The 71615-nt window shown below is 39.6% G+C and overlaps 5 protein-coding genes and 2 pseudogenes across 6 annotated transcripts in view; 4 read left to right on the top strand and 3 right to left on the bottom strand.

Moving 5' to 3' along the window:
- Positions 1-1410: 1410 nt before the first annotated feature.
- LOC124862294 (3-mercaptopyruvate sulfurtransferase-like) lies at positions 1411-6956 on the bottom strand. The gene is made up of 2 exons (XM_047356115.1): positions 5303-6956; positions 1411-1923 (listed from the first exon to the last, which is right to left on the bottom strand). The coding sequence occupies exons 1-2, from the start codon at positions 5955-5957 to the stop codon at positions 1625-1627; spliced, it is 954 nt and encodes a 317-aa protein (XP_047212071.1). The 5' UTR covers positions 5958-6956; the 3' UTR covers positions 1411-1624.
- A 9364-nt stretch (positions 6957-16320) lies between these two features.
- On the top strand, positions 16321-27070 carry LOC124862679. The gene is made up of 6 exons (XM_047356731.1): positions 16321-16452; positions 16527-16630; positions 19060-19137; positions 21069-21531; positions 21654-22055; positions 22596-27070. The coding sequence occupies exons 4-6, from the start codon at positions 21088-21090 to the stop codon at positions 26484-26486; spliced, it is 4737 nt and encodes a 1578-aa protein (XP_047212687.1). The 5' UTR covers positions 16321-16452; positions 16527-16630; positions 19060-19137; positions 21069-21087; the 3' UTR covers positions 26487-27070.
- A 1552-nt stretch (positions 27071-28622) lies between these two features.
- On the top strand, positions 28623-31453 carry LOC124862682 (MIEF1 upstream open reading frame protein-like). 2 transcript variants are annotated; one of them, XM_047356734.1, is made up of 3 exons: positions 28623-28731; positions 30855-31090; positions 31313-31453. In XM_047356734.1, exons 2-3 carry the CDS (start codon positions 30892-30894, stop codon positions 31330-31332), a joined length of 219 nt encoding a protein of 72 aa, XP_047212690.1. In that variant the 5' UTR covers positions 28623-28731; positions 30855-30891; the 3' UTR covers positions 31333-31453. The 2 variants fall into 2 exon arrangements, with proteins under 2 accessions (XP_047212690.1, XP_047212689.1); XM_047356733.1 differs by having other exon boundaries at positions 28626-28731; positions 31296-31436.
- Positions 31320-34749, top strand: LOC124862680 (mitochondrial dynamics protein MID51-like). Its single transcript, XM_047356732.1, has 4 exons — positions 31320-31466; positions 31576-31756; positions 33069-33331; positions 33423-34749. The coding sequence occupies exons 1-4, from the start codon at positions 31320-31322 to the stop codon at positions 34251-34253; spliced, it is 1422 nt and encodes a 473-aa protein (XP_047212688.1). The 3' UTR covers positions 34254-34749.
- Positions 34750-39998: 5249 nt separating this feature from the next.
- LOC124863224 lies at positions 39999-45193 on the bottom strand (annotated as a pseudogene).
- A 13936-nt stretch (positions 45194-59129) lies between these two features.
- LOC124863014 lies at positions 59130-62304 on the top strand (annotated as a pseudogene).
- A 3490-nt stretch (positions 62305-65794) lies between these two features.
- Positions 65795-71615, bottom strand: part of LOC124862325 (GTPase IMAP family member 8-like) — an 11708-nt gene continuing 5887 nt past the window's right edge. Inside the window, exons 5-6 of the mRNA XM_047356169.1 lie at positions 71004-71594; positions 65795-67613 (exon numbers count right to left, since the gene is read on the bottom strand). Of these exons, the coding sequence (XP_047212125.1) occupies positions 67540-67613; positions 71004-71594 (665 nt within the window). The 3' untranslated portion in view covers positions 65795-67539. The remainder of the gene's footprint in view (positions 67614-71003; positions 71595-71615) is intronic.

The following is a 71615-nucleotide window of genomic DNA, read 5'->3' on the forward strand; positions in this document are numbered from 1 at the left end:
ATTTCTGCTGGCTGCACTGGCTGCCAATGTTTTCAGACACAACAAGAAAGATGATATCTGACAACCCTATACAAGTATCACAGTAAAGGGGGCTGAATACAGATGCACAGGTCACTTCTCATATTTTTATTTGTAAGTAAAATTTGAATGGCATTATTTTCTTTCCATTTCACAATAATACTTTGTGGGGGTGTATTACATAAAATCCAAATAAAACACATTGAAGTTTCTTATTGTAACATCTTCACAACAGAAGATATTGGTATAACGTCAGGAAAAAAAGGTCAGCAGTAATATAAAGTAGTGATCAATCTGTGATTCTGTTAAGTCCCTAAGACAGTAAATACAGCAAATGAAAGCCCACTAATATTTGGAGATAAAGAACACCCCAAGAAATTGGATGTTACTTTTTAAACTAGACTGGCAACAGTTTTGAAAACTCAAGAAATGCTAAGTACATTTGCAACGGAACCATTTTTAGCAGTTCGGCCATTGCTAGAGAAATCTAATAAGTATAAGATAAACTAAATATATTGCTCTGTCAGTACAAAATAATTATTTCTGGGAAAAATTACTCTGCTGCTCCCCAGAGGAACATAATGTGGCAGGAAACCGTGTTTGAATGTGACGGTTCTAAACGTAGCTGATCTTGGGAGTGAGCATAATTTTACTGGTATAATTTGGACAGCAAAAATCACATGACGCTGTGAGATTTGTGTTGACGGCATAAAGCCAACTCCTCATAATCAGCTACCTCTCTTTGTTCATGTTTCTCTCCATTCTAATTGGTGCTGATATGGCTGTTGAATGTGCAACTTTCACTGTGCAGTCATGTTTGAGTTTTATGTCTTAAAATGTGTATATTTTTTAAAATGCATAATAATTTAAGAAAATTACATAGAGTAAAAAATTATAATTGCTTTAATGCTATGATCTAAGTGCATAAAAGCAGTTCTGCAACTGAACTCTTGCATTGCATTTTATTATTAATAACAATTACATAAGAAAATAGAGTTTTAACAGCTTTGATGCTTTGGCCTATGAAAATTTGTGCAGCAGAGACCATAAACATTGTTTACAAGTAATAAGTTCACATTGTAACATTACATTTAACAAACAATTGTCAAATAATACATATTTAAGGCAGTTCGGTTCTTTTTTACATTATTAAGCAATGATGCATTATACGTTCTGGAAGCCTGGAATATTGAATTGGACCTACTCTATGAAGTTTTTTCTTTAGTATTCATGTACATGTTAATTTCATTTTGTATATATATTTATATGTAATATGAATCAATTTGCTTTATTCCATATTAGATTGCAAAATGAAAAGTAGATTAGATCCACAGTTTAAGTTTAAACTTATATTTGCATGGGACAGCATCAAGTTCTCTGAACTTATTCTTATACAGCTCTTCAAATTTGTGTCTTTTCTTGTTTAGGTACTCATCGCATTTTATAATTCCTTGTAGTTTCATGTTTAAAGCCTTTCACAGTGGTCACATCAATCTTAGCAATATCACCACAATATGAGGCACACAATATGATTTTAAACTATCTTTTGCAAGCAAAAACCATGGTGCATCCTCAAAAGTGACCTAACCCTGATAGCAGCTGGCTATCACTCCATCTTTCCCTGCTCCTCTGCAATGATGTACTCTGGAGGGGCTCTTTTGAAAAATTCTCCCCAGGATCCATCATAAAGACCAAGCCCAGAGTACCCAAGTCGGTAAGCTGCCAGAATAACATGACAAGCTGTGACTCCAGAACCACAGGAAGCCCAGAGAGGCTTCTCCAGGTTCACTCCAGCCTCCTTGAAGAGTTTGGACAGGGTCTCGGTGCCGAGATGCTTTCCAGAGGAATCTAGGAAAGATGTGAAGGGCATGTTTATGGTTCCAGGGAAATGTCCTGGGAGAATATCTGTGAAGGGAAAACAGAATTGAGAAAAATGTATTGATTTTTTTCACATGTAAACATGAGCTAACTTAACAAGTTCTTGCATAAAACCTTTAACTGTCATTGTGTTAATTGTTTGAGTGTAAAAGCTTACAGCTTTACAGCCTTACAAAAGCAGATGAGACAAGCTTTACAATTATGGTAATCAAGCAAGGGTACTACCACAAAACCACAAATATTTTGGTTTTAACCTGTCTAAAGTACTGCTTTTTTTAACTGTATGCTATTAGCATTATTATTTTTGGTACTTTCTGAAGAGTATCTCAAGACACCAGACTTTTTTATTCATGAACCCCCAATGGGGTCGAGACCAAAACTTTAGAAACTATTGGTCTAAGTTACTAAGTTACATAAGTTACATAAGCATCTATGGATGAGCCAGCTACCGAGATCAAGGTACAACACGGTTTCAAGCGTTAAAATCATCCTTTATATCATTCCCACGGGTTAACGTTTTTTTTAAAGAAATGCAAGAGGAAATGCTGAAGGAATCAGAGTTCTGGCTACTGATGTATAAAGCACCGGCCCCAAGTAAATCCCAAAAATACACATACCCCTGGCAGACTTAGATTTAACCCTCCTGCAGTCCTTGCTAAGCGCTAGTACAGAGCGAGGCAGATTCTTGAAAAATCTTGATTTCACACAAACATTTATTATGTATTTTCTCCTTTTCATCACTAAAATATCCCTAAAGTGCGACAAGGTGCTCAGTCTGTCGCGGCAAACTTTAGGGAATCTCCCAAATCTAATAAAAATACATATCTACTTATATGTTTGAAACATTTGTTTTAATACTATGAGAGTATGATGTGTATATTTATTTAGGTGTGCAACATGTTTTGGGCTGAGAGCTTAAATGTGTGGAGTAAAATGCGTCAGTCAAAAGTGACCTCCAGCAACACTAGACCATAGACTAGACCAGTAAATGGATCAGTGGCCTCAGCCTGATATTTGATGAAAGATGTCATGATTTAACAAACGGGAACTTTTATCTCACTCCTTTAGCAGATTTTTGGGAATACCAGCTTGCTAAAACCAGACAAACATAACTATGGTCTCTAAGGACAGCATAGATATTTAATCATATACAAGTCCTTCTCAAAATATTAGCATATTGTGATAAAGTTCATTATTTTCCATAATGTTATGATGAAAATTTAACATTCATATATTTTAGATTCATTGCACACTAACTGAAATATTTCAGGTCTTTTATTGTCTTAATACGGATGATTTTGGCATACAGCTCATGAAAACCCAAAATTCCTATCTCACAAAATTAGCATATCATTAAAAGGGTCTCTAAACGAGCTATGAACCTAATCATCTGAATCAACGAGTTAACTCTAAACACCTGCAAAAGATTCCTGAGGCCTTTAAAACTCCCAGCCTGGTTCATCACTCAAAACCCCAATCATGGGTAAGACTGCCGACCTGACTGCTGTCCAGAAGGCCACTATTGACACCCTCAAGCAAGAGGGTAAGACACAGAAATACATTTCTGAACGAATAGGCTGTTCCCAGAGTGCTGTATCAAGGCACCTCAGTGGGAAGGAAAAAGTGTGGCAGAAAACGCTGCACAACGAGAAGAGGTGACCGGACCCTGAGGAAGATTGTGGAGAAGGGCCGATTCCAGACCTTGGGGGACCTGCGGAAGCAGTGGACTGAGTCTGGAGTAGAAACATCCAGAGCCACCGTGCACAGGCGTGTGCAGGAAATGGGCTACAGGTGCCGCATTCCCCAGGTCAAGCCACTTTTGAACCAGAAACAGCGGCAGAAGCGCCTGACCTGGGCTACAGAGAAGCAGCACTGGACTGTTGCTCAGTGGTCCAAAGTACTTTTTTCGGATGAAAGCAAATTCTGCATGTCATTCGGAAATCAATGTGCCAGAGTCTGGAGGAAGACTGGGGAGAAGGAAATGCCAAAATGCCAGAAGTCCAGTGTCAAGTACCCACAGTCAGTGATAGTCTGGGGTGCCGTGTCAGCTGCTGGTGTTGGTCCACTGTGTTTTATCAAGGGCAGGGTCAATGCAGCTAGCTATCAGGAGATTTTGGAGCACTTCATGCTTCCATCTGCTGAAAAGCTTTATGGAGATGAAGATTTCATTTTTCAGCACGACCTGGCACCTGCTCACAGTGCCAAAACCACTGGTAAATGGTTTACTGACCATGGTATCACTGTGCTCAATTGGCCTGCCAACTCTCCTGACCTGAACCCCATAGAGAATCTGTGGGATATTGTGAAGAGAACGTTGAGAGACTCAAGACCCAACACTCTGGATGAGCTAAAGGCCGCTATCGAAGCATCCTGGGCCTCCATAAGACCTCAGCAGTGCCACAGGCTGATTGCCTCCATGCCACGCCGCATTGAAGCAGTCATTTCTGCCAAAGGATTCCCGACCAAGTATTGAGTGCATAACTGTACATAATTATTTGAAGGTTGACGTTTTTTGTATTAAAAACACTTTTCTTTTATTGGTTGGATGAAATATGCTAATTTTGTGAGATAGGAATTTTGGGTTTTCATGAGCTGTATGCCACAATCATCCGTATTAAGACAATAAAAGACCTGAAATATTTCAGTTAGTGTGCAATGAATCTAAAATATATGAATGTTACATTTTCATCATTACATTATGGAAAATAATTAACTTCATCACAATATGCTAATATTTTGAGAAGGACCTGTAGTGTTGCGTTAAACGTTTGAGTTGTTTTAAAAAGGTGTTAAATCTAGCAAGCCTTCCACCACAAGAGTTAGTCACCTGTACAAACTCACCGTGGTATGACAACATTCTACTACAGGTAAGGTAACTGCTACTGAAAATAACTTACCGTTCCAGCTTGGGCTGCGTAATGTATCGTTATTGTAATGTATATGAACATAGTGTCAATATACCACATCTGCTTACAATATAATAAATATTTGCCAATTATATAAGCACCCTGCAAGCCAGATGCAACTTTCTGAATAAAACCAATTAATATATTTTTGCTCCAGTAAGTGGATGTATTATCACGATCTGGGGCCCATGTTTGCGGTGTTAAATATATTTGTTTATGCAAGTGATTTATAATCACATTAACCATGGTAATACTACATTATGTGCATTATTTTCCATATTGTGCAGCAATAATCCCATCAACAGTATACTTACAGCAATCAAATATCTACTAATGGTTTCTTGGTTTAAGTAATTTCATCTTATGGATTGTGTTTTAAACACTATTTTATATGTATAATTATCTTTTTCTCTGTCTAAACTGTAAAGGAGGTCAGCTTCATGTCTTACATGTCGACCCTGTTCACTGGTGTTTATTTAAAGTTTTGTTATTTTGCCAACCTTCTCTGGGTTCTGGGTCAGTACCCCGAAACCTGCCAGCAGACCTGGCGTCCACCACCTGGACCTGCTTGGTCTTGATGTTCTCCAGCACATTTTCAAAGCTCTTCACCCAGGACTGGTTCAGGCTCGCCTGGAAGTCTCTCCGCTCCGGCTTGCTGTAGTCGGAGGTCACCGGGTGACCGTCAGCCAGCCAGTTCTTGGAGCCTCCGTCCAGAACCGACACCAAACTGTGTCCGAACACCCGGAACATCCACCACACTCTAGGCGCGCTGAACGAGCCGAAGTCGCTGGTGTCGTAGACGACGACGTGGGTGTCGTTCCCGATGCCGAGGTCTCCAACGTACCGGGAGAAGTCGCTGGAAGTCGGCAGCATGTGGTCATAATGGGAGCTCTTATCGCAGCATTCATCTATGTCGAAAAACGAGGCTCCCGGTATGTGCTTCTGAGCGAACTCCTCTCTGGTGTTCCGCTTGCTTTTCGGCAGGTACCAGGACCCGTCCAGAATACGGAGTTTTGGACCTACGAGTTTGGTTTTGACCGCTTCTGACAGCCACTGAGCGGAGACCACAGCGCGAAACGGAGCAGCCATGACGGGGAAGGAGGGGGAGAAGATCGGGGAGCAAACAACCTTGAGACCGGAAAAAACTGTTGGCATTTAGCTTGTTGTTGCCCCGCCTTGATCTGTATCTAGACAGAGAGCTCAGTTAACTCTTTCATTATTAAAAACTGTGAAACATTTGTTAGTTCCCATGAACTGTTATGAGATGTTATTAATTATTTGATTGTTAAAGTTTTGACAGATAATACTAACCGATGAATTGGGCACCTTTCATCAAGTTATTGACAAACCTCCTTCAGAGACGTGATGAAGATGTACTTAAGTTGCCAGGAAGGGTAAAAAGCATTGAAATAACAACATTTTAATGCAACAATGAACAAAGAAGGTTTATCTTCTATTAAATCATTTGACACGAAACGTTTTTTCTAAAGACTTTCATTGCATACTGAGAATCGGAAGAAGTGAAGATGAACAAACTTTGCATTTGTCTCCCCCAAAAATTATACCACGGAGGAGAAAAATACTTGATTTTGAAATCTTTAGCTCCTGTGCTTTTATTGTGAAAGCGCAACGCAGCGTGATGTCACTGCCTCGCCCCTCCCTCAGCTGCTCTGAGCGGGACGGACGGGGGAGGCTACGTCATCACCTGCAGTCTGATCAGACCTCTGGATGAGCTAAAACTGTCTGTAGGGAATGTTGTCATGAATATGGCTGGCTTATAACGTCTTGTTGTTAGTTCACATTTATATTTAAAAACCAAATCAGTTGTTAAAAATCTTTATAAGAAAAGCCTCAACAAATGTAAGACAAATCTCCCCCCCCATGTTTAGTTCATTCCTACACCCTTGGTTGTAGGCAAACCTGCAGACTTGTATGACAGAACCAACCCAGATTGGGCCCCTACCTTGAGGCTGACCGACACAGCAACTCCCTCAGAAACTGACCGCAAAAGGAGACTCTCTGAAACTAATTTGAAAAGGTACAGATTATGTAGTAACGGTAATTTGATGGAACAATATATTGCAAAATGTAATTGTATGGATAATTATGATTGATACTGAATTAATAAGCTATATTGTATTATAATTATTAAAATACAAAAAAATAAACGCTGATCAGAGTCATGATGGTGTAATGCATTATTTGACATATTTCATCCATTTATTGTTATTGTGCTTTAATATCTGAATAATTCCTGTTTCTCTACTGATAATAGCACTATGCACTGTCCCTTCTTATTACAACCGATATGAAAGAGTAAAGTACCGGCATCACAGAGTACAACACAGCCAGAGCCTTGTTAACGATATGCATGGACCAGAAAGCATTGCAACACCTCTTCCTGGTCCAAGTTCAGAACTTCGCAGTCCTTCAGTTTTACAGTTTGATACAGCTTGTGCAGTCATGCTGCATGAGCAAGTCAAAGCTTCTGATGATGTTTGTGTAAAGTCAGAGCTCTTAAGCTAAACGAACAGTCATTTCAAAACAATGATGAGAAAGTGAGATATTGTGCCGGTCTAGTTTTTCTGACTTGGGCCAATTTGAACCTTTGCTCATGACCTTAATGCGACTGAAACTGAATCTCCCTGTACAGGACCTTGCATGCAGATTTCGCACATCATCTTGGACTGTGTCAAGAACATTTTTGGTGGTTACTCATGTTTTGTACATGAAACTGAAGCATCTGTTGTACTGGCCAGAAAGGGATGAATTACAAAAGACTATGCCTTTGGAGTTCAGGAAACTTTGCTTTGAAAACGACTGTGATTATTGATTGCTTTGAAGTGTTCATCCAAAGACCAAATAATCTTCTGGCTAGAACCCAGACCGGGTCTTCCTACAAACATGGTAACATTGTCAAATTTCTGATCGGTATTATGCCACAGGGGTCAATTTCATATCTTTCAGAAGCATGGGATGGAAGAGCTAATGACAAACATAGCAGAAAATTGTGGCATACTAGAAGAGTTGATGCCTGGAGATCTGGTTTTGGCAGATAGAGGTTTTAATATTGTTGAGTGTTGGTATGTGTTGTACCCAGGTTAACACAGCTTCATTCACAAATGGAAAAGCCCAGCTGTCTGCCGTTGACGTAGAGACAAAACTAAACATTTCCCATGAATGAACACGCGTTAAGAGAATTGATTGTAGGTTTGGTGCGGAATAAGTACACAATTTTGACAGGCAAATTGCCTGTGAACTTCCTCACAAATGATGATGGTGTCCCTGTTATTGATAAGATTGCCATTGTGTCGTGCTCACTTACGAATATGAGTGACTCATTAGTGGCACTGGCGATTACTTTTGACTGTTCAAAAGTAATCGCCACCCTTATGTAATGATGTAATGACTATGATAAGACTCAATTTTTGGAAAACTGAAGACAGGTTTCCAAACCTCACTGATTACTGCCAGAGCTGTATAATGAATAAATTACTTCAATCAAAAACCCTCCAATGTCACTGAATTACAACAATTATGCAAAGAAAAAAGGGCCAAAATTACTCCACAACTCAGTGCCAGTTTTGGCAAATGCTTGTTGCCAGATGTGTGACCAAAAATCAAAAATAGAAGAAATCTAAATACTTTAAATATACATATTTTATATAAATGTTAAATATAAATACTTTTTCAGCATAATATCTTATATACAACTGGGATTTGCAGTTCATACAGATTTCTATTGTATGCAGTTTAACACATCACATTTTTTACAAATAGATCCAAACAAACATCGACAGTAGCTTGAGCTTTTGCTGCAATATATGTGAAATATATAAACTGATGTCCTTCAAATGACAGATGGGACATGATTCCCACAATAATATCAATGATTTTAAACCTACCTAAATTATTAGATGTAACTTTTTGTTGAGTCATGATGAGTTTTAAGCGATCTGTTGTGCACTTACACGTTTTAGCCAGTTGATGGCAGTGTTTGATACTAACGTGGCTGCTACATATACAGTGTGTAATTATTTGTACTAATTCAAGTGTAAAAATAGGAAAAGTGCACGAAACACATCACATCAAATAGTAAATAGAAACAATTCAGCACACTGTATGTTTTCAGTAGTGCAGTACCTGTGTCTTGATCCATCTTTTTCTTACATTTTATTGAATTCAACTGATGATATATTGTGCTTGACCCACCATGCAACTGTTTATTAGGAGCAATACCACAAAGTTACTAACAATGCTGTTGTACATGCCAATTTGTGTCATATCAGTCTACAACTAATATGTACATTTAATATAGCTTGTCAAACTGTTGGGGATTAGAAAATAAAGACTTACATTTGTTACATTCTGCTGTGTTTTATCTGAATAATACTTAAATAAAGCAGGATCAAGCGATGAGGATATAACTTGATGTAGTTCAGTAAAAAGCCTTTAAATGGGTTCAGTATAATTAATTTGTAAGTCAGAACAAACATGAAATGCTGTCAATCTCACTCAAAGAAAATTAAATACCATTTGCATGTGAACAAAGTATGAAACGTAACTACAAAACGTAGATGTGCAAGTAAACATGTAGACATTTCTTCGTGATGCACCACATCTGCTTGGAATAAAGTAAACTAAGTTACATTCAGAGTTGCTGCTGTTATTTAGCACATCCAAATACTGCTTATGTGAACTTATGTGCAAGCATGCAATGTTAATAAACAGCCCTTGCTTAAATTTACATTCAAAATGTTTATTATGTGTCACACATTGCAGGTAGTGGGGCCAGTTGTTACTCAGGCTGTCATCTTGTCATTTATGCTTCTTTTTCCATTTCTGGCGCTTACACTTCCAATGTGCGCAATAAAAAGAGCCTTTTGGAACACATGTCAACTTTATACGCCTAAAATGCTACCACACATACGGATAATTCTCATCATCCTCAATGAATGGTTCTCGGCAAACACAAATGATCTACCTAAATTATTAGATGTAACGCCTGATTTTTTTGAGTCATGATGAGTTTTGAGTGATCTGTTGTCGGCCAGTTGATGGCAGTGTTTGATACATATACAGTATTTTTATATACAAGCACAGTATATTTGGAAACTTGGAAAAATACAAACTGAATTTTAGGAAAAGGAAAGAAGAAAGGCTTTCTAAAGAACTTTGTATAACAATATTCTTATAAATAATCAAATTTTATAATAATCCTGCTTCTATGTAATGATTTACTGTATAATCCTATAATGAGAAGATTTTTGAAGAGGCTGAGGATAGGAAAGAGTAAATTCTTGAAATCCATTAGTATTTGAAACATTTTGAAACATAAACTGTTGCACGAAACATAAAATTATTAGTTAATATGAGTTAAAGGGACTCTCAGCAGCAACTGTGGCTTACTTTTAAGTCCTAACAAGCAAAGAGGTTGTCAGAGTTAACAGTTAAGACCAATTCAAAATCTGACCCATACTATCTGATGTGGGCTGCATGGTGGTGCACTTGGTAGCACTGTTGCCTTGCAGCAAGAAGGTCCTGGGTTTGATTCCTGGCCAGGGGTCTTTCTGCATTGAGTTTGCATGTTCTCCCCGTGCATGCGAGAGTTCTCACCAGGTACCCCAACTTCCTCCCACAGTCCAAAGACATGCCTTTTAGGTTAATTGGTCTCTCTAAATTAGAAAAAAAAAGAAGCTTCTTAAATTAATTGAGAGTCAGAATTGTTTGAAAAACACCCTTTGTCCTCTGAGTTTTGGTTCTCATCCTAACTTTGCAAGGTGTAATTCTTTAAACACAAAACTATTGACCTGACAAAGTATGACTGTTTTATTACTATTATTTTTAAAATACAAGCCTTTATTTAAAAACAAAAAAAAAAGATCAAACTGGTAGCCTGGTTTTATGACGGCCACTAACCTGAGATGAGGAGAAAAGTACAGACCACCATGACAGAGACTCCGGATCTAAAACAACAATCCATAAATAAAATCCATCGCAACCATTTGCCTTCTGTAGTCACAGATTTAATAAATAGAGACCTCAATATAAATCCAGATGCTCTGTGAAGGCCTGAGGTTTGTGAAAAAACAGCATCATGATGACTAAGGAACACATGTAGATCAGGGAGAAAGCTAGTTAAGAACTAAAGTGATGACCATACTGCATAGAAAAATAATAAAATTGTTTTTTTAAAAGGGAAAGATGAAAAAGTGAAAGACAACGGTCAGTGTACATTCAGGCAGTTTGTTTTTTGTTTCTAACGAAAAAACTGCCTGAATCTACAGTGACCAACTGACAATGCTAGACTTTGCAACTTGATAAATGAATTTGCTCGCATGAAGGCTCAGCGCTGGGCTCTTGGTGAGTCAGGCTGAGCAAGCGCAGTGATTGCTGTCATGTGGCTTATTTGAGAAATTATAAATTTATAAAAGTTGTACAGTTAAAAATTTATATTGAATTTTATTTGGAGTTTTTTTCCAGTCTTTCAAGAATGTTAAGAGAATTTTTCATTTTGAATTTTCACAATAAAAAATACATAAAGAATAGCAAAGATGGCCTTTGGCACATTTTATATGTCTGCTTTTAATCTTACATCTAATAGTGAATTGCATAATGCATGCATATTGTTGTGTACCATTCACTAGCACTAAATACTTTGCTAGTACTGGTATTGAACTACAGGAAACAAGACAGTTGCAAGCCTTCAAAGTTAGTTATGTAAAACTTATGATGGGTCAGTTAGGTCCTAGAAATGTGATAATAGTAGCTGCATGGGGGGTTAAAGTATTTGGCGCATAATGCATAATTTCCTTCACACATTGCATTTTGTAGTGTGTGCAGGAAAACAATGGACATCATCCCGCACACAACATCCCAACGGAGATACACAAAGGTATTATGCTTTAATTATGCTTTTTCAGTAGGGACAGGGAAGCTGGTCAGAGTTGATGAAAAGATGGACCCAAATACAGGGCAACCCAAGAACAAAACCCTTCTGCAAAAGTATGGGAAGAAACTTGTGCCATCAGAAACTGAATTTGAATTCCTCCGACTGAATCTGTATTTGTGTAATTAGAAATTAAATGCATTGGTTTGAAAATGAATTTCACTAACCTGAAACTGGATATAATGATTTAAAACTGAACTTGTTTGCTTTGAAAATTGCTTTGCTTTATATTGAAAATTCAGTTTGATTACTTTCACTTTCAGCTCCAAAATTCAGTTTTTTGTGTCCTACATCCGGGTTCTTGAAGCCCCAGATTAATCAAACACAGATTTACGGATACACGGATGTCATTCACTGTTGCTGTGTCCAAATTTAGGACTGCATCCTTTGAAGGACGCATTTGTAGGCCGATAACGTTCTGGATGAGGCGACGAATGCTGTCCAATCTCCAAGGTTCCAACAAATGCGTCCTTCTTTTCCCCAGATTTGAAGGATGCGTCCAGTGTATCCTCCGAGTCCCACCCTATCCCATGATTCATTGCGGGTCGAAGTAGATTGTTCAAACGGAAGTAGCAAAGGCCGGAGGAGAGAGAACATTTGTTAATAAAATTGGATATATTGCATTTCTGTGAAACAGCTGAACTTTTACAATGTTTTTAGACGAGAATGTAGTTGTGTAAACCTAAAATATCTGATCAGTTTATCAAGATATCGCTTAATTACACAAATGCGCCGATGTGTTTGTCCGCTGCCCCAGCAGCCGCTCGCCTCACCAGCTGTCAGCTGACCGGGTGGTTGAAGTGCGCTAAACCCCGAGAGAACAGCTGACTCCCGGCACATTGTCTTCAAAATCCCGCTGGGTTTCCCCAATGGGTGGAAGTTAAACAGATATAATTCAGTCAGATGAAATCTAATATTAATGTTTGGTTTATTTATTATAATAATGATAATAATTATTATTATGCCCTGCAAATAAACTGATTTAAACTTTGTTCCTAAAGTTAATATGTTAGTGTTTAAGTTGTTGAAAGCTTTACAAATACAAATAAATTAAATCCAAGTTGATCTCTCAGCTATTTTACTGCCATGGCAGTGGTTAATAATACCTAATATGGGTCCTCCCACTTAGGTGAAATACCAATGTTTCTTTTTACACTCCTTATTAACACCCAGTCTCCTGGTTCCACTAGTTGGTTTTCCTGCTGGGAAATAGAACATTTCTCATTAGTTTGATTTTGTTTCTGTTGCTCTTCTAACATACTCCTCATATAATCAGCTAAGTTAGCTTCTTCATCTAACTCCCACTTGTTTTTGAATTTTGGTAATCTGTATGGTCTTCCAAATAACGTTTCATAGGGTGTTAGCCCTGAGGTGCTTGTAATGTTTAGTTGGAAATAGTTCTATCCATTTAGAAAATGCATCTATAATGACTAAACAGAACTTTTTCCCTTCACTGTGGTTTAGCTCGATAAAATCCATATGAATTGTTTGAAAAGGGTATTTTAGTTTTGGAAATTGTCTCCTTCGTGGTCTTAAATTCCCTTGTGGATTATGTTTTGCACATGTTAAACATGTTTTACAAAAGAATTAGTTATTTACTCGCTGCGAGGAGAACGGACAGAGATGTGCTTTCAGTTACAAATCTCCTACCGCTCTGAAAACCATCTGTCCGACCCTCTCTTTTTATTATCTTTTCGGGGGTCCCTAGTTACAAAGAACGTCATTCTCTAAGGATGGGAAACAACAGCTGCATCATAAACAGGTCATAAACACCATTATCTTTTAACAACACACTTCCACAGTCTCCATCTTTTTAAGATCAGTGCGTCATCTGTTCAGCGCAATCAGCCTTCATCTTTTATGACCTCCTCAACTGCGGACTGCTTCCTTCTCAGCTCCATTTATGACCTTTGCCTGCAGACAACTCACATCCTTTACTCACACAAACATCATGAAAGGTTATAAAAATCAAATAGTCAAGTTAAGGATAGGAGAAAATATAAGATAAATCTATATTAAATTATTCCAACAATTATTATTACCTCCTATTGACCAATTTCCAAAAGTTGGAAATTTCCTGGAAATTTCTTCACTTCTCTTTTTGTGTTTCATTCTTACTCAGCTGTGCATGTTATTAAGAACAGAAAATAACAAAGATATGCTGTTTTTAAACAAAGACAAAAATATGTTAAGTTCTAATCTCTTAGATTTGTGTTTGGTACAAACTTGGTTTTCATAAACAGGCTTTATGATTTATAAAATAAATGAGTGAATAGAACTCTATTATATCATTAAGCATTATAACAATAATTAATTTTTTATATGTGTAATGGAAATTCTTTTATTAAGTGTTCCAAAGTGTGTGACCTTTAGGTTACCTCACTCCTCAGAACATCTGTGTTAGAGGAGGAAGCTGTAAAAGCCATTATCAGAATTTAATGGTTAAAACCCATCATTTAAGGTGATGCCTCAGGAAGAGCAGATGGGTCTGTTCCTAGGTAACTTTGTCACCTCTGAACCCGAGAAGGGTCTAGGGCCATAAAACACAGACTCTTTGAAGTGTTGAGATAACACTGTCATGTTTGGTATAAATACTGTGTGTAAATGTTGATCGGGGCTCTGCTTCACTGACTAAACTCAGTGTCAGGGTCTTCAAACGCTTAATGCCTTTGAATAAAACTTATGAAGACAAAGTCCGGATTTTCTCTTGTTGTGAGTCAACTTCTCTCCACTTTGATAAGAAAATTCCACAACATATGCATAAAAAAAGATAATCTGTCCATTATTTATTCCTGCTAAAGTTTTTTTTAATGTTTTCTACAATCTGTTCCAGCTTAAGGCAAACAGGCAGCTAACCCATCAAGGATTAACACACAGAGAGTAAAAAACTAGCATTCTTAAATTTGCAAAAATGCTTCAACTTATACACAATTCCAATATGAGAGGACAGCATTGCATCCCTGGCAATCTATTGTACAGTTTTGGCCAACAAGTTTGAGAAACGCAAAAATGTGCCTTCTTGAGACCAGGCCAGTGTGGAAATGTCACCACTTTACTGTGCGTGCAGAAACACTTCGCCTTCTGCTATTCTGGAGATGGAGGTGACCATTGTTGACAAAAGATTTTAGAGATAAAGATTTTATTTGTTTAATTTTGTGTCCTTTCTTGGCACAATCATGCCATGTGGAATAGCTGGATGCCTACATGAATTGGGGCAGATTTCCTCTGCAGAAATGTCTCAAAATGGAATCCTAACTGCACGATTAACTTTATAAGGCCAAGGTAGGATCCAGCATCAAAGTAGGCAGGCCACATTGATGTAGTAGTGACCTATGTTTGTATGAACATCAGCCACTTGGATTATCTGTGTGTCGGTGTGCATGTGGGTGGTGAGCATGTGTAGAAATAAGTGCGTTTTGTAAGGGTTAGGGTTACGCGAGAGAAGAACGATAGAAGGCCTGCAACACTCAGTACCCAAGAGCAGCAAAGACAGGTGGACTAGGCTCCAGACTGCCGCAGCAGTCCCAGCAAGACAAACACAGGCCATCCATACATCCCACACAAAGGTAGACATCTGAGAAGCATTAGAACGGCTGCTCCCAGGCCAAAGAGGCAAAGAGTGAGGCGCGGGGCCACCAGCCACTGCTGCCACCAACCACGCAGGCCAAGCCAGCGAGCCAGGAACCCAGTTCCCCCAGCAGCTTGGGCCCCCAACAACCCCCGGGAAAAAGATCGCCTAGAACCAGGTAGGGGATACTCCGCCCCCCAGATCCCCCAACCCTCTGGGCAGCCGTCAGCACACTGTGGCACCAAACACATTGAAACACAGTCAATGACCATGGTTCTTGAAAACCAAGAAAAAACTATGATCATATTACACAAAACCAAACCCTATATCCTAATTAGGGGACTTCTGGGGACAATTCTTTGTTAGATTAAAGGGGGCTGAGTACAAATGCAAACCGCACTTTTTGGATTTGTTCATTTTTTTGGGCTATCACATACCATCCCAATAAAACACACTGAGCCTTGTGGTTCTAACATTGCAAAAGGAGAAAAGGTTGAAGTGATTTTAATTCTTTTGGAAGGGACCGTAAGATTAAGAACATGCCAAAGCTGAAAATGACACCCAAACTGACTACAAATACAACAATTTAGTAAGTCAGGCTCTGTGAGCCAAACTGATCTCCAGGACTGTAAGAAACACATTTTCTTCACTTGTCTAGTCTGAGATTACCCTGAAACACAGTCATTTACATCAAATGCTGGGTGTTAATCTCATCAAAAGGGAAGTATATGCTGGAAAAAAGTTTCTTTTTTACACAATAAGGATGCTCATCTGTCATTTATCTCTAATCACATATGGACTTAATTAAATTCAGGGCTTACCACATCAATAAGGGGAAGTCTTGTTTTCAGTTTTCTTGGAAAATGTCAATGTATATGATTCACAAGAACATCATGACCTTTTGTTTTCTTCCCAGGAAGCTTGCAAAAGATTTGTTCCTGCAAACCTTATATGGCTTAAATAAGTGCACCAGTGAGTATAAATCTGGCTAATTTAGGAATCTCCACTGCTGATGTTCTCTGCTTTCATTAGAGCATCTCCTCTCAATGATTGTCATTTCAGTGAGAATTTATTGAATCATACAACTTCTCCTTTACTTGATTGCCCTGCTTGCACAAGCTAATTACTCTCAGGTGAGTAAGCTGATCATCTGAAATCACAAAGAGGGGTTACAAGTATTTATTAAAGCCTGAGACTTTTTCAACAGATTTGATGTTCAGAACCTGGAGTGCATCCCTGAAGAGGCGGTGTGGGATCTGAAGCTTGGCTGGACAGCGGGGTCAGATCATCTGTGTGGGCAGACACACGGAGGTTCTGTCACATCATTTTACATGCATGCTTTCAAATATCTTCAACATGTAAATTTTACTGTTCAAAGTTAAATGAATGGCTTGATCAGTTGCAAAAAACTTAAGATTTCAGAAAGGATTGAAGGGAGGAAAATTATAGACTTTTAATTTGACATTACATTATTTTACTTTTCACAGTAAATTTCTATTCTATGGTGGCTACGTGGAGAAATAGGGAGTGACATTTAGAAACATTTTCCAACCAGTTCCTAAATTAGAAAAAATAAAAAAACAAGTACAAGGGTTAGAATGTATTGTTTTAGAGCACAGAGTGCCTGACACAATGTAAAATAAAAATAAAAAGAAACATGAAAGCATCTAAAGTAGTATCATAGATTAGAAATTGACGGCTACAGTATGTAAGCAAAAACTATCACCACTATTGTATTTTTTATTGTTTTATTTTATTATATATTTTAGTTTTTTTATTTAATTTTTTCAAGTTTCAAAGCAAAATTACTTTCTCATAGTGGGATTAAATATCTGATCAACCCGGACCAAAGTTTGCACTCAGCTCCGTTTATAAGCTGGGTTATTGTTTACTACTTTAAACTAGACACATTTTTAAAATAAGATTTGAGAGATTTACCTTGAGACTAATTTTATTTATGTCCAACACCATGAAAAATTACAAATCCTCTTGTGTGAACATTGATCAAGAGAATGGCACAACGCAAACGTCCAAGCTAAATTGACACCGGTTAGGAGAACATCCAAAAAATGATAACCAGCACTGCATTGAAAGTGAAGAAAGATTAACAGTGAGTGATGATTATCAATTTTTGAAAATTGATCAATGCTCCAGCATAAATTCAGGAAAGCAAACAAATGTGTTCTTTATTCATGCAAAGCTCATTTTGCCACTTTACGTGAGAGATCAGATTTTTTAACCAAAGACTACATGTATGTTTAACCCTTCCTAAAACAAATGACAAAATGTGATGACGTCAAAGATTTAAGAGTCTGCTATAATGTTTTGTCTCAGTTCTACTGATTTTCCAACCTATGGCATGTATGCTGTAAATTAGTAAAACAAAGTTCCCAGAGAGAAAGTTGAAAGTGCACCCCGGTACATACAGTGGCACTTCACGTAAAGATGTGTTAAAAAAATCACATTTTTTTAAGCTTTTATTTTATTAGCATGACCTCTCACTGAAAATTAAGAAAGATCTAGCTTTTATTTTGAGAACTTTAATTCAGTGGGGGAAAAAAAATCTTGAAAAATAATTGTTTTAACAAAATTGCTGGTGTCACAATTACCGGCATCCCCAGAACTTAGCTTTCTTCTAAAACATATCACAAGGTTGGAGCGTAAAGTACAGAGAGAGGGATATTTGACCATTCCTCTTTTTATCTCCAGATACTAGTCCTAGAGCCACTTTTTTGCTTTCTTAGCTTTACGTCATTCCACATGTTTTTAAACAATTTAGGACTGAGATGATCCAGGGAGATTGATTCTGAGTCTGGTGAACCCTTTATGTCTTGATCTGGTCATTTGTTTTGTATCATTATTTTGCTGAAAGACCCAATGACAGCCCATTTTTATTTCTCTGGTATAGGCCACCGGACAAAAAAGATAGTTCAAATAGTTTATAAAGCCATGCATCCTAACAAGTGTCCAGTTAAAATCCCAGTAGATTTTAGCAAACTCAAGATGTTTAGGCTTTTCTTTTTCATCACACACAAGCAATCAGTTGGCTGTCATGGAGACTCTATTCTGCAGTTTTTACCTTATCGTCCTCCTCATTGTTTGTGGTAACAAGATAAAAATTGGCCCTTGACCAGTCTAGTGGTCAGCGACTAAAAGAATAGGTCTCTGTGTCACATCATAATTATTCCCATAAAACAGAAAGCCATGAATTACTAATAATTAGAAGTTCCTTATTAGAAAAACAACCAAAGGATGATTTAAAAAAAGTCTTGAGTAAATTGTTTCGAAATCTGTTTGGGGGTGCCATTAATTGTGCCACCAGTGATGTTGTTAAAAACAATTATTTTATGCCCAGGTATGCTTTATAGCTTAGATTTATTAGGTAGGTGCTTTTGATGCCGGATAATATTCCATTGGTCCCTTTGGTAAAATTATTTAATTTTAGAGACATTTGTGAGACAAATATACCCACCCCCCACCGGTTGTATTTAAGCAAATCCAGTTCATATAGTAATGTTTACATTTTTAAGTAAAACTATTATTGAGGCTCAGTTTTATAACACTCAAAATCAAAGGATTTGATTAAGGAAGGCACACTTATAACATCAGTAGTCAGTTTTGCTTTAAAAAGAGAAATGTAGAAGTTTATTCAAAAAGAGAGGCTGTGAGAGGTGGAGAGAGGCTTCTTAATTGGAGTCACAGTTTCTTCATTATAGTAAAAAAATCCCTTGTTTTTGCAGTCCAACCAAGTTTTTCACCCACTGAGTGGTGTCCCACTGGAGCAGCTGGCCACATCTTGGAGAAATTCCTTTAGAGAGGTAAGATCATTTTATTCAAGAATAAAAAAAAGAGACAAGGCTAATTATAAATTAACTCACCACAATGTTTATACATCTCAATCATTTGGACTACTCTAGTCTGATATATATTTCTTATGATTACATATTTCTGTTTCATTTATGGCATTTTATTGGATACTGATTATGCTAGCACATTTTGAGGAAACTAAATGACAGCCAGCTAAAGCTAAATATAAAAAGGGTTCTTTTTAGGATGCACATTTTTTACTGGTCTTAAAATATGTTGACACATGTTAAAAAAACGTTCTCCATTAATGATTTATGTGGAATGAATGAATTAAACTGTGATTGTTTTATTGGTTTACTGTATTTTCTTTGTTAAAGCTTCCAATGGTTTGTTTCACCAGTGTAGTAAAATTCACATAACCAATATATATAGGAGTGGCAATCAAAAAATCAGCTTCCTTCTAAAGCCTGAGTCCTTCAGATAGACTGCTGAAGTCGGACAAACCACAGACAGACAGCATTGTGTGGATGATTTGAACAAATCAAGTTAAATCAAATTTCCATCTTGTTTCCTTGGCGACCAGCAAGCTTTAGTTTTCGAAAGGGAGTAACTGCTTTCACGTGTGAGCAGACAGGCTGTGTTACTGGACATTACGTAGGGACATGTTCAGTTCACTTCAGTAATGGGGGGGGATTTGCCTCAGACAGACAAAAAATCTGGATGCATTCCATTCATGTCCACCAATTTCACACACAATGAGATCTGTGTTTTCCTTTTATTAAGCGTTAACAACTTAACCGACTTACGGGCTCCACTAATGTGAGAACGGTTGGACGTCATGTGAAGGAAACATGTCACACTGTGTGTAATGTACTTTCACCGTGAAAATGTGTGCGCGTGAACATGAGTGCTATCACATGTTGCTGAGATCTGAGGAATAGCTTATAAGTGAAAGCTAACTGTTTTTGGGAAACAACACAACAAGCTAGTGCTTTTCTCATGACTCTATAGGTGCCCTGCTGCTTTAAAAGGACATATTGAAAGTCTACGATATTTTCCTTATAAAGAAGGACGATATCTGATAATCAGTCTTTGTAGTGTCTTGTTTCATAGCTTCATCTCTATAGCACTAAGTCCATGCTTAACCAAGCATTGGTATTTTTCAGCAGAAGTGACTAGAAATGTGCTGTTTAAGTTTAACAATTAAAACTGCTTTGTAAAACGTTATTAAAAATCTTTGTAATGTTATTTTTGTGGCTGTTTTATTAGTGAAAAAGACTTATTTTCTGTTTGAACCATTTAATCACAAACTTCAATATATTCTATTGGGATTTAAGGTGATAGACCAGGGAGAAAGAGGTTGAGCAAGCTCTGTGTGTCCAGATGGTGAAACATGGTAGTGGCAGCATCGTGCTGTGGGGATGCATTTCTTTAGGGACAGGGATGCTGATCAGAGCTCATGGAAAATGAAAGTTAAATACACGGCAAATTTTTATGAAAACCTATCGGCGACTATAAAAAAAATGAGACTGAGGCAAAGGTTCACCTTCCAGCAGGACAATAATGCTAAGCATTAGGTGTGTGTGTGTGTGAGGGGGCTCTGAGTACAAATATACAACACAAATATACAACACACTTTTCAGATTCTAATTTGCATGTATCAAGTTCCTGCCATGTTGTTTCAACTTACAAATAAAAGGAAACTTTATGATAAAAGACAATTTTATAATAAGTTATGTACTTCTTTGTTGCTCCATAATACCCTGATAAAATACTGTACCTATAATGCTTAAACGTTTTGGTACATCGATAATTTTGGAAGGCAAAATATATTCTCCTAAAATTACCAGCAGTTATTGGAGTCAGATGTTTTGGAATGATTGTTAGCTTAGCAGTAATGTTTCTTCCACTAATGGTATCACTTTTTTCTTTATCTGTCAAGCCCCCTCACTTTTAACAGGATGACACTACTCAACTACCCAGTTCCAGATTTGGACGCTACACTGCAAGAAGTGAGCCGTGTTCTGCAGCTCACACTATGCCCAGATATTTACCTTGAGTTCAAAAGCACCCTGGAACAGCAGAGAAATGCCCTTGAAGAAGCCCAGAGGAAATTAGAGGCCATTGCAGCGGGCCAAGAGAACTGGGTGACTGACCAGTTCAAGAGGGGTTTGCTTTCTTGTGCTGACCCCCTGCCTACTTCAACAGCTCTGCCGGTTGTTCTTCTCCCATCAAAAGCAAAGGGATGCTCTCAGCTGGGGAGGGCAGCTGCTCTGCTCTGGGCAGCAGCAAAGTTGTACAGTGAACCCCTCTTGTTGAAGGGCGATGTTCCTATGGAGCACACTCAGCAGTCTGAAGTGTTTGGTGCCAGCCGTATTCCTGGCAAGAGCCAAGACGAAATTAAGGTGAGATTAATGTAGTAAGGGTTCGAATACTTGACCTGTCTGAAAAACAGTCTGTGTGAAATGATAAGGATGAATTTGTTTCCTGTTCACATACTATACTGTCAAACTCCTCTGTTCATCAGGTCTATCCAGACAGCCTCCACGCAATCATCACCTGTGCTGGTGGAGCATTCCCCATTGACATACTTTGTCGTCCCAGCACCGGTGGACCAGTTTCTGTGCGGTCCTTTATGGACATCTACAAGCAACTGGCCCAGGTGATGGATCTGCCCAAAGCTGGGAAACAGAACGATCCCTCTGTCATTTGCAGCCTCTCAACTTTGGAGCGGAAGACCTGGGGAGCTCTCAGAGAAGAGATCCTCAAGCAAGGAGGCGATCCGCAAAAATCACTTGAGCTCATGGAGAGTGCCATCCTTACACTGTGTCTGGAAGACAGTGAAGCACCCTGTGAAATGCCTGATATCCTCAATGCAGTGAGACTGGGAGGAGGAGGAGACACTCCATGTCTGCGATATTATGACAAGGTATATCTAAGATGTTTTTTAAATGATCTATTATAAAACTAAAGATAAATTTAATATTAGGAAATATAATTAAGGATTTCCATAGTCTCAATGTGCATAAAACAGGTTGCACATCTGCAGAGAATCCCTACAATCAAACTAAATATACAAATTAGCTAATTTTATTTGAAAGTTTAAGCAAACATTATGATCTACTAGATGATGAACAACATATTAATTTAATGCAAAAATGTTTAGATCTTAAAATTTACAATTTCTGTAAGACCTCACTGTTCAAGAACTGACTCTGGCCTGGTTAATTGAAAAGAGTAAAGAGTCTTCAAACCAACCAGTAGGATCATTAAAGGACAAAGCAACACCAAAAGACTTTTTGTCATTAGGAGATGGATACTTTGAAGAAATCTCTAAATTTATGCAAAGATTTTAAGTTACAAACAGAATTTTGTACTTACAAGTTTAAAAGTTTTCATATTTTCAGTGGTAGCTGAATTTTCAAAAAGAAGCTGATACCATATTTTCTATTTCTTTTTTTTCTTGCAGGTGCTGAATCTAGTTGTGTTTAAAGACAGCACAGCTGGGATGGTGTTCGAGCACAGCGCTGTGGATGGAATGGTAGCTTCTCTTGTGACAGAACATGTATACCATCTGTCCGAGACTGTTGACTTAAACCTTGTCAATAATGACTTAGGAGCAATGAAGTCTGACACAATAAACACTGTTCATTCTGCAAGTCCAAAAGTCCTAACGTTCCCCTTTCAAGGGATAAGTAGCCTCCAACAGCAACCTGTATTGACAGTAGACAATGTAGTTCTTACTTTTGATCTCCCCTCCTATCCTGATGTATTTTCAACGCTCAGAGAGCAGAGGGGCCTGTATGATGCTTGGATCAACTTCTCCTTGCAGCTCTCCCTTTGGCAAACTCTTGGAGAGTCTGCTGCTAAACACATGCTTGTCACCCCTACACATATGCGGCACTACAAACATGGCCGTTGTGATCCCACGTACTCACTCACAATGCATTCCCGCAAGTTAGTTAATACCTTGGCATCTCGCATTTGTCCTGATAACACCATGCAGTACACTAATGACTTACTGCAGCTGTTCCATGTTTCTTTTTTGGAGCACAAAAGGCTCATCAAAAACACCAAAACCGGTCAAGGTGTTGGTCCTCACCTGGCCGCTCTACGGCAGTCTTTACCATCTGACAATCCATTAAGGAAATTCCTGAATCCCTTTGGATGTCCATCTGTATATCTCACAGGTTCTGATACGATGGAAGGTGTAGAGTGTGGGGTAGGAAATGTTTATGCCCAAGACCAACTTGCTGTAACCTACCTTGGGAAGAAAGACAAGGTGCAACTGGTGCTCAATGGAAAGGGGACATTTGCTGTTGTTCTGAAGAAGCTTCAAGAAAACCTTGAGATGAATTTGAAGTTGTTGATGCTTTTAGCTGTTAGGTATGCCATCGCAAGCCAAATGGGAGCACTTGACTCTCTGTTAAAACAGCATCAAACGGAGCAGATGCTTCATTGCCAAGATAATCTTGACAAGGACAAAGGCACTGTTAACGCTGCATCTGGCATGTGCTCTGATTACATTCTTGTGATTCATGGAGGTGCTGGAGAGGATATGATGCTGAACAGTAAAGTGACAGAGATGATTGAGTTTGCACTGCAAACAGCCTTAACCATTGGTGCCCAGATTCTTGAACAAGGCGGCAGTAGTCTGGATGCTGTTCAGAGATCTGTGGAAGCCTTGGAAGACTGCTTTCTATTTAATGCAGGTAGAGGTTCAGTGTTTAACAAAGATGGCAAAAATGAAATGGAAGCAACCATTATAGATGGAAATGGAATGAGATCAGGATCTGTTGCTTGTGTGAAAAGTGTAAAGAATCCCATCAAAGCAGCCAGATGCGTGATGGAGAGGAGCTCACATTCACTTATTGTTGGAGAGGGAGCTGAAGAGTTTCTGCAGGGGTTGAATGACAAAGAACAGCCAGTTGGGCCACAGTATTTTTACACTGATATACGTCACAAAGAGTTAATTGCAAAACTCAGTGGTGGAAATACCTCAAAAAACAACCACCCTCAGACAGTTGGAGCTGTGGCCTTGGATCGTCGGAACACATTGGCAGCTGCAACCTCCACAGGTGGGTTGGTGGGAAAATTGAAAGGACGAGTAGGGGATACTGCAGTAGCAGGTGCAGGAATATATGCAGATGACAAGGTAGCAATTACCTGCTCTGGAGATGGAGATGTGTTTTTAAGGAGCAGTGTGGCAGAAAAAATAGCCAGTCTTTACCACAACAAAGGCTATAGCCTCAGACAGGCCTGCAAGGAAGTGATGGCCAAAAATTTGAAAAATGTGTGCGCTGGCATCATAGCCGTGGATAAAAAGGGTGATGCTGTCATTGAAACAAATGCTGGTGTGATGTTTGTGGCCTCAATGACATGTGGTATATCAAGGGTAGAGGTTCTCAAACCTATGAAGAGTTTTACCAATGTGATCTGGGAAACAGAGGACCTGGTCGCCTACCTGAACCCTAACCCCTGGACCCCTGGGTCAACAATTCTGACTAGAAAGACTCTGAGTGGGGCTAACAGCATCTTTCAGTTGCCAACACCTGATTTTGTTGCTATGCTACAAGGTGCAAAAACAGTATCAAACCTGTTATGTGAGCGACTGGGAGTACAACGCTGTGCTTTGATTTTTAATCCAATCCCTGATAAACCAGCACAAATCAGACTACTCCCACTCTGTGGATTAGAACCAAAGTGGCAGCCCCATCTGGCAGAAGAAAAGGAGTTCCACAGTTATGACACAGGCTTCTGTAACTCAAAAAGTGGCCCACGCTGGGATGACAAGGCACTGACCCAAATTCAAGCCAAGATAAGAAATGCACTGCCTACACCAAATGCCCCATCTTGCTTTGACTACTTTGGTGACCCTTCCAATGATAACCTGTTTAGCCAGATTGTACAAGGAGAGCAGCAACAGTGGAGAGTGTGGGAAGACAGTCAGCATGTTGCCTTCCTGACACCATACCCAAATAGACCTGGTCTAACTGTTGTGGTGCCCCGCAGGCCCCTGTCCAGTGACATCTTCAGGCTCAATGATCCTGACTACAAAGCTCTGATCTTAGCCACATATAAAGTTGCCCAACTGCTACAGGAAGGAATCAAGGCTCCAAGTGTTGCACTGATCTTTGAGGGGTTTGAGATCGACCATGCCCATGCCAAACTGTTCCCTCTGTTACCTTCACCAGATGGGGCAAAAGCTGTCAAGCTACAACCAGAATTCTTTCCAACCTACCCTGGATTTGTGTCATCCTTGGATGGCCCACCTGCCGATGCTGAATCGCTCAAAAACATCCACTTAAAAATCACCCAGTGCAGGCCTCCTTGTTCATGGAAAGATCCTCAGGTTCACTCCACACTGGCCATGAAAAGCCAGTGGTATCGCAACCTGTTCCAAATTCAAAACACTTTATTCCACAGCACAGTGGAGTATTTCCACAGTTCTTGCCAGTACTCCTATGCTCTGACCCCTCTCACCACAGACACCATATCTTCACCAATGGGTCTGGGGTCTGACTCAGAGCCAGTGTCTGTAAGTCTGCTTGGGCAAGATGTCTACCTGGCTGACTCAATGCAATTTGTCCTTGAATACTTCCTTCGCTTTCAGGAGAACCTCCCCGGAACCTACTACATATCTCCTAGCTTTAGAGGGGAAGATCCAGATGCCACACACTTGAATCAGTTCTACCATGTCGAGTGTGAACTCTTGGGGGACATGGACGATGCCATTTCCATTGCAGAGGGATACTTGGTTCATCTCACCAAGTCTATGTTGAAAAATCACTCTGACATAATCCAGAACTCTGCTGGATCCCTAACTCACGTGACAGAAATCCTGAGCAAAATGGAAGGAAAAACTTCTCTGCCAAGAATCCCCCTAGATCAAGCCATTTCCATGATGCCCTCTGCTGACTGCTTAGAGTGGGTGCAAGACGGCCAACCCCACTTTGGTAGGAAGCTAACCCGCAAAGGGGAGTGCGTTTTAATAGAGAAATTTGGTGGTGCTCTTTGGCTAACTGAGATGGACCACCTGGCAGTTCCCTTCTACCAGGCGTACGTGCAGGGCACAGGTCGGTGCAAAGCCAAAGCAGCTGACCTCTTGCTGGGGCTGGGTGAGACCGTTGGTCTTGGTGAACGCCACTCTACCCCTGAGATGGTCCAAGAAGCCCTGAGGCACCATGCAGTACCAGAAGATTCCTACAAGTGGTACATTAGCATGCGCACAGTGAAGCCACTCCTCACTAGTGGATGGGGCATGGGGACGGAGCGTTACTTGTGTTGGCTGCTTCAGCATGATGACGTTAGAGATCTGCATATCATACCAAGAATGAAAGGAATAAAGTACATGCCCTGATCATAAGACCACAGCAGACAATTAGGCCAATAAATGTAATATATTTGTGGTAACTGGGTCATACTAGATTATACAGTGTGGATTCTGAGCTCACAAATACATCAGGGACACGTAATTTATAACTTGGATCCAAATTTCTATTTTTCCTTCTGTTTCTCAGCTTCTAACAATGTCCTGTAGCCTTTTGTCCTGAATATTGAAGCCCTAAAATTTAGTTAGAACTGAATATTACACTGGATACCACTTTTATAAAGTACATATATTAAAACTATACTATATTAGGTGGTCATTTTCTTTGTTAAAGTGTCAGTTAAATATAACACAAGTTTATTTTATAACCTGCTTTTTATTGCTTTGTGTTAGGACAAATCACACAAAACAAAATTATGTTTTTCAAATCAAAGACAAACAACACATTTTAGTTTTATTTACGACTGTTTTTAAAAATCATTGGAATCATTCATGTAAGCAGGATTTCATATTCCTGTTTTTGTCCTATGCTACTTGTTGATTTTCAAACAAATTATTGCTTTTAAAGTCAACTGAATAATTAATCATTGTAGCAAATAAATATTTACCAAAGATCTAAATGGCCTTAGAGATATTTTTTGACATTTTCCATAAAAAATAGATGAAATGATTGTATTTCATCTAGTTTTTCTCTGTATTCCGTTTTGAAATGTCTCTTATACTAGCTTTTACCAGTGTAAAGTAAAGTTGTTTATGCTGGATATTTCTCTGCCTTTGCTACAGTTTTCTGAACAACGATTTGCAAAGCCAGTTTGAATTACCCATGTTAACAGCTAACACAATTTTTAAAGTCGTTTAACATTAATTTAAAAAAGGTTTTGGGTGAACCAAAATTGTGAGCATTTTGATGTTTTATGCTAATGCTATTGTAATGTTACCAGTGATTGAGTAATTCTGTAGTTAATTAAATATACGCATACAGTTTATATACAAACACACATCTAACGATGAATTTTACAATTTTCCTCACAGTAAAAAAACTGGTTGTGGTGGATAATCTTTTTTTCTCAGTGATTAAGAGCAGTTCATCTGATCACTAAAATTGAAACACTACCGCTTACTGCAGTTAACCCTTCTATAGTAATCAGTCTTAAGTTTTTATACTTTTTTAATTAGGCAGTTTTTGTCCACGTCAGCTGTGAGATCTGTATAACTGCTTTGCAGGCTGTTTAAAGCTTTTGAAAGTCAAGTCATAATGACTGGGACAAAATGATGTAATTGCTCATACACCACAGTAATTTGACAACATAGAATTTAAAACATTGGTTTATTAAACCGTATATGTATGGATTTTCACGATACAGACCAACAAAGTAGTTTTTTAAAAAGTTAAAAATTAAATAAAATGTGATGTGAGTTTGTATTTAGCCCATTTTCATATTATACCCTGAAATAAAATCCAGTGCAACAAATTGACTTCAAATGTAACTTCATTGGTAGGCAAATATAGTCCATATGTGTGTAATAGAATCTCAACATAAATCCAGCTGCTCTATGAAGGCCTCAGAGATTAGTTAGAGAACATTAGTGAACAAACAGCATCATGGAGACCAAGAAACACAGCAGAGGTCAAGGATGTTTAAAAGCAGAGTTGGGTTATAAAATAATGTACCAATTCGCACTAATTGGACATCACACAGAGCCCCGTTCAATCCATTATTTGAAATCCGAATGAGTACAACTACAGACCGACCCAAATAGGACCATTGATCTAAACTGACAGACCTGGCAAGAGAGCATAAATTGGAGAAACAGCCAAAAGGTTTATAGTAACTCAAGAGGAGCCGGCACAGACTCCTTCCTGAGGTAGGAGAACATGTTAACAGGATAACTTATAGTCACACTCTCTACTAATCTGGCTACACTCCATTGAAGCATGTTGAGAAAAAAGCCATTCTTGTAAGAAAGCCCAAAGAATTCCTACAAACAGCTTGCAACATACCATATGGAGGACACTGCTAACATGTGGATGATGTGGTCTAGTCAGATGAGATTAAAATTAAACTTCAAGGTTTGCATGCAAAAGGCTATCAAAATACGATAAAACCAGCAAAAACAAATAAGCATTTTGTAAACCAAAAAAAGCCAAATGTAAACCGGATGTAGTATTTATGTACAGACGCGTTTCCTGTTGTCACCGCCGAATGTGACCCCCAGCTACAAGAGACACCAGCCTCCTTCTGAAGACAGCGTCCTGACTCATAATTTCTGAAACGTAAGTTGACTTTTTATTTGTTTATTTCGATTCCGCTGCTGTTACTCGTCGTTTCATGCCGTTACTGAAGGCGACTCGTCTGTAAACCGGATTTAAACTAAGGTCAGCGCAACACGGCTACTTACGCGGTAAGCTAATAAGCTAGTGAGGAGATGTGTGACTTTCTGATGGACCAGCCATTTTCTACTCTCCTAATACCTCAGGGAGATTTACTGGGCGAATATATATATTTCAGCTGAAAAGATGGTCTGAAAACATGCTGGGGGGAACGAAGAGCAAAAGCGGGTTGTGATGAGATGGTTGCCAATGGTCTGAGTTGCATGCGTGTTTTGCAACTAGTTAAAGATTTACAACCATGAAGGAGCGTGTGGGTCTGCCTCTATGGGGAAGAGACAGCTTCATAACTTTTAATTTAATGAAGTTTTTAAATAAAGATATCCGTAAATGCTAACTTACAAAAAGGCAGGTTGAATCGATTACCTTTAATCTATATATTCAGGGAAGTTCATACATACATTGGTTCAGTATGACCACATTTGTCTGAGTTTTATGAGGTATGTAGCTGAATATAATATTTTATTAGTGTTTATTGAGCATGTTAATATTTTTCCCACTAAATATATTTCTTATGTAGCTATTACCATGTCTCCTGTTTTGGTGATGACAGGTTAAAGACATCTCCTGTGTAGAGAAACTAGCCAAACGTATGGCTCTGGTGTTATTTTTGACCCATTCATACACCCAACCTAGCTTCAAAAGTTGAAGGTTCTGAAATTCTTTTCTCTGCACTCTGATCTGTAGTTCTTAAACTGATTTTCAATTGGATTAAAATTAGGCGACTAAGTGGGTCATTCCAACAGGTTTGTTTTGTTGTCTGTGTGTTCAGGGTCGTTGTCTAGTTGAAAAATCCACCCGTTTCATCCTCCGATTCACATCAGGAATGTATCTGTACATTTTTCAGTTCACTGCAGTTATAAGAAGTCTGCCAGTACTGCAATTCCCACTAGGGCTGATGGTATTAGAAAATGTTGCAATGGTGATAATAACTGTAAAAGTTGAGATGTGGATATCAGTAGTGATATATGTCTATTTTCTTCACTCCTCTCTTTCTCATCTGTCTCATTTGTGTCTAGTGTGAGGAATCTGCTGCTGTGAGACTGGCTAAATATTACATTAGCAAGTAAATGACAAGTTCATACCCCTGGGATATATCAGCCAACAATTACTGGACAACAAATTGTCCTTGCACACACTGATATTGTGACGATGACACTATATTTTGCGATATATTGTGCAGCTCTAATTTCCACCTCCAACCTTCTCTGTTGGTATGGTTGTTTTTTGGGGGTTATGCCATTCCATTGCTTCTCCAAACATTCAGCGTTCAAATTTGGACTCATCAAACCTTAAACAAGCTTTAACATGTTTTTCTTCAGCAGGTGAGTCTTGCGCAGTGAGTGTGCATGGGGGGCCACTGTGGTTAAGAACATTTGATTGGTTTTCATTGGAAAAACTCTAGCTACTTATTCCACATCATACTAATGCTCTTTCTGAGTGTTCCTTGATTCATGAACAGCTCTTCTGATAATTTTTGTTTCTGAGAAATCTTGCAAGGAGCTCCTGGTCGTCTCTGGTTTATGGTGAAATATTTTTTTCCCCTTCTGAATAAAGTCTTAACAAAGCTTCCTGGAACATTCAGAAGTTTTTGGTTTAGGACTGAAGTGGCTGGTATTAATTTGCACTGGTAGGAAGCAGGATTGCTTTCTAAATAATTTTTATTACACAAAACGTAATGTATGGACTAATTTGGTATGATGTCTTTTGTTTGTGTGGATTTTTTTGGGTTGCAACTGACATCTGATCAGTCATAGAGTGAGAGACACCGTTCAGGTCTCATGTCCCACAATAAAGCTGTATCTGTCCTTACTAGGTTGAGGACCAGAGCACAGCTGGCCTCCCCGATGAATCTCTTGTTTGCAAGAACCTCTTAGGGCTTAGGTCATCTACTCCTGAAAACTCCATATCGTCCTTTTAAAAGCACAGCCTATGTGGCCATCTTTAAAAATAGGATAAACTTTGCATCAGTCTGATCATCATCTAACGTTTACTGTCCTTTCACCCAGCATCTAGGGTCATCACCCTATCCATGTGTAATCCCTGATGGGCAGCTGGTCCCGCGGTGCCGTGCTGGAGCTCTACAAGGCGCTGCTCCGTGCAGGGCGTCATCTTCAGTACAGCGACCGGAACTACTATCGCCGGGCCGTGGCTCGTGAGTTTTGGCGCTGCCAGGCCCTGACTGTACCTGAAGATAAGGAGGAAGCGCTGAAGAGGGGCCAGTTCTTTCTCAGCAGCAGGCTAGGTGGGCTCATGTAGGGCCGGGTAAGGGAACTTCTGGAGGGGGTTATAGAGGTCATCGGGAGCTGCAACTCTCAGGTAGTGTCTACAAAGCATGGTTGTTTTTATGTTGGAATGGGATTATCCAAAGCTATTGTTTGATGTAACCTCTTGTCAACAGAACAATAACTAGCTTATTCTTCTGCCTTTTGTTCTTTTGTTTTTATCAGGCTTTGTCTGTTTTCAGAGGCAGGATGGCCGGGATGAATGGGGACCGAAAAGGGAAAAAGGATGACAACGGGATCGGAACCGCTATAGATTTCATGCTTTCCAATGCCAAGCTCGTGCTGGGGGTGGGCGGGGCAGCCATGCTTGGCATTGCAACACTAGCTGTCAAAAGAGTAAGTGAGATGATCTCGGTCTGTCATTGTTCTGTGCATCTCACCCACGTATGATGTTGCAGAAAACCTTCCTTCTTGAAGCACGACCTACTTCGTATTGTTTGTGCAGATGTATGATCGGACCATAAGTGCCCCTACCAACCCCACCAAGATGCAGCAGACTGGAAAGAGAAGCTGGGAAGAGCCTGCGTGGATGGGCTCGTCACCACGAGTACTCAACCATGACATGAAGTCCACAGTTAGCAGGTCCCTCCAGTCGCTGCCCACGTCCTCACGTTCTTTTGAACCAGGTGTGGGAGACATTCTTCTGTTATGCTGATGACATTTTTCTATTTTCAGATGTTTGTTTTGTTTTCCTTGTTATGCAGTGTTAGGTTGGTGAATAAGACTTTAAAGCGAGTGTCTTTTTTTTTTTTTATCTGGTGACAGACAGCTTACTGGGAGGATTGATACTCTTTCTTTACAGTGGGTTTGGATCTTCTGTCTCCCTGTAGCAGTAATTTTCAGACGTTTTTAGGTTTATTGTAACAAGATCACCTATAGAATAGCTATACTTTTAGATTTAGTATTGCCGTTTTATAGAGCTTTGCAAAACGATTCATAACCCTTGAACTTTTTTGCATTCTTTTACCTTACAACAGGCATTACTGATTTTATGTGATAGACTGACATAAATTTGCACATAACCATGAAATGGAAGTAAAATAATACATTTCAAGTTTACAGTTTCTCAGTTGGATTTAGGTCTGAACTCTGACTGGTCGTTCTCCAGCTGGAGGGTGAACCTCCACCCCAGTTTCAAGTCTTTTGCAGCTTCCAGCAGATTATCTTCCAGTACCGTTTCCATCAACTTTACCTAGCTTCCCAGTTCCTCCTATAAGAAAGCAACTAAAGCATGACACTTCCACCACTGTGTTTTAATGTGATGTGTTGGCTTGTAGTATTTTGCACAAAGGCCCAAATTTTCAACTTTAGAGCACCTTTGTTCCAGATTTTTGCTTTGTCTTCGACATGGCTTGTGCCAAGATGCAGACAGGGTGGCTTTATGTCAACAACAGCTTCTATCTTGCTACTTTTCCACAAAAGTCAGATTTGAGCAGTGCACAACTAATAGTTGTCAACAGTTGCTCCTCCAGAGGACTTAATAGTTGGCCACTTGAATTCTTGTATGATTAACGCTGTCTTTGCTTTGCCGGTCATTTTAGTTGGACTGCAGTTTGTTCACCAATGTTCTCCAACAGCCCTCTGTTATTAGTATGAGTAGTTGTATTCATAATGAGATTCAGTTGAACACAGGTGGGCTCTACTCACTAGTTTACATTTGAAGGCAGTGGATTTTATCTAAGGGTGTCAGAGTAAAGGTGCCTGACAGTTAATGCATGCTGTATTTTTCAGATTATTTATTAAAACCTTTCAGTGACATTTGTGGTTGTAAAGTTAAAACAAAAACTGTGAAAAAGTTCAAGGCATTTCATTAATTTTGCAAGGCACTGTAATAATCCCTCAGCTTTTTAAAGTTTTTCCTCTTCCAGTCAACGTAGGAAGTAATCCTCAAATAATTCTGCTGCAATTGTAACAAAAGCATCTCCATCATGTCCTCAGACTGCCTGCGAAGAGCTGCAGGTCGCTCTGCATGTGGTGCCACCCAGTCCAGCCTGATGCGGGCCAGGATGCGTCTCTCCCTGCAGGAACGTCTGTGGGAGTTCTACCAAACCAGGGTCAACATCCCTGCTGAGGAGCAGGCCATGGCCCGAAGGGCGGCGCTGGACATCTGTGCAGAGCTCCGAGTCTTTCTTCATGCCAAGCTGCCTGACATGCCGCTCAGAGAGATGTACCTCAGCGGCAGTTTGTATGATGACCTTCAGGTGAGCATTTACATTCATTTATTTATTTTTTCTTTTACTGATCTGGGATTTTCAATAATAAAAAACTTTTTTTCTCTTTTTCATTTTCTAGGTGGTGACTGCTGACCATGCCCAGTTGATGGTGCCTCTCATCTTGGAAAATAATCTGTGGTCTTCCATCCCAGGAGAGGACACTATCATGAACGTCCCAGGTTTCTGGCTTGTCCGCAGGGAGAACTTGGAGTACTTCCCACGAAGTAGCAGCTACTGGGACCGCTGCATGGTCGGCGGTTACCTCTCCCCCAAATCGGTCCTTGAGGTCTTTGAAAAGCTCGTGGCCGGTTCCATTAACTGGCCAGCTATAGGGAGCATGCTCGACTACGTCATCCATCCTGTGGTTCCCTCTGAGACGCTGACCCTTGAGGTCCAGTACGAGACGGACCGGAAGCTATACGTGGACTTCTTGCCACTGTTGGTGATGGAGGACGGAACTTCACTGATTGCCAAACCGCACCGGCTCTCTGCCGAGCGCAACGAGAACCTGTGGCGGCAGAGCTTCCGTGTAGCCGAAACGGCGCGGCTCAGGGCGCTGGATCAGGAGGACGGGGGCTGCCGGCGCACCTGCCTTAAGGTGGCGAAGGCTGTGTGCAAGCTCAGCCCCGCCCTCCACCGGCTTAACTCCAGCCAGCTCACCAACACCATCCTGCTGCTGAGTGAGAAGGAAGGCGACTGGACACAAGAAGCTCTGGCCGACCGCTTCCTCCAGCTGCTGCGAGCGCTGGTGGGACACCTAGAGGCCGGGAGGCTGTTGTGCGCCCTCAGTCCTAAAGTTAACTTGTTCTGCGAGCTGACTGAACAGGAAGTAGATGAGCTGGGGTATACTCTCTACTGCGCCCTTTCGGATCCTGAGGGGCTGCTGAGAACTGAAGTGGAGCAGCCGTAAACATCCCAAACAAGCAACAAATAAAATGCCAACCTCAATTTTTGTTTTTGGGTCAAATATTTTTCAGTCGCAAAAAATCCTGCATGGAATAATCACCTCTTTTTGTTTTTATTACCTCTAAAATCACCAGTGAGAAACCATGACACAGTAGCAGTTCCAGTGTTAGGGCTGTTGATATGATAGCTGTGTCTTCTGTTGTCCAAATATTCTCAGCTCAGTGAAGCGAGTCTCCTTAAAGTCATCGTATTAATGAAGTTTAGAGTGTATCATGGTGGATGGACCTCTGACGTCTTTACCATCATTTCATTATAAAGAGGAAGGCACGAAGTCAGCTAGATTTTACCTCCACATTGAGATAGAGATGTATTTAATGCAGTTCAGAGTTACTACGCCTACCGTGCTCAGTGTGTTTTTAATCTAGTTTCAAAGGACTGAATGTAATATTAAATTGTATGTATGCCAATCCAAAATGTAATAAAATCCTGATCAGCCTTAAGGACTCTGCATTCTCAACTGAAAATAAGTGTTTTTGGGTTGTTTTTTTTGGACCTGTTTAATAAAATGAGTCCAAAAAATGAACTCGATGTAAGAATCAAAGTCATATACAGGTCCTTCTCAAAATATTAGCATATTATGATAAAGTTCATTATTTTCCATAATGTCATGATGAAAATTTAACATTCATATATTTTAGATTCATTGCACACTAACTGAAATATTTCAGGTCTTTTATTGTCTTAATACAGATGATTTTGGCATACAGCTCATGAAAACCCAAAATTCCTATCTCACAAAATTAGCATATTTCATCCGACCAATAAAAGAAAAGTGTTTTTAATACAAAAAACGTCAACCTTCAAATAATCATGTACAGTTATGCACTCAATACTTGGTCGGGAATCCTTTTGCAGAAATGACTGCTTCAATGCGGCGTGGCATGGAGGCAATCAGCCTGTGGCACTGCTGAGGTCTTATGGAGGCCCAGGATGCTTCGATAGCGGCCTTTAGCTCATCCAGAGTGTTGGTTCTTGAGTCTCTCAACGTTATCTTCACAATATCCCACAGATTCTCTATGGGGTTCAGGTCAGGAGAGTTGGCAGGCCAATTGAGCACAGTGATACCATGGTCAGTAAACCATTTACCAGTGGTTTTGGCACTGTGAGCAGGTGCCAGGTCGTGCTGAAAAATGAAATCTTCATCTCCATAAAGCTTTTCAGCAGACGGAAGCATGAAGTGCTCCAAAATCTCCTGATAGCTAGCTGCATTGACCCTGCCCTTGATAAAACACAGTGGACCAACACCAGCAGCTGACACGGTACCCCAGACCATCACTGACTGTGGGTACTTGACACTGGACTTCTGGCATTTTGGCATTTCCTTCTTCCCAGTCTTCCTCCAGACTCTGGCACCTTGATTTCTGAATGACATGCAGAATTTGCTTTCATCCGAAAAAAGTACTTTGGACCACTGAGCAACAGTCCAGTGCTGCTTCTCTGTAGCCCAGGTCTGGGGAATGCGGCACCTGTAGCCCATTTTCTGCACACACCTGTGCACGGTGGCTCTGGATGTTTCTACTCCAGACTCAGTCCACTGCTTCCGCAGGTCCCCCAAGGTCTGGAATCGGCCCTTCTCCACAATCTTCCTCAGGGTCCGGTCACCTCTTCTCGTTGTGCAGCGTTTTCTGCCACACTTTTTCCTTCCCACAGACTTCCCACTGAGGTGCCTTGATACAGCACTCTGGGAACAGCCTATTCGTACAGAAATTTATTTCTGTGTCTTACCCTCTTGCTTGAGGGTGTCAATAGTGGCCTTCTGGACAGCAGTCAGGTCGGCAGTCTTACCCATGATTGGGGTTTTGAGTGATGAACCAGGCTGGGAGTTTTAAAGGCCCCAGGAATCTTTTGCAGGTGTTTAGAGTTAACTCGTTGATTCAGATGATTAGGTTCATAGCTCGTTTAGAGACCCTTTTAATGATATGCTAATTTTGTGAGATAGGAATTTTGGGTTTTCATGAGCTGTATGCCAAAATCATCCGTATTAAGACAATAAAAGACCTGAAATATTTCAGTTAGTGTGCAATGAATCTAAAATATATGAATGTAACATTTTCATCATGACATTATAGAAAATAATGAACTTCATCACAATATGCTAATATTTTGAGAAGGACCTGTATTTCATTAATACAGTGGCTGATGCTTTGCATATTTCACAGTACCTTCCAAAAGTATTCATACCCCATGAGGTTTTTTTCACAATTGGTCACAATCAAAACCAACCATAAACTTCAAAATATTTTAGTGAGATTTGTTAGACAAACACAAAGTAGTCCATAATCTGAAAGTGTGGCATGCATTTGTTTTCAGTCCTTTTCACTCTCAAACCCCTAAATAAAATCCAGTGCAATCGATTGCCTTCAGCACTAATAAGTAAAATGGACTCCACCTGTCTGTACTTTAATCTGATAAGTCCATTTGATATTATGTATATAGGAGCATCAAAACAATGGAGGAACACAAATTCTTGCCAAGTTGTTTCGATTTTTATTGGTTCAAACATTTTTAAAACAATGTAAAAATCTCACATTCCCGCATTTGCTGCTGTAACGTGACAAAATCTGGAAAGGTTTTAGTGATATCAGTGGATATTTTTGCACGGCACTGCATGCCAACGGTGTTTTGAATGGCTGCAGCCTGCATGGGTTACCTGTGTGATCGAAAGGTGGAAAGGTTTAGATGCGTTTGTGTTTATTTCTGTCCGCAAAACAATCAGTTAAGATTCTGATAGGAAGTGAAACATGACAAGCAGGAAATCCCTGGTTTATTGCTGGTTGTCGCATCATTGAGCTGTTAGGAGAAAATATGTCCATGTGTTGATTAAATACAGAGCTGCTCTTTGTTTGCTGGTATAAAAAAGGAGTTCTATTCTTTAAAGTCATTGCTTGGATGTGCAGGTCTGACAACATTGATGAACCCATCAGTAATGTGTACACACATTATCACAGATCATTTAGAACATATTTTAAGACTGTTTCTGGTTCTTTCAGATGTAGAACCTAGGTGGGTCAGGATGCTTTGAAAGGACTGTAAGCTCTTGGGTTTGTGCTTTACTTTCCTGCTTGGTTTACAGAATATTCTGTGCATTCCCCAGTGCAGGCCTGAATCTTTGTAGCAAATGCTCTTTTTTTAATTAGAATTTTAACATTTTAAACTATTGCATCTCATTGATCCAAATGCTAGACTGCAGAAGATCCTCCAGGTTCAGTTTTTAGTAAAGTTCTTGGATGCTGTTAAAACAGTATGTTCTCACGCCTTTAGGTCTACTTGTAAATGCAGATTAAGTAAAGGATCCAGACAGTGTCGTGTTAAGTAGCCAGACAAAGACTAGATTAACGTGCGAGTCCATGTCACCAAGGCTGCAAGGACCAGGATCGTCTGATGTAGAAGAGATCCATTATTAACCTGGAGTCGAGCTCACGACTTGTAAGCTCCTCCTGCCTGTCTGATCAACAGGTTCCAGGTCCTAATCTTAGGTCATGATCAGGATCTTAACACAGGTCAGCAGTTACAGTGTCCTGCAAAAGGATTCCTACTTCTTGCACTTCTCCAATAAATGTTGCAATACTGCTGCAGAAATGGAAGCTGGAAGGAAACGCTATGCATGGTTTTTACAGGGTTCCTGCAAATTTTCTCTTAAGAATTTCATGCTTTTCACAACTTTAATTTCTAATTGTTCCTACATTTTTTATACCATTCTCAACATTTGAGTACAAAAACGTCAACTTAGTTCATGTTTAATTTCTCCCCAAATTCGAAACAACACAATAATGAAGTTTGTTCACGATTCAAGAATGTTTTAAAGAGCTATTTGACTTCTTTTTAGCATCTGGTCAAACTTCCATCAGTTGTTTCAAAATCTACAATAGCTCAAAATAATGTAGATTTGCAAAATCTGGATTGGCTTGTCCTACATCAAATATGGACCTTTGACTTTCCAGACTACTATAACAAAGTCATAGTATAACATGTAGCTTGTGATCTTTTATACCTTTTATTAGTGAGAATTCTAAAAAAAAATAGGGAGTGTTGGAGCTCTCTTTGGCATCTAAACTGGACAAAGTTTAGAAACCAGTTTCTAGGAGGGTTTCTGATCATTGTTTACTGGTCAATGACATTGACAGAGTTCAGTTTTGATGTTACAAATAAAAGTCCACTAGATATAAATCAATTATAGCTCCACTTCCTCAGAAATAAAATTTGCTATCTTTTAGACAATGAATCAAGAAAATCAAATCTTTTTTCTATAGCTAATTTTCTTCTTTTCTATACTTATCTAGACTGAAAAAATTGAAATTAATTTCCAGACTTCCAGGCTATAAAATTTTGGCATATATTTTAATTCTGCACTGCTGAGTCAACCTAGCAGGAAGTCTTTTAGGGTATGTCTGGTTGGATGGAGAACATCTGTGAACATCAGCTTGCCACAGATACTCGGCTAGATTTAGGTCTGGACTTTGACTGGGGCATTCTTACCCATAAATATTCTACCATTCTCACCACTAACTGGGCACTTCCGGATGAAAAAATCCCTCACATACACCCACTCAACACAAATACACTTATTTCTACACAAACGCTCACACACTCACCAACACGCAATCCAAATGGTTGAAGGTCAGACAAGCACAGGCCACTATTACATCTGCTTACTTTGATGCTGGATCCAGTCTTGATTTAATGCCAGTCATGCAATAAGGATTCTTCCTGGAGATATCCTATTTGTAGAGCAAATCTGCCCTGGCACATGTCGGCAACCAGTTTCTCTATATGGCATGCCTGAAATGCTGTGCACAGGACATGTTGAAGAAGAAGAAAAACAAACATTAATACTTTTGCAAGGAAGCTTTTTCAGCCAAAGATTGTATAACTCCGAGATCAGTGAGCTTGATTAGTTCCCAATCAAATACAGAATCCATAGGTTACTTACATTTCTAGTCATTCACCTAAATAATTTCAGATATTTTCACTCTTAGCCTTCGAATCAAAAAGTTCAAACATCCCATCATTCTCCACCTATAGTGTTTATAAAGTGTACATTATGGAGGAATTTAATCATAAGAGAAACCAAGTGAATATTTTTGTATTTATTATACATTGGTAAACAAAAAGACCTGAATATTTATTTTCACAGTTGCAGATTAATTTTAAAAGTTACATATTTGTGCATTATTAAGTGCTTTGGTCTGATTGTAGAGTTTTCTGTGTATGAGTCTTCCTTTGCATACCAATTTATGCTATACATTACTACTGTGCTAACATGAGGTGTCTGTAATGACCTAAAACAAAACCCAAAACAGGACACTTCTTCTGTGTGAACAGTAAACTAGCCATATGCTGTGATGCATGTACCCCAAAACCTGTGACTTTTTTTTTTTTTAAATGGAGTTTAGGAGTTAAACATTAGACCACTTTGAATACTTCAATAAACATTGAAATGACATCATGCATGGTCTTTGTGTTTTTGTAACGATAAAATTAATAATTTTATAAACAACACAAACCATCAAATTTTATGTTTTTATTCAATCAGCTTTGCCAAGCTCCCAAAGGAGAACAGAACTTCCTTTAACCAGAGTACAAAACCAGCCCCATTGATTAGGAGCTCTAATGAAAAAAATAATAACGAAATGACTATAAGATAAAGCTGAAAATTTAACAACTTTGGTTTCAAGCAGTGCAAATAAAATCTGTAGGGAGAAATCTGCCAGGACAAATATGAAATGTTTAAGATAAACAATATAAAGCAGTTTCACATGGAGGTGCCAACAAATAGGACAAAAACAAATCATCCCCAAGACAGGAAGCAATGCACATCAACACTGCTTTGCCATTGATGCAGCGTCTTTAGAAAAGGGTTCGCGTGTGGAATAAACTTCAATTCTAGCATTTCTCACTCTGATATTATTGTTTCTTTTAAATCACATTTAAGTCTGAAACCTAACACGTCTCATGTTTTCTACTTGGCGGCTGCGACCCGACTCGGTCTGCACTTCTGTCAACACTGTAGTACTTCCCTATGAATACATCTCCCAGGATCCAGAGGGGCCCGGCAGGTGGTGGGATATCCATGCCCATGAAACCAGACAGACAGATGGATATTCCCAACTGAGACTCCTGCAGCAAAGGGAAGAGTCAAAACATGTAATGACAGCAAAATCATTTTTTGTTTTAATGTCCATCATTTAATGATCAATACAAATTGTTCCCATGAAGTTGGAATATTTTTTACCAATCATGAAATTTGTAGCAGGAAGAAAACCAGTTTATGCGTACACAGATGGACATAAATGTACACTTCACTAATCAACAGACTGTGGCTCCTGCAATGTTTTAGGAATATGCAGCAGTTATGACAAACTGTTCCAGTGATCAACAAACTAGTTGTTTGAAATCGTTTTTTTTTTATTCACAATAATATTGTATCCCTCTTTCACTCTGTGCAGGCAAACGGAAATGCTGTTCAGGTAAAGAACTAACAGCTGATAGAACCCAGAATAGAAACACAAAGGGGCTCCATAACAGTAAACAACTGTCTGACCCCACCCATAGTTACGGTCTTGTCTGGTTCTATAATCATGGCAGTTCTGCATAGAACCGATAACCTTCAAATGCCTTCCTCCTTTTTAAAGTCTACTTGTTATGTCCTCCTTCAATTTTAAGACCAGTATTCAGAACTCCAAATTCAGCCCAGAACCTTACATCTAAGTTTCCGATAACAGGAAATTGATTATTTTGAAAAAAGTTGCCGTTAAATTAGTTTGTGTTGTTCCTTTATTCAGTTCTTTAACACACCATAGTTCAAATAGTAACATTTTAAACTTTATTATAGATTAGTTCCAGTAATCAGTTCACTTTGATTTAAGGTGTCATGATCGCGATTCTCAGAATATGTTTTATAATATACAAATCTCAGTTCTTTCTATACAGAATGCACTTACAGGTCATTGATTAAGTTGAATAATTTACTTTTCAGATTCAGATTTTTTAATATACGGCCTTTTTATGATTAGTGTAGATTCACTGGATATTTGTCTTTTCAATTGGGTTTTTTATTTACAGGTTCTATATTTTTGAAGCCTTTTGGGATTTCGATTTGTTGAAGGCACTCTATAAATAACATTTACTCTGGCAGAGATAATGTCTGAGTGCAAAGAAGAAGACCAACAGATTTATTTTTACAAGTGGAGCATTACGGCTAACGCTACAATGCTCTGAAGTCCCATGCGGACAGCAACTGGATGGAGCTTTGAAAATATGACTAACATGATTTTCTTATTTGCAAAACAACTACTAGGAAAAACACTCTACAGCAACCCAAAAATCTGAGGTTTAAGAAAATGGCTGTGCTTCATTTAGGTGCTTTAACTGAGATTTTTGAAAAAGATTCTCTAACAAAGAAGATAGAAATAACTTAAGGTTGATAAAATTGAGGGGAAAAAAAAAACAGCCCTATCCTGTATTTCTGTGGAAATTTCGCTGCTTTTTGCAAACTGCGAAACCTTCTCTAAATACATACCTTCATGACATAATCCTCTCCAGTCAAGTTAAACGTCTTCCCTACGATGTTGAGTGAGACAACAGGAAGAGTTGGAATCTTCTTGCAGTCAATCAAGTACTAGAGAGGAAAAATAAGCATGCTCAATTTAACACAAGAACAAAAGATGGAAGACTAAGAAGATTTGCGACTCCTACCTCTCCCATCAGCAGAAGCAAAGCTCCGATAGCTTTGTTCAGCGCTCGGATTTCTGCTGCTGGACCAACAATTAGAGACGTCCCCGTGTCGACAATTGCCTGGCAACTGGCTTTGCGGAGAGTCAATTGGTTTCCCACATCAACTCTGGAAGATGAGAAGAACCGCAGATCAAGTATTAGTTGATGTCAGCTACTGTACAATGAAAGGACTGTTTAAAAAAAAATTACTGTACCATTTACTGTTAAACGCCACCAAAAATTGTCACTTTAATGCATTCTAAGAGACGACAATACTAACAACTGTAAAAAAGTAGGTATATCTAAAGTAAGTTTCAAGAACTGAAAGTATTGTCACTTTCACCAATTTATTCCAGTTCCTCAAAGCAGAAAACCTCACCTGTTCATACCGATCTGCCAGTAGGCCTTCCTTGTCACGTTGACATAGTGTAGGTCTCCAGTGTAGTACTGTGGGTCAGTCCCACCCAGCACCAACTCTCCTCCCACTGCTGCTTTCGGGTCCCCGAGAGTACAACCATTTCAGCAGAAACATTTTCGTAAGTCAAAGGGTTTTACAATCAATTATGCAACAAACCGACACCTTGCAGTGGTTTCCTCCTTGCAGTGAAAGTGTAGACCAAGCTCAATAATCCCAAAACCTATTTGTCTTAAACCCACCTGCTGATATAGACAGAGAAAATGTTCTGGGGCAGCAGCTTGGCAGCCATGGCTGTGTCGAACACAGGGGTGACATTAGCTACTGATATCGAGGGATACCCCATCCACAAGACCCCATCGAAATCGCGCGACAACAAAGGTGATGCCAGGCTGCTTCACTGCTTCCCCAAACTGCTGACCAGGCACAGCTAGACCTGCAACCTGTAAGCAAAGAAAGCCATAGTTGAAGATCAGTGCATTCTGAAACAAAGAAAGTGATCATTGAAGAAAAGGCTCTGTGATGGTTTCCTAAACTCACTGAGACGGTGTCCTCACTGATGAAGCCAGACAAGCTGCCTCTGCCGTATCGGATGGCAAACTCTATGCCGTTCTTAACATATCTGCTGGACTTTTTTGAGTTGTACCGATGATGAACCCCTAAACAGAAAAGAAAGAGATTACTTTATTATGCAAGTGACTATTGCTACTTTTAAAAAAGAAATTGGTTATGGTGCAAAGGACTACAGTTTTTACGTGAGTAACAAGTGTTTCAATGATTTTTAATTTAAAATCTCTACAAATAATGCAAAGTGAACTCACAACAGGCCAGATCAAAGAAAGAGCAGTGGATGGACGGGACCCAGAGGTTGGAGGAGCCGGTGTCAAACAGGACAGTGAAGTTCTGCGGAGGGGTCCAATGGCTGATAACACCATAATATTGGGCCCTGAGAAAACACCAGCAGAGGTCATGGCAGTTTGCAGATTCTGTGGCAAATCAATTATGCAACAAAGAGAACAAAGATTTCCCATTAAAACACAAAGTTAGCCAATAAAGGGTTTTGTTAAGTTCTCATTGAACGGTCTTTCCACATTTTTCACATTACAGATCACAAAATTCAGTTTGTTCCATCGGGTTTATAGTAGTGCATAACTGTAAAATGGCAGGATCCATTTCACGAATGAAAATCTGATTGCATCTGAATTCAGCCTTCTCTACTTTGATACCCTAAAAGAGATTAATCTCATTGCTGCATTTTTAAGGCTCCTCCCACCTGAAGCAAGACCAGATCTGAGCACTTAATTTCAGTTTTGGTCTGAGCTCTTTTGTTTAGATCTTTGGGTTTTGGATCATTGTGTTGTTTGGCTCAATCAGATGCCATTGGTCTAAATCTCCACCTGTTGTGGTATTTTATCATTTATCTTCTTATTTTGAATGTCCAATTGAGCTGCCTGGGACTGCACATGGAAACTGGTGTCATGGCTAAATGGTGGAATTAGAAAGGGGGGAGGTCATATTATCACTGACTGTGCAGTCAATAGAGTTTCCCCCACTCTTCTCCTTGCCCTTGGAGTGGTACTACCTTGAGCTGCGGCTCATCGGTCAAGTTTGAAGAAGTCTTTACACCTGCAACTGTTTCTGTTGTTTGTATCATAGAAACAGACAAAATGTGTGTTGGGGCACCAGAAACAGGGACTTACCCGGGACACTATTCAAGCAAGAACTGCCACCGGTTGGAAAACATCTAAAATATGCAGGAGATTGACTCTTGAGGTATTGAATTGGGACACCACAGATCAATCAAATTAAATCCCAGTAAAGCACACTGAAGTTTGTGGTTGTAACATAAAGAACATGTGAAAAGGCTAAAGTGAATTGATCGCATGTAGTTGTGATATGGACAGCCTGGAACTTTTTTTTTTTAAGAGCATAACCATAGGATGGATTTTTGGGTATAATGACTTACTGGTTTTGCAAAAACTAAACTTAGAGGAACACTTGCAGGATAATGCAGACTTCCTGTTTCACTGCAAGTTACCTTTAAACTTAGTATGCGATTTTACAGTCAAACATTTGCTTATATAATGTATTTCTATCAGGAGTGACCCAATTTATTTTGAAAAATGTGACAAACGTAGAAGGTATTCATGCTCTGATAAAACCGTAGCCAAATGATAGATTGTGTCGATATTAGCGAGTTTCTGTCAACATAATGTGATGAAATATGTTTAATTTAGCCTCTGTTTAAACTTGAATGGAGGCGTTCTGCAGGTGCACCTACATCCATGAAGTTGGTCAGTCTCTCCACGGGTAAGTTGGGGGAGAGAGCGCTGTCCGGAGCTCCAGCACTTTGGGCCAGAGCCCGAAGTTCTTCAACAGTCTTCCCATTGTCGCTCATGAGGCGGCGTGCACTTCTGGTTTTGTACAGCGGCACTCTGGAACGACATGTTTATTGGATTAAAGCGCAGCAACGTGTGAGCATCACGGGAGTAAAACGCGCTTCCTTGTTCTCCCTCCTTCACACCTCTTATGCAAACTTTTAAATGACAAATTACAGTTGCCGTTTTCCCTTTCTTAAGCTAAATCATTAAGGTTGTGGATTGAAGACACGTGCGTCTAATTTTGCGCTTAAACAACTTTAAAAGACGCACGCGCATTCCTCAGCCTGCGGAGTTGTGAGATAACCAGATGATAGACAGTATTTACCTTATGATGGCGGCGCATTGAGTAATAACCAGCGCCAAGATAACATTAAATGGATGACCACTTCCCGGTTTCATGTCTGGCTCCTCCCATGAGAACAACCAAACCCAACCTCTCCCACTTCAGCGATTCTTCAGAAACAAGCGGGTCCGCAGCCACAGCCCACTTTTTAAACTGACGCACTTAGCTAAAATCTGCTTCGGAAATGCCCAATCGGCTCTTCCCGTCACGCAGCTCTGTCATTGGATACAAATAAGCAGCGGGATGCTCTGATTGGTCGAAGAGGGTGAGCGTGATGTCAATACAGAGATCGGTCACGAGTTGTTATGTGAATACAACAGGAATGATAGAGAACATTGTGATGCATTTGGTTAATTATTAGCAGGTCTAACTTAAAAAACGGTTAGACATTTTTCTAAAAGCTGTTTCATAAATAAATACTCCATCCATCCATCATCCATCCATTGTCTTCCGGTTATCCGGGGTCGCGGGGGCAGCAGCCTAAGCAGAGAGACCCAGACGTCCCTCTCCCCAGCCACTTGGGCCAGCTCATCCGGGGGAATCCCAGGCGTTCCCAGGCAAGCCCAGAAACATAGTCCCTCCACCGTGTCCTGGGTCTTCCTCTGGGCCTCCTCCTGGTGGGACGTGCCCGGACCACCTCACCAGGGAGGCGTCCAGGAGGCATCATAACCAGATGCCCGAGCCACCTCAACTGGCTCCCCTCGACATGGAGAAGCAGTGGCTCTACTCTGAGTCCCTCCCGGATGACCGAGCTTCTCACCCTTTCTCTAAGGGAGAGCCCAGACACTCATGTGACATTCCACGTCCCAAGAGCCAGCTTCTACAGCTGAGGATCAACCCATGACACATTGCACCTGACCCCTTTGGCCCCTCCCACGGGTGGTGAGCCCATCGGAAGGGGAACCCACGTTTCCTCTGCGGGCTGTGCCTGGCCGGGCCCCATGGGTGAACGCCTGGTCACCAGGCGCTCGCCAGCGTGCCCCACCTCCAGACCTGGCTCCAGAGTGTGGCCCTGGTGACCCGCTGTCCAGACGAGGGAATACTGTGTCCATTTGTGGCAATCATCACAAGGGGTCTGTGGGCTGCGCTTTGTCTGATCCCTCATCTAGGACCTGTTTGCCTTGGGTGACCCTACCAGGGGCATAAAGCCCCTGACAACATAGCTCCTAGGATCATTGGGACACTCAAACCCTTCCGCCACTTTAAGGTGGCAGCCCAGGGAGGGGATAAATAAATACTCTTATAAATAATATTATTTAGGTCTAAATAAACTTAATTCAATTCTGAATTAAATCAGAAGCAAAGTTCTAATTCATTTTGTGGACAGATGATAGCACTGGTGTCCATTGGGATTTTTAGGGGAAATAAGGCTTTCTGCCCAGGGTGGAATGAGCGGGTGGGGTGCCACTAGGCAAAAACATTAAAAAACTTTGTAAGCTGTGTCCAGAACATGTTTTCCTTCTGATTTTGTGACACTAGTGGCCTTTGCATGACAGTTTAGCAGACAGGAAAAGAGACAAAGAGAGAAAGGGGAAACATGCAGTAAATCTAACCTAGAACAGCTGGGTCAAGGAATGTTAACCTCCATACCTGCGGTACCTGGCCTATCCACTGCCCCACATCTCAAGTTTTCTATGGAGTATTTTTTTTCCATGTCCACCAAATGGGAATAGGTACCTTTTAACTTATCTGCCAAATTCAAGGACAATGTATGAGTATTAAAAGAGTCTCGGCCATCTCTATTCCACAAAGTAAACATGTAGGCTCCTCAGACCTCAACTTGCTCACCTTGGACAGCCCTGTATTACAATAATTTATTTTTACTGTTAGATTTTTGGCATATTCTTAAAAGAAAATGTAGTGACCACTTGTTTTTAGATGACAATATAGATAGAAATTCAGCTTGGAAATACACACATAGGAAAAAAATAAATAAATAAAAACAAACAAATTGAGTCTTTTGCAGTTACAGTGAAGCAATGAAAAGACTGTCATGTCACAAAAAATGTAAAATCTTTATAGACATAAAAATGCCAATTGGATGCTACTGGAAATACTAGAAACAAGAAAAAAATTAAAACTTTGCAAAAATGGCTTGAGTTCTTTAATAATGGGCTATTACTAAGGTTGTATGCTTTAATTCATTTTTTATTTTGGTTTTATTAAAATTTTATTTTCAGATGCAGATGCCTACAGATTTTGAAATCTAAATTAAATAAAAATTTTACTAAATAAATAAACAAAAACAAGATAGACCTCAAAATTCTCAACCGAAACAATGATCTAGAATCTAACTCACTCACTGATTACTCTATAGCTGGAGTAATCAGTCAAAGGCATTTTGCAATGCTCGTGCTTCTATTATCCCTTATTGCCATTCTGTTCTTTAAAAAGGAGCACCAGAAGTGCAATAAACAAAAATTAGCTGGTCAATGGTTAGGACTAATTGCTCGGGTAGCTAGTCTGCAGTCGGCTGCTTAACAGCCATAGCAATCATGATGATGGGTGGAAGATCTTTGCTTTGCAAATCATGGCTCCAGCTACTTTGGCATTTGCTCTGCTATCTCACTTTTAAAATCTAGGAATTGAATTACAAAATCTTTTTAAAAGTCTTTGAGACCATAACTTTTTGGTACTTCTTGGTATACCTTCATCCTGGTAACTGGCCAACATCTACTACTGGCAGTCATAAAGTTGCCACAGTTGATACTGCCAATAAGGCACTGTTAAAGACCTTAGATGCTATGGTTTGATGAAGACAAGATGGTCTTTGTTCAGAAGTGTTTGGCTGTCCTCAGCACCCAGATCCAATAGAACGTCTGCTCTGGAAAAATAAGTCTACTAGATGAAGATGTAACTTTGAAACATCTTGACCTTGTTGATGATGTATATCAAAGAGGACAGTTCCTATCACTGGTTTTGGGGAACTAGCATTTTTTTCTGAAAATAGATAACCTGACAATAACCTTAGCTACATACAAGTAACTATGGTGTAGAAAACACTAATTACTCGAAAACCATTTTTTAGCTCACCATTTATGGGCACTGAAAATATTTTCACAATAAAGACTTTGTGCTTAAGCATCACAGTGATTCCAGAAAGAGCACCAGTCAGGCCTGCTGAGCCAGTTTAAGATAACGTTTCCTGTTAACAAAGCCACAGTCCTGAGATACAGAAAATTACGTTCGAACAAAAGGATGACTGACATACAAACACAACCACACACTATTAGCCAATCTGTCGATCAGATTTTGGATCTGGAACAATAGGAGATTTTGGAACAATAGGAGCTGCTGTAGATTTCTGAGAGACAGTTTCAGTGTACTGTAAGTCTGTCTGGCAGTTTGACCAAAAGATGACCTCCCACATCTTTTCACTATCTTTCTCGGTGCTTTCTATCACTGCAGATACAAAATACACCTTTCAGGTAGTCTTGGACTGCGGATCAAGAGTGTTAATGGAAAGAGGAGGAGACTTGGTATTTTTGGCTGGAGTACAGAAATGTGAATATACTGGGACAATCCATCACTTGTACTGGATTATGCTCACTAACCAACACAGGACAGCAGAGACTTCACAACTGGAACATGGCGGTGACAAAAAAACCTAATCTGTCTTTATATTTGTACCTGAAACTGAGAGAAATACAAAGACAAAATGTAAATTTTTATTTGTCAACAGTCTCAGTTTGTTTTTCATACACATGCATGTGTTATACCTTAAGTTCAATAGGATATACCTTTGTCAAAACCCAGTAATGGTGTTGGAGAAGTTGGGATAGACATCTGAAACCATGCAGGCTGCTCAGTAAGTTTAAGATTATAAACCTTGTATACTTAGAATAGCAAGTCCTTTGGTAAAGCAAGTTTGAGAATCATTAGGGATGATATGGTATCTATCTTTAAACATCTGTCCAATATAAGATGTGAAATAAAATAATTGACTTTATCACAGCAACGAATGAACAAGCCAAGGCAGCAATTATTCCTAAAGTCAATTTGTGTCAAGTTGATCATGTGTGTCAACACTATGCAATTATGTAATTACTACAGTGAATTATGTAAGTGTTGCATTTTTCCTTCAAGGTGTCCTGTAAAGCAGGCTATAACATGCTTTCTGTTAGGTTTTTAAAAAGAGGTTTTATAACTGATTAAAACTCTTATAAAGATGCCTGAATGATAATAAATTATGTCTAACCTAGCATTCTTTGAAAAGACCACACCACAGGCATAACACTGTGTTATTAAAACATTTTAAATGACATATGTCCCAAAAGTAAAAAAAAAAAAAAACAGTCTTGGTATTACTCAACCTTAGTGCTGCGTTTAACATTACATCATAATGTCTTAATTGATAGACAAGGAAAAGGGTGATATTTCTTGTACTCTGCTGAACTGGTTCTGATCTTACTTTGTAGACTGAAACTGCTTTGTGTCATTTGGTAATTATGAATCAGAGGAAGAAATTACCCCGTGTGGGGTGCATTCTCAGACCTCTTTAATTTCATATCTACATGCTCCCTCTAAATCAGATCTACAACCTGGCTTACCATATCTGTGCAGGTGAGGACGTACAACGTTTTGTTTCTGTGTCACCACATAACCCCGGTCCACTACAGTCACTGAGTCAGTGTGTCCAAAATATCCATGGATGGGTCAGAGTTTCCTCAAGTTTAATTGAGAAAAGACAGAAGTCATTGTTTCTTATTCCCAAAAATGTAGGATTAGGGAGCAGGACTCAACCAGACAGAATAAGCTAACAAACTACAGAGCATACACAAAAACCGAGGTGTTCTGATGGACTCAGATGGAAATGTCAAAATCTAAACAAATAACTGATATTACCACCCATGAAATATTGATGGAATATAGGGTTTCTTATCAAAACAGGAGTAGGAAAAACCGTTGAAAGCTTCTATTTACGGTTGGTTAGATTATTATAATTGTGTTTTTGCTGGTGTCTGTAAAAATAAATAATTATTGAGCTGCAACTCATCCTAAATGCAGCTGCTTGAATTCTGACTACAAGCAGGAAAGTATGGCTAGTCCTTAAATTGCTGTTCTGGCTTCCTGTTCGTAAGATTTTATAAGATTTTGTTATTAGTCTACAAGGCACTAAAGGGTCATAGACCGAATTACATTTTGAAGTTTCTTGTCAGACATGAGCCATGTAAGTCTCGAGTCATCAGACCTTTCAATCAGTTGTCCCAGGATAGTGCGGAAAAAGAAGAGGAGCCATGTAATTTACATGCTCATCATCTCTGAAAACCTGAGATATGAAGAAACTGTTGGCTCCTTTACATATTACTGCAAATTTGACATGACCATCAAATACTTTTATTTATTTTATCCTTTTATTTGTTGCTGACATTAATATATTTATTGTTTTAGAAATAATTTTCTTTTAACTTGGGCCTTTATTTTCCTGTAAGCACTTTGAATGGCATGAATGGTTGTTGTAGAAATAAACTTAACTTGCCTTTTATGATAAGCAATAAAAAAAACAATTCCCAGATTGTGCAAACACAGAAATGATATGGTGCCATCAGAGGACCGAAGACTTCATGAGAGATGATTTAAAATATTTTGTTAAAACGTTTTAAACAAAGAATTCCAAGGATTGCAGTGAGATTAACGTCTCTGGACACATCTGAAACCATAAGCATTTGGTGGGATATGGATCTAAGAGATACCTGTGGACTGAATAGACTTTTATACAATGCGGTGATATAGTAACAGTGTCTTAATTCATTTTAGGCCACAGGCAGTACAAACAGTTCTCCAGTCCCACCTGCACTGCCACCTCAAATTAACCGCAGCACCTCAGAGATCCCTAGCTTACAGGTAAGACCTCCTCCTGCAAAGCTGATGACCACTCTTGAAAAGGCATAAAACTACAAAAAGAGGTGCAGTTTGATTTGTCTAGCTCCACAGATGTGTTTCTTTATTTAGAACTTATAACTCAAAATATAAATAATGGTAAACTAAACAAGTTTTATATTAATAATATAATAGACTTAAATAGTCCATTGCCATGCTGCTTCAATCTGACAAGTTGTGATTAAAACATGTATTTCTGTGGCAAACTAGATTATGAGAAATTTATTGTAGGTTTATTTATCTATAACACAAACCTAAAACCAAATTTAAAAATTAAAATAAAATTTCGAATCAACTCGAACAGCAATTTTCAAATAATTAAAATTAAGACTGTGTGACATGTTTCACCAAGGCAAAACATCAATCAAATGTAGAGTTTTTCATGTTTTAGTCATATTTCTTGGATGTATACTGTACTATTTGTGTTCAACATGTAGTTGCTGCATTCTTATGCTTCTAAATTTCATAACTCCTGCCAACTTTATATTAGGACAGAATTACCATCATTTGAATTTGGTGTGGGATGTGTAAATATGATGATTCTGAATTCCTGTGCCTAAAGCATACAGAGCAGAGAGATTAAAATACTTGCATTAATGTTTGGAGATAAATGGGTTGCAGGAACCAGACAGTTAGCTACAAGAAAAAAAGCTTTTTTGGTATGACAAAGCTACTGTACATTTCTAGTCACATGTTTTTCTGTGACCCTGTGAGTTTATGATAAGGTAAAACTGATGACAACCACCTGACAACATTGAATTTATTGATCTTTATTTTCTTTAACCTTTTTTATTATTTACACTTTGAAGCCAATAAAACCCCCAAGGAAAAATATGACAAAGCCATCTGTGAGCATCTCAGATGAAAGCGATGAGAATATCTATGAAGACCCAGATGCATTATTGGTAAAAAAATGTTTTTATGTTTTTATTTTGATGGAACATCATTCTTTAACATTTTTACAATGATAAGAATAGTAAACACTTTTGTGACGTTGCTATTAACCTAGTGTGCTATATTTTGTAGAATTCGATTCCAGATGTGAGTCAGTCAGAGGCTAAACCCAAGCCTATACCTCGGCCAAGGACTAAAGCCAAACTAAATCCCAAACTCTATGAAACCAACAACACAATCGAAGCAAACTACGTCAGCATGACCAGCTCAGGACACACCAATAGTGCAACCAGTGCAACCTACAACAGGAACACAACAAACACAACTGACAATGCCATTACAACACAGACAACCAATACAGCCAAAACCACCAATACCAGCAGCACAACCTACAGCACCAACGCAACTTACAAGCCCAGCACAAGCTGCAAGACTGCAATGACCACCACAGCCAATGCTAGCACAGTCAACTCAACCTACAATGCCAACAGAACTTGCAAGACCAACAAAGCTAACTCTCCAAACAGAACAGGCAATACAAAGAATGGCACAGTAAGTTTAGTCTGTTTGACTCTTTTTGATGTGTGTCTTGGTTTTGCAGAAGCAATAAGTACTTCGCATGTCATTTCGCGAACAGATTTACCAAAGTAGGAAGAACTCAACCGACTACATGACACTTCGCCCTGCTCGCCAATCTCTCCTTCCACCTATGCCGACAGAGACCAAGGGCGTAAATTCAACAGCAGCAGGCGGTACACAGAATTCAAATACAAGTGTTAAGGTGTGTTTTACAGCAACATATGTTTTGTTTCCCTTAAAAGTACTGAACATGTATTTGGGAGGTTTGGAAAAAGGCTTAATTACAGTGGGGAGAATAAGTATTTGATACTACTTTCAAGTAAATAATTTGCATTTTATTGCATTTTATTTTGTTTTGTTGAACAAAAAAGTACCTATAATAAAAATTAAAGACTCTACAGCTACACATTTTGAGTCTTTCCCCAAAATATTCTCTTTACCTACACTCACCTCACTTGATTGGTAGTAAATTACTTTAAAGCTGGTTTAACCTCAATGTTTCATAACTGCGTGCCTGTTTTTTCATTTTTTTAAGAAACCGCCTCCTCTTCCTCCTTCTTGCCTAGGAACTACTTCCACTGGTTACTGCGACAAAGAAAATCCTACCTCACATGTAAGCCTATAGGTGTATTTTTTACCTCTTCTTTATTGTTTTGGTCCGATTACTCTTTCACCAATAACTCCTGAAATCAGAAGTCTTGAAATCAGTCTGTTTGTCAAACACAATAACTGTCTTTTTAAAATCTAGACCAGAGACATCACAAGCAGACCTAGAGCTCTACCTTTACCTCCACCTCGTATCTATCAAAGTAGATCAATGCTGGACCAACCAAGCTCAGAGGTAACACATCCTTTGCAGAGCAGACAGCCCTTTCCTAGACAGATACAATAGGAACTGGTTCAGAAATGCTTTCTCTGCATCCAAACAGTAGTTGAATGTTTATTTTAAAAGGTATAGCTTCTGAACCTAAACTCACCACCTGAGTGAAGCTTGACTTTTTGATTGGCCAACACAAATAAATAATTGTAAAATGCAATTACAGCTGCAGATTTATACATCCAGAGACTGTAACTTATTTCCATTTTTCTTTGCAGAAAAACTCAAAATCAGTCAGACAGTATTGTCTGTGTACATCAATTTTCACCTGTGAGCACAGATTTCTTAGTAAATTTAAATTTGGATTTGACTGAGCTATACAACACTACAAGACAATGTTTAAATCTAAACCATTCCTATGTAGCGCTGGCTGTATATTTAGGACCGTTGCTGGAAGGTGATCCTCTGCCCCAGTCTCAAGTCTTTAGCAGCCTCCAGCTGGTATTCTACCAGGATTACCTTAACTTCATATTCCCATCAACTCTTCCCAGCTTCCTTGACCCTTAAAGAAAAGCATTACCAAACTCTGATGCTGCCACCACTACATTTTACATTGGGGGTGGTGTGTTCATGGTGTCAAGTCTTCCATAACAGCATTTATGCCAAAAGGTTTAATTTTGACCAGAGCATCTTTTATCACATTTATGCATCTTGTATTGGTTTATGACAAACTGCCAATGGGACTACAAGGGCTTTCTGCCATCCGTAAAGACTCTTTGGAGTCAATGACTTATACTTCTCTTGTCGACAGATTTTTCCCACTTGAGTTGTGGGTCTCTGCAGCTCCTCCAGTGTTACCATTGGCCTCTTGGCTTCTTCTCTGATTAATGATCTTCTAGCCTGTCCAGCCTGGCAGTTTGTGTGGGCTGATATGTCTTATTAGGTTTGCAGTTGTGCCATACGCTAACCATTTTCACATTATGAATTGCTCTGTTATCCTTGACCTGTCTTCCTTGGTCTTTATGATGCTGTTTGTTCACTCATGTTCTCTAACAAACCTCTGAGGCCATCACAGAAGAAAGATATTTATACTGAGATTAAATCACACACAAGTGGACTCTATTTACTTGTTGGGTGACTTTTATTTATTAAAGTTTATTTGATAGGGACAGACACACATTGACATAGACCAACTGAACAAAACAGCAGTCCCATGTTTGCGTCATAGTGCAATAGCAACAGCTAATTTGCAGTACTTGTCCCTAGATGGGCTTTTTTATTCTGAATGTTTATTTTTTTTTTAAATCTTTGAAAACCATGGATAATTTTTCTTCCATTCCACAACTACAGTGTGTGCTACTTTTGGTTGATGTATCACAACAAATCCCAATAAAATGTACTGAGGATTGTGGTGTGAAAAATGTTGAAAACATTTAAAGGGCATGAATTCTTTGACATGGTACCGTAATGCCGAAAGAGTTAAAATTATTATTACCTTTTCTTTTCTTTTCATGTCAAGTAGAGGTTGAGGAATAAACATGAGCCAAGCTTCTTGTCCTTAAAACTCATTAGCATGTAAACATATTACAGAATATCCAGTGGTTCTGATTTGGTCATATTTCCTAAACATAACAACAATATCATTACTAACCTACAGTTGCTTTACGAACAATCAAATAAATACCATTTACTTTGTACAATGAAATCACATTTCAAATACCTATGATCCCCTGAGTTTAAAATATTGTATAGTGTACACGGCTTTATAAACATTACTGGGAACAGAATACTAATTACTTTGACAAATGTAGAAGTTTTTATCTCACAATCAAGACATTTGCATTGGTCTATTACAGAGCAGAGGAACATCACCAGAATTCAACTCTGAAGAGGAACATTATTATAGCCCAGGTTCATTTCAGTACACCAACAATGTGAACCCTCGACACCTTGACATTGTACCTGATAATGATTTTTACCAGGTAAGACGCTGTTTTCACTGGACTCACAAAGGCGTTGGTTGTAAAACTCGGACAGAAACATATTTTAGTACCAATTTGTCATCCACTTGTTAATATAAAAACGCTTTCAGGCACAGGCACATGGTTATGAAGCAGATGACCAGAGCACCAATGGCAGCATGTATCAGCTCTCTCAAGATGTAAGGTTTTTTTAAGTAGATTATTGTGCTGCAGCTGAACTGAGACATGATTTAATCAGCTATCACTCATCATTGTTTTTGACTTAAATGATAATCGGTTTCTTTTAGGACATCTCATAGCTGCTACAGTGGTTAAAAAGAGTATCTAGTAAGTACATTTTTACAGACAATTGTTATGTCATGCTGCAGCAACAGGAGGCAAACTGTGTTGTTTCCCTAATTGATTTAAATATACATCTGCATTTGTGTTTGGCATGATGATGTTACAGAAAACTTTATCATTATAAACCAATAAATCTCACACTATATTAAAATTAATTATTAGTGTTGTCAACCTGTTCCTCATTCTGGATTTAGAACGACTCCCTTGAAAAAAGTTAGGCCTGTCATTCTTTCCTTTTGAACAAAGCCAAGGCATGGAGAAAAAATCAACAACCTTTACAAAATATTGCATAAACGCTACTTAGCATACAATCCAAACAAACAAAACAAATACAATTAATACAACCAAATCTGAAAGGGCGATCAGTCCTGCTTCTGACCCAGTTGCTGGGAATCTTTACTGTGTTTTTTATTGCTGAGTTGTAGTCACAACACAGCTCATGGTCCTCGGCAGCCTGTGCTTCTGTGGGAGGAGACGTGAAGGGCTGATCAGCCAATCAGAGGGTAACTTGGGGTAACATAAGTCAAATTAAACAACAATCATAAATCAGATTGCTGTTATTTTTCTAAACATGTTGTTTAGTCTAGAGAGAGAGACCATATAATCACAAGTAATAAGTCCACATTCCAGAATGATTGCACATACATAGATGTGCCAACTGGGACCATCAGTTGGTGGTTGTGCAGGAGGTGGAACAGTACACAGCTGAATAGTCCTACTAAATAGACTGTTAGAATTTGTATTATGGCAAGAAAAAAGCAGCTAAGTAAAGAAAACAAGTGGCCATCATTACTTTAAGAAAATGAAGGTCATCAGATCCAAAACAATTGGGAAAAACTTTGAAAGTGTCCCCAAGTGCAGTCGCAAAAACCAGCAAGGCTACAAAGAAACTGGCTCACATGAGGACCGCCCCAGGAAAGAAGACCAAGAGTCACCTCTGCTGCGGACGATAAGTTCATCCGAGTCACCAGCCTCAGAAATCGCAGGTTAACAGCAGCTCAGACTAGAGAACTGGTCAATGCCACACAGAGACACCAGCAGACACATCTCTAGAACAACTGTTAAGAGGAGACTGTGTGAATCAGGCCTTCAAGGTAAAATAGCCACTAGGAAACCACTGCTGAGGACAGGCAACAAGCAGAAGAGACTTGTTTGGGCTAAAGAACACAAGGAATGGACATTAGACCAGTGGAAATCTGTACTGTGGTCTGATGAGTCCAAGTTTGAGATCTTTGGTTCCAACCACCGTGTCTTTGTGCGGTGCAGAAGAGGTGAACGGATGGACTCTACATGCCTGGTTCCCACCGTGAAGCATGGAGGAGGTGTGATGGTGTGGGGGTGCTTTGCTGGTGACACTGTGGATTTATTCAAAATTGAAGGCATACTGAACCAGCATGGCTACCACAGCATCTTGCAGCAGCATGCTATTCCATCCGTTGCGTTTAGTTGGACCATCATTTATTTTTCAACAGGACAATGACCCCAAACACACCTCCAGGCTGTGTAAGGGCTATTTGACCAAGAAGGAGAGTGATGGGGTGCTGCGCCAGATGACCTGGCCTCCACAATCACCGGACCTGAAGCCAATTGAGATGGTTTGTGGTGAGCTGGACCGCAGAGTGCTAAGCATCTCTGGGAACTCCTTCAGACTGTTGGAAAACCATTTCCAGGTGACGACCTCTTGAAGCTCATCAACAGAATGCCAAAGAGTGCTGTGGAGCAGTAATCAAAGCAAAAGGTGGCTACTTTGAGAACCTAGAATATAAGACATATTTCAGTTGTTTTACACTTTTTTGTTCAATATATAATTCCACATGTGTTAATTCATAGTTTTGATGCCTTCAGTATGTGAAGCTAACTATTCAGTCATGAAAATAAAGGCAACTCTTTGAATGTGAAGGTGTGTCCAAACTTTTGGTCTTTACTGTACATAAACTTTTGTATATTTTTTTTTAATCACCCCCACTTATTTGCACATTTCTTTTAATATGAGTGTGCAATTTTGAATAGCTATACAGTATTTTTCCTTATGTGGTAATTTTTCCCTTACTGTACAATCATATTCTTTAGTTTTTTTTTCATCTTCTTCTTTGTTTTGTCTCTGCCTTTTGCCATTTGCCTTCCTCTTTGCTGCTAATATACACTATCAGTCAAAGGATTTAGAACGCCTGTCTCATTTAATGGTTTTCTTCATGTTTATGACTGTTTACACTGCACGTAGACTCTCACTGAAGGCATCAAAACTGAATGAACACATATGCAATTATGTAGCAAACAAAAAATTGTAAAATAACTTTAAATATGTTTTATATTTTAGAATCCTTACAGTGGCCGCTCTTTGCAGTGATGACTGAAATATTAACCTCTGACCATCTTTCAATGAACCTCTGGGAAGTGAGACTCTTCAAGACTCTTTGGAAAACCATTTCAGGTGACCACCTCATGAAGCTCATGGAGAGAATCAAGAGATCAAAGCAGTCATCAAAGCAAAGGGTGGCTATTTGGAAAAATCTAGAATATAAATATGTTTAGTTATTTCACACTTTTTTGTTTACTACACAATTTCACGTGTGTTCATTCACAGTTTTGTTGCCTTTGGTGAGAATCTACAATTTAAATAGTCATGAAAATAAAGAGACCCATTAAGTGAAAAAGTGTATCTCAAGGTTTTGACCGGTAGTGTACCTGAATTTTCCAACTGTGGGACAATAATGGATATTTCTATTTCTACTTTCTCTATTTTGGGCTGTCAAGGCAGGTATATACTGTTCCTCTGGAAGTTACAAATTGATGAATGGTTGGTATTAAACGTTCAGTGGAATACCAACTCATACCAGAAAAACTCTTGTTTTATCTTTCATGATAAAATGGTTATCCATGGCATGCAAAAGAACATCATAAAGGAGGTTCTAAAACCCAAGACTGAAAAATAAAAACAATCTGTGTTTTGAACACTGAGAATCTTCAAAGACTCTTCTCCATAAGCCCGAAGAAGAGCTGTTGCTCATTACCATTTGATGGGTTTTAGTCTTCGGATTATTGTCCATGAGGTTCATTATTTTTTAAGCAGATACGTCGGGCTCTATTTTTACACCTGTCGCCAAACGATTAAAAACCTTCCTAACAGTAACAAATTGCTTCAAATTTGATCAATTTCACACCAATTGGTTGGTGATAGAAACTTGAAAGCCTAGTCTTGCAACTATTTCCAGAATTATTAAGCACTGAAAAAAAGTATGGTCAGTAGTTTTAATTACAGTTTGGCAAACATTGCAGTGGTTGTATGAAATCTCAATCACTGGAATCGTAAACATAACATAACAAACAAAACAAAAAAAATTAAGTTAATTTCATTGGATAAATAGGACAAGTTTTCATTTTTCCACTAGAGCTACTGAGTGGCGTAGGGATATGGGGATGGTCTGCGGAAGGATATCACCACCCCCTCCATGCTTCAGCTCTATATCCCCACCGCCCTACAGCCGGTGCCATTTTCCATTGTGAAGAACTACACCCTAAAGCAACGTCGTTGTTAGACATCAGTGTCTTTGCCGAAATGGCAGTGTAAAAGTGTGCCGCCACCCAGCAGCAACCAACAAAACAGTGCATCCAGCCAGTGCACTGAGTCGCTTCTAACTCAGCAACATGTCGTAAGTATTATTTTTTGTTACTTTTGTCGATGACAGCTGTTCCTGCCTACAGTGGCCGCCTGTCTGATAAGGCTGCCGGGGTTTTATAGGAACAGTAGAATCATTTAAAGGGCAAATTTATGATTATTTGTTACACTTTAAGATAAATTATAAAAAGCTTAGCGTCATAAATGATGACTTTGTAACATTCATTTTCTAAAAATTGTATTAACTCGACTGGTATTATTATTATCATTATTATTATAGGGAAAGCACATCATTACTTCCGTTATATCCGATATAGTTTTCCCCTTTCAAATGTCTGCCATGGTCGAGTGCCAGCGTGGCAGAAAATGGGTCATGTGCTGTTTTTTGTTTTTTTTAAATCAAAATGGCGGCTTTCTGTGGGTGGATTTGGAACAAACGTCGCTGCTGTTGGTAAAGGGAGTCCTTTTTTTTTTTTTTTTTTTTTTTTTTTTTTTGAGACCTTGTAATGCGCATTGACGTCAGAATCACACGTCCGGTATTCAGGAAGAGACAGGTGACGTAAGGAAAGTCCAACTCATAGGGGGCAGTGTTGTTACAAAATTTATATGTTTTTTCATACACATAATGAAAGAAAATAATGTAATCTAATGAACAGTTTTAAAGTAGAATTACATTCAAAACTATATTTATGTATAAAAATAGATGATTAACTACTAAAATAAGAGAATCAGGGTTTTATCTCCTTAGGGTTGACTCCCTAATAAATTCTGACAATTTTAATGTCGCATTATGCAGTTTATTATGAAAAATGTTGAAAAGCAAGATTTTTATGGGTGGTCTGATATAGTTTGGGGAAATTGAAGTGTTTTAAATACATTTTGTTTCATATTTTTTAATTTGCATATTAGTTTTTCATTAGTAACAACCTTTTTTAAAATAAACAATCAGGATTTGAAAATGGGTCAAATTAGTAAAATCTAAAATGTTTTTTTCAAACATTTAACCCCTGTTCCCAAGTATGTTTCTGTTGCTTACCACATAAAGTTGCCACTCCCAGTACTGCAGACAAGCATAGTTTCTAAGAAGAAATAAAGTCAATGCAGTGTCTACTGTTTTAACAAAATAAACTTTTTTCACATTAAACATTTATTTATATTATGTTTATAAAGTATACAATGTTTGACAAATCTTGCATTCCACTTTTCAGGTCCTACGTGGAAACCTTCAGCACTGCTGCATTTGACAGCATAAGAGAGTTGATCGCCACCCTAACTTTGTCACACACCCTACTTGTGACTGACAACGACCACTATGACCATGATAATGAAAAGCTCACAGTTTGGCCTGGAAGACATGGAGGACCTTCTCTGGGGGCCTTCTTCTCCCATGGTTGATGCCATGGACCCCCCTTTTTCTTCACCCTGACAAAGACGGACAACAGGAAGGAGGAGAAGGCTCGTTGCCGGGGCATATGTCGCCCCTCGCCGCCTTGGTTGTTTCTTCTTTATCCTCCCCTCCGCCTTTCTACTCTCCTCCTCCCTCACCACCAGCTGTTAACCTCAGTGGTCGGGACAAAGCTGGGACGGAGTCTGACCTGCTCCCCTTCTCTTGGTTGGACCACCCTGTTCAGCTGAGTTCGAGTCGGATGGTTTCGGGGGACAGCAAAGGTGATTGTAAGAAATGTAAACATTTTATTTGTGTGAGGATTAAGGCTTACAATGTGTTTGTGTGTCTCCAGATGATGCACTCTGTGATCTGGACTGGATGGTTGAGAGGGTGGATCTAAGTGATTTTGACCTGGGCTCCCTGATTGATCCCTGCAGCCCTGTTGAAGATTCCCCCAGCTCTCCAGAAGATCTCCTTGCTTCTCTGGATTGTCCCATGGAGCTTGACTCCATCCCACTGCCAACCCTCTCAGCTCCTGTGTGCTCAAGTCCTCCTCCTGCTTCCTTTCCCCACATCCCATCTCTCTCCAGTTCCACTGTTGGTTCAGATCCCTCTGTCATTGCAGTAGATGAGCCTGAATCTTTCCCCGGTGGGCAAGAGGTTCCCTCCTCCCCACTTTTGGTCCCAGAGCCACAAGAGGAGCTTGAAATCAAGTCTGAACCTGCTTCTCCTGGCTCTTCTCCTGCTGTTGTTGATTCTCCATCCTCTCCAGCCTTCACGTTGGACTGGGCAGTGAAGTGGATATCTCTGAGAGCGAGTTAAAGCCTGTTGTAGCTTCTGTGGTGCCTGAGGTCCCAAAGATCTTGCTGTCCCTCGCCCCGACACGCATTGTCCTTGTGCTGACTCCTAAAAATGATGTCAGGGTCACTCCCACAGCTGTGGTAATCCACTGCTCCCCACCGACTTCTCCTGCACAGACGTCCCCCAGAAGCAGACCCTACCCTGAGCCCAAACACAAATCCAGTCCACCCACCTCCAGCTCCACCTCCCCAGATGGAACTGAAAGGTCAACTCTGAAAGCACCAAAGGACAGGAAACGGAAGATGGAGCAGAATAAGACAGCTGCCACACGCTACAGGCAGAAGAAAAGAGTCGAACAAGATTCACTTCTGGTGGAGCATGCTCAGCTGGAGAGGAAGAATGTGGAGCTGATGGAGAAGGCTGAATCTATGGCCAGGGAGATCAAGTATCTAAAAGATCTGATGGAGGAAGTTCGCCAGACTAGGATTAGAAAAGGCCTAAGTGCTGACCCCTAGTGGTCAGGCCTGGAGATGGCTGATTGTGATTAGCAAATTAAATGGATCGTGCAGGTTTTTTTATTTTATTTTTTAATTCAAGCTATCAGTATAGCATGTCTTGGAACCTTATTCTACATGTATTCAACACTGGTATTAAATAAATGTATTAATCATATATTTCCAACAAGGAATATGTAACCTTGTCTGAAGCTACTGGCATGTACTTTCTTCCTAGCTATGGACCTCAATATAACTTAAATATAAAATGTATTTTTAAAGTTTGTGTGTAACAAAGTATAACCTGACTATATGTAGAATGAATCTCTTAATAAAGAGTCTTAAACCAAATCAGATCTCGATTTATTGTAATAACTGATGAACAGAAGCAAAATGTTCTTTCAAATGGAGTGAAAACAACAAAAGGTCATTTAACCAGTGAATGCTGCTTTAGGATGATGATCTGGTGGAAACTCCCGGCATGTATTTTCTTTGATTTGACAATTATATTTAATATATCCCTTTAAAACTAGACTATTCCTGTATAAAACTAACTGGTAATTATTCATAAGGACATTTTCATGAATAACAATCAAGCAGCCAAAAAAATAGTCAACATGAGAATTATTAGTAATGCACTCCACAACTATGCTATGCAAGAGTGACAAGAAGAAAGCAGTTGAAACCCAAAAGAAGTTGGGTTTAAGGTTTTCCACAAGACACATAGGGGACACAGCAAGCATGTGGAAGAAGTTGCTCCAGTCATATGAGACCAAAACTGAACTTTTTGGCATATATGCAATATGCATATTGCTGTGTGGAGGAAAACTAAGAATGGCCATCACTCTGACAAATCTTCCTTCTCATTGAAACAGTGGTGGCAGCATCATGCTATGGGTATTATTTTCTTTAGCAGGGACAAGGAAGCTGATCAGAGTTGATGGGAAGGATGGAGCTAAATATCATACAAGAAGAAAACCTGTTAGGGTATACAACACTTAAAATGTGGTTTATGCCCCAGTCAAAGTCCAAACCTAAATACAATTGAGAACCTGTGGCAAGACTTGATAATTGATGCTTTAAGAAGCTTTCTATCCAATCTGGCTTTACTTGATCTATCTTGAAAAAAGAGGAATAAGCAAACATGACTTAAGTTGCAGCAAAAAATTGGTTCTTCAAAATACTGATTCATGGGGGGCTAAATACAAATGTATCCTGCACTTTTTGTTAAAAAAAAATTAAATAACAAACCCTTTGTTTTTCCACTTCAAAATCTTGCCCTAGTTCGTATTGGTCTATCAGATACAATTTCAATGAAAGACATTACACTTTCTGGTTGATCTTTTCAAACATCTTGGAACATCTTGTCTTTCAACTTATAAGACAACATGTTCCAAAAGATCAAGGGGTATGAATACTTTTCCGAGATGCTGTACATTTCTGGATATGGAATTGACCTGTTTGTCTTGTAAAGTGCCTTAAAATAACACATGCTGTTAATTTCTGCTAAATAAATATCCTGAACTGAATAAGGTGATTGTAAATGTTAAGAAGCCATGTTGTCACACATGGCAGACATTTTGAGAAAATACCATGTTTTTGTTTGAACTGTCATTGGTGTTACCTTATGAGCCACAGGCTGGGTCAAAGTAGTTCAAATAAATGTGTACTGAATGTGTAAACTAATCTTTAACTTCATATTATTGTTTGTGACCTGAAACAAAAGCCTAATGATGTCCATCTGTTATAGACCTGGGTAATGACCTGCAGCAAACCGAACTCACATGACATTTAAATCAAATGACGGTCATGTGAAGTAAATATTACACTTGCACAAAACTAAAAACAATTTGAATGTTTTGCTTTGGGTGGATTTAATTCTTATAATAACTAAATTAACAGTCTTCCTGTAACTAAAGACCTGCATCTAAACCTTAAGTGCACATTTGTCACAATGTCCGCCGGGAATTGGGTTTGGATGCTGACGTAGGCGAAGTCCAAACAACATTACCCACAAAAATGCTTGCATTCATCCTACAACTGGCCCTCGGTGGACATGCAGTAATTGGCCCGGGCTGCGGTCCAGAAAGCTTAAAGGGAGATCTATACACAAGTGGAAATGTGCCAGGGAGAAATGGTGCAGAGCAAGTATGCAGATCATTTTCTCCTGGGAAAAAATGGGCGGGGAAGGAAGAAAAATGTCACTTTCTGGATTCTGCATGTTACTAATTTATAGAAGTTAAGATGCAACCGCAATCAGCAAACGTTTTCAAATTCTATTTCTGGTGGCGGTAATTATTAGGTAATACACTATTGTAGTATCCAGCTTGCTCAGCCGCCATCTAGTGGTTATTTATACCCCCTATTACTGTCTCCTCCAAAGTAAAATTAAATACGATTTTTAATTAATTATACGGGGGTATCTTTTAAAAATGTGATAATTTAGAGGTCGAATGATCTCCTTACTGCCTCTGAGGAGGATCTAGTTTTATGTTCTAGACCTGATGAGTCTGGGTGCTGCTGCTAAACACAATGTCATTAGAAAAAGAGTTGAACATGTTGGCATTAGAGGGGCAACTTTAAACTGTTTCTGATATATTTCAGGTTGTAAATGTTCAGAATGAACTATCAGTTCATACCAAAGTCATGTGTTCCACACGGTTCTGGACTTTCTTGGGGAAATCTTACATTATGATATTGATACTATACAGTATCTACTGTATAAACCCAAACAAATTCTACAGCCTTCAGAGGCAATAGGCTCTGGATGTCCTGCAGCTTACTACATCTGACCCTCAGCAAAACAGATTCATTTGTCTCTTTAACGCTCAGAGATTCACTTTTGACACAAATGTTACAATCAGAAACTTTTTTTTTATATTTGCTTAGACCTGCCTTTAATTCTCTATCAGAAAAGTAATTCATCCTTCCATCTACAGAACATTGCCAAAGTCCCAAACATATTTTCAACGAGTGATGCTGAAAAACGTTTCCATGCATTTTCTTTCAGGATGAATAATTGTAACGCAATTTCGGCTGACTGTCCAAACAACTCCCTCCAAAATGCTACAGCCAAGGCTTCCTCAAACAGTTATTCTGCACTGCTGGTCTCTCTACATTTATGCCCTGTGAAATTGAACTTTTAAAGATCTCATTATCATATAAAATACTACAAGACGTATTATCCCTCAAGGCAAAAGGGTCTAAACTGTTTTCAGAATTTCCCAGTCCAGAACTGAAGGCGAGGCCTTTCGCTTTTAAGATTCCTTCTTCAAACTTTATTATTGAGGAGTAATATTTTTAAAGCACTGTTATGGCCTGCTGCCTATCTCCAGGCAGTTCATTGGGCGGGAGGCGGGTCACCAATCAAAGGACAACATAGAGACACGCCGGACAAGCCACTATGCAGGTACGAGGACAAGAAATTGCTCTTTATATGTTAAAGGTTGTTGGCCCCTAACCTACGGTGCCAGGCTGAGAAGAAAAAGCATTAAACAGAAGAACATCTAAGAAGCCCATGGTAACTCTGGAGGAGCAGCCTGGAGATCCACCGCTCAGGTGGAAGTATCTGTTGACTGGTCAACTATAAGTTGTGAACTCCCCAAACTTGGCCTTTATGAGAACATTGGTAAGAAGAAAGCTATTGCTGAAAAAAAGTCATATGCTGTGGGAATGCTTTTCTTCAACAAGGACGTGAGAATGTAACAAAATGAATCATTATCCTGCTACTAATGCATCACTTTGTGATGGTCTGTTACATAAAATTCCAATAGAATACATCAAAACCTAAATATATGAGCAAAGTTAAACACTACAATCAAAGCAAACAAATACCCACTAGTATATTTGAACCTTTTATTGTTGTCGGAGGATGAACAAAGTACTGATGATGATACAAGATTTACCACAGTCAGTAACGTCACTTTGGCTGCAGTAAAGTCGTAGAACTTACACAGTGCAAAATGCTTTGCTAAGAGCTTTCACTTTAACGTATTTTCACGTTGCAAAATATACACAGCATATACAACATATTCACAATTAAGAGCAAGACTCAGAGTGAAGGTTTGCCACATCCTGGTAGGAAATTTTAAAGGCATGCTCGTCACACTAAGTGCTGCGGTAGCCTACGTCACTAGGAGAAGCACGGAGTCAGTAAAACACAGAGAAGGCTGGGTCAGGGTTTTCTTTTGTTCCTCGCTTCATGTATAGAAAAGGAGATTTGGCTGCCTGGCAGTGGTGTCCGTCACATGTTGAACAGGCTTCCTTCCCCTTCCTCTTCCACTGTGCCTCAACATTTCTTGCGTTAGTACAGATGAGGTGGAAGGACGTGAATGCCACACCAGAGAAGTCACAGGTTTATTTTTAAGCAAGAGTCAGAAGAATAAGAAGTGAGGTTGCCTTCAACTCTTTAGGCACTCGTTTGTTCGCATGCAGTGTCTTTACGTGCCGCGGACGGCTGAATATACGTTTACATATTACTTTTTATTCAAATTGTTCCTTGTTAAGAAAAAAATCGTACGTCAGGAGCTGATGTCTCATGGATGTAGAAAAAGGTTAGCAGGTAGTAAAAGCCCCCGCGCGAGCTCTGAATGGTTCATGAGGTTATTTAGTTTGTGTAACATGCGAAAGCTTGCCGTAGCGTTTTAAGGATACAGCTTCCAGGCTCCCGCTCTCACGCTGTGATGCTGAGGCACGGAGATGAATCTACCTTGTCGATATTTGCGCTGGATGCATGACGGTTGCAGAGCCAGCCCGAACTGCTCTGCTGGGATCTGAGGCTGCACGGTTTCAAGGCAGCCTTCCCTTTACTCTTTTGTTCTCCTTGAGAAAGAAGGCTAAGCAACGGTGCAACAGAATATGCACTATTTTACAAAATGTATGTTATTTTTTTTTTAGCACGGGAGAGCTGCTTCTTGTTGTCTAAACACACAGAATCTCTCCGGCTGGATTCATGATGTGACTCACGTCTGCAGTTTAGCAAACAGCATCGATCAGCTTTTTTCTAAATTGCCATATTTTCCCCTGAAGGGATCAGTTCAACCCGACTCCCTGAGCAGACCCTATTCGAACTTTAATGAAGGCAATTTTGATATTCAGAATGTGAATGTGGATCACACACGGTGAAAACTACGCTTGTGTCTCCGCCCTGTGGAGCTCAGTTTTTGTTTTACGCTGGAGCTGCTTTACCTCTTCAAAGCTGCTGCAGCAGGAGACAACCTCACCAAGGCACCCGCTTATCTTCCATAAAACAGAAATCACCGATTGTAGCTTCATTTGAAAGTCAAAGTGAACATGGATTTGCAATGATGTCGCTTTAACAGCAGCAGAGTTGGAGTCTATTCCCAGTGGTATTTGGATCCGGTTAGTAAAGGCTGAGCTTTGCTGAGTGAACAGTGGGTATGGTCTTTATAAGAAAGAGCTACATGTCCCAACTCTTGCTTCTAACCCTTTTGTTCTTCCCTGAATCTTTTTGGATTTACTGAGGGAGATTTTAGATGAGGCGAAGGTTACATGAGGTGATGTTTGGGGTCTACCGAAGACAAAGCCAGGGAACACTGGCTCCCCCCCAGCTCTGGGGCGTTCTTGTCACTGCAGCTGGCATCCCCGGCAGTCGTCCTCCGGTTCGGTGTTGTCCGAGGAGTAAGAGCTCTCCTCGCTCACTGTCAAACGAAACACCAAAGCGTTAGTGTTAATTGGCTCTAAAAACATGTAAAACAAACTCCATCTACTTAGGGTCTGATCGATGTGTTGGCAGCCCTGGTTAGACTTTTTTAAATGTTTTACTGTGAGGTTATCCTAGTTGCAGTAAAAGATGTTTGGTTTTAAACTTTAGATCATGACTCAAAACCCGAATAGATGTTTCTATGGGAATTTCCCATCAGTTTAGATTTAATGGCTGCAGTTCAGCTTCTTATCGACGCACAACGTGAAAGCAGCAGCCGGCTGACTTGTGCATGCAGCTGGTGCACGTTTGTGAAAAATGATTGTTGAATGACAGATGCAGGCCCTCAGATCACATCTCTTTTATGGAAGGGCCGGCTTGTATAACGTAAGCATTGCACTGTAGTAAACAAGGTGGCGGGTTTAAATATTCTGCCTCCAGTCCAGATCTGTCTCTTCCCCTTTACAGATTTCTTCTGTTTCTGCTTTTTTTTTTGTCACACTTAAATGTTTCAGATCATCCAACACATTTTAATATAAGACAAATATAACCAGTCTATCTACTGGAAGATGATTTCAGAAGATTATTATTACATAGGGAAAAAAGTAACTGCCTGCCATACTAGCTGCTTGTGCCATCCTTGGCTGCATCATCTGCCATCAAGCTCTTGCCATAACAGGCAGTGAATCTTTTACATCACTGTGAAAGACTCTTCTTTGCAGAGTTATTTTTAATTCGGCATCATCTCAGAGCTTTTAAGCATGAGCAGAATGTTTAATGTCATGCCATAGTATGTTAATAGGATTAAAGTAGAGACTTTAACTAGGCCCTCCAAAAACCTTTGTTTTGTGTTGTTGTGCCATTCAGAGATGGGGTTACTAGTGCGGTTTCGTTTTTTTATCCTTTTTAAGGGTGCTTGAGCTTAAGGGGTAAAACTGATGCCTGGACAATCTCCTCCAATTATTCCAAGTTGTCCAGTTCCTGATAAAAAAAGAAATCAAATCTGCCCCACACCATCACGCTACCACTTCCAGGTCTGATTGTTGTTCTGATTGCTTTTTCTGATGCTCTGTTAGTTTTACACCATATCTAACAAGAGAAACGTCATCAAATTATTTTACCAAAGGCTGTGGGGAACATGGAGATGGTAAATATGAGACGGACCTTTGTGATGTTTTTGGTCAGCAGTGGTTTTCATCTCGAAACTCTCAAGGAGGACAGTTTTCTTCCAGTCTCTTTCTTACAGCTGAATCATGAACTCTACATTAACTGAACCAAGAGAGGCATGTAGTGCTTTAGATGTTGTTCTCGTTTCTACTGAAACTTCCTGGAGGCTTTGCTAATGTGATCTTGAAGTACATTTAGCAGGCCAGTCACTCCTGTCAAGGTTTCAGCCACGTGTGAATAATGTCTCTCACTGTGGATCACTAGTCCCAAATCCTTAAAAAAGGTTTAGAGAGACTCTTCTGTCGTTGTTTTTTATCTGATTGCTTTAGGTCACATCATCATCTAAATCATCAGGGGCCTCATGTACAAAGTGTAACTATGCACAAAAACCTCGCGGCTCAGTTATGCACAATTCGGCATGTACAAAAATTAACGCGGCGTAAGAATATGCGGAAGCCACGCAAACTTTTTTTGTTTGTTGACAATAATAAACTACAGAGAACTAAAACTCACATGAACACACTGAAATATGACCCAGTTCAGTTTTTTGGAATTCACGGACCATCAGTCTGATGTTTTTTCACGAGTTTGAGCTTTTATGGTTTAAACCCGAGTGATCAAACTGAATTACATTTGGCCTCATACAAAACGTAACACAGCTCAGGAAATGATGGAAACAACCATACAGATGTAAACTGTAAAACTTCCTCTGTTTTTGTCTGTACGCTGAGGAGCATAGACTGCATGTGAATCAACTCGGGGGCACTTTCATTCTCACTGAAAAAGAAAACTGTGTCGGATAAGCAGAATACCTCCTAACATGTCAGGTTTGATGATTCCTAAGGTGGACAAGCTGGAGACAATCACACATGTCCATAAATGCTGCATAAGGTTGCGCGTAATCGTAGAAAAATGGCAGCTTTGGCACAGCTGGAGGACATCGCCAATAAAGAAGCTGGAGGAAGCGTTTTTTTTCAGAGATCATACTGATCAGCTGGTACATGATGATGCGTGGCTTATCAGCCGGTTAAAATTGCCCAGGGCAAATATTTTGGAGCTCTGCATAGAGCTGGCCTCAGTGTGATGGCAGGAGGAGCCATGTGTCACCTATGGTTCAAGTTCTCATTACGCTGTGGTCCTTTCAGCCGGAGCTTTTAAGATGGAGCTGAGAGGCAGGTTGAGAATTTAACAGTTACCTCTGAGCCAGGCCATGCCAGCCATAGGGGACGGCCTCATCCGTATGTCGCTCAGATATGTATTAAATTCCCCTAACCTGTGGCTAAAATGGTAAACATTATATTGCAATTTGCCACTTTCTAAACGTAATCATAGCTATGGACTGCTTCAACGACACCATCTGTAAATTAATTTTCTTTTGTGAATAGAAATCATCTTCATACAATATGTGCAACCTATGTGATGCACAGATGTGTCCCATGAACGCAACGGCACGTTGGCCTCCTCAACTCAAGATTCCTTTCTACTGTAATAATATTATAATAATAGTTATAATATTCTATTCTATTCTAGGCAGTTTCACACATCTAAATTTTTTTGTGCACCGTAAGTTTTATAATTTCTCCCTACCGCCAACTTTTAGTATGAAAGCTGCACACTCTATTGTACATGAGGCCCCAGGTCAATGGACTTGTTTTAGTTTTGCTTACAGTTTAGTGGCCTTTGGTGTTTTGTAATGTGTTATATTTTTTTGCATGTGGTTAACTTTAATTCTTTCTTGAGCTGCTGTTACTTTAGAACAAAATTGTAAATGAGATTTAGATATCTTTCCTGGTTAAATAAAGTATTAATAAATGATGTGGTCCTTTTTGAGACCTTTTGCCCTACTTCGTGTTGTCAGACAGGATTTAATCGAGTGATTTCTTGATTCTACAGGTATGGCAATAATCAGGGTTGGATGTAGCTCCTTAAATTAAACTGAAAGATGTGGCGAATCACAGTTATTAAGATTTATAAAGTAGGCAGATATATTTTTACATAAGGTCAGGGTGGTTTAGATTGCTTTTTGTGTTTAATGAATGAAATCATTTGAAAGCTGATTTTTGTATTTACTCAGGCTGTCTTTGTCCTTTATATAGATTTATTAGATGGTCATAAACACTAAATTGTGACAAAGAAGCAAAAGGAGAAGAAATTTGGGCTTTTATTTTTTTGGTCAAGAACACAAGAGAAATTAACTCTGAGAATAAAAAGTGTGACTTACACCACTCTGTCTGGATGGGGAGGAAGGCCTGGTCACCGTTTTCCCTGATCATCTCCTCTATCCTATCCAGAAGCAGCGACACACTCCTGTCCTTGCCGGGTGTCTTACTGTCCAGGACGTGGTAATAGTTCCCACAGTACTCAAGTAGTCTCTGCAGCTCCCGCCCTCCCCTGAGGATGTGCTCCTCGATGGGCGTGTGTCCCAGCCAGTCACCACAGCTGAACAGCACCATGGTGTGGAGGCACGCATTGTCTCCGAACAAAGTCTCGATGTGCGCCAGGAGCGTCCTCCTCTTCCTGGCCGTAAGGGATGAGACGACGGGAAGAACCAGGAGCAGGGTGTGGGGTCCCGGCCTTAGGAGGGCGGCGCCGCGCTGGGACTCCTGTCGGATCCGCTTTGGGGTCCGGCTCACCGAGAACCAGTCCCAGCCCGGGGTGTCGACGATCGTGATCCGGCGGCCACACACAAGCGCTTGCCTCCTATGGCACAGCTCTGTCTCCTGACCCGACTCGAAGAATCGACGGCCCAGAATAGAGTTCCCCACCGAGCTCTTCCCGACGCCCTTCCAACCCAGCAGCAGCAACCTCAACTCTGGAGGTCGAAGCAGAAAAA

This window comes from Girardinichthys multiradiatus, chromosome X, assembly GCF_021462225.1.
Source record: "Girardinichthys multiradiatus isolate DD_20200921_A chromosome X, DD_fGirMul_XY1, whole genome shotgun sequence".
NCBI lineage: Eukaryota > Metazoa > Chordata > Actinopteri > Cyprinodontiformes > Goodeidae > Girardinichthys > Girardinichthys multiradiatus.

Coding starts and splice junctions, on each gene's coding strand:
- LOC124862679 (XM_047356731.1), top strand. CDS start 21,088: ATGACACTACTCAACTACCCAGTTCCAGATTTGGACGCTACACTGCAA. Junction 21,532..21,653: donor AGAGCCAAGACGAAATTAAG/GTGAGATTAATG, acceptor TCTGTTCATCAG/GTCTATCCAGACAGCCTCCA. Junction 22,056..22,595: donor GTCTGCGATATTATGACAAG/GTATATCTAAGA, acceptor TTTTTCTTGCAG/GTGCTGAATCTAGTTGTGTT.
- LOC124862680 (XM_047356732.1), top strand. CDS start 31,320: ATGGCCGGGATGAATGGGGACCGAAAAGGGAAAAAGGATGACAACGGG. Junction 31,757..33,068: donor CTCACGTTCTTTTGAACCAG/GTGTGGGAGACA, acceptor TCATGTCCTCAG/ACTGCCTGCGAAGAGCTGCA. Junction 33,332..33,422: donor GTTTGTATGATGACCTTCAG/GTGAGCATTTAC, acceptor TTCATTTTCTAG/GTGGTGACTGCTGACCATGC.
- LOC124862294 (XM_047356115.1), bottom strand. CDS start 5,957: ATGCCAACAGTTTTTTCCGGTCTCAAGGTTGTTTGCTCCCCGATCTTC. Junction 1,924..5,302: donor TGACCCAGAACCCAGAGAAG/GTTGGCAAAATA, acceptor TTCCCTTCACAG/ATATTCTCCCAGGACATTTC.
- LOC124862682 (XM_047356733.1), top strand. CDS start 30,892: ATGGGCAGCTGGTCCCGCGGTGCCGTGCTGGAGCTCTACAAGGCGCTG. Junction 31,091..31,295: donor CTTTCTCAGCAGCAGGCTAG/GTGGGCTCATGT, acceptor TGTTTTTATCAG/GCTTTGTCTGTTTTCAGAGG.